Raw genomic sequence first — 72,089 nt, 5'->3', positions numbered from 1 at the left:
ATGTACATATGATTAAAATTGTAGATTTTTGCATTCTTTGTAAGTGGGCAAACCTGCAAAATCAGCAAGGGGTCAAATACTTATTTCCCCCACTGTATATATATATATATATACACATACATACATACATTTTTTTTTTTTTTTTTTTTAACAAGGTCTGTTTATTCAAGATTTTACAACATACCAAAAAAAAACAAAGGAGAACTGAAACAGTACAGTATACAACAAAACCCCAACACCACCCATCCCTCCACCCATCAGACAAAAATTATTGGATATATACAGTTAAAAAAAAAAAAAAAAAAACGTAGAAATTATTAGAAAAGGATACATAAATATACATACATACACAAACATACAAAAGTAATTTTGGGGCTGTATTCTCTACTTGATTTTTTTCAACAAATGTCAAGAAGGGTTGCCAGATTGCATAGAATCTCTGGACAGACCCTTGAAGAGAGTATCTTATTTTCTCTAGTTTAAGATACTGCATAATCTCCTTAATCCAATGAGAAAGAGTGGGAGGAAGAGAGTCTTTCCATTTAAACAATATTAATCTTCTGGCAAGAAGTGTGCAAAAGGCCAACATTTTACAATTATAGCTGCTCAGGTGTAAGTTCTGTGCTGTAACACCAAATAAAGCAAGAAAAGGAGATGGTTCTATTGGCAGTCCTATCGTTTCTGAAAATGCGTCAAAAATCAGTTTCCAAAAGTTATGCAAACTTGGGCATGACCAGAACATGTGTAAAAGGTTGGCAGGAGCTTGCCTACATCTATCACAAATAGGATCTAGTTCTGGTCTGAATTTAGATAACTTAACCTTCGACCAATGGAGTTGGTGTACCACCTTGAATTGTACAACCACATGACGTTGACAGATAGATGATGAATAGATCCGTTTAATAATTTTCTGCCACGTTGTCTCTGAAATTTGTTTGTTCAAATCTTTCTTCCATTCATTCTTTAAGTAATCTAAATCTGTCAGGCAATGCTGAGTCAGGAGGTTATAAATTCTACCGATGACTTGTTTGGGATCTTTTACTAACTTAAAAATAGAGTCTAATAGAGATGCAGGAGGGTATGAAGGAAAACAATCAGTATGTGAAACCAAAAAATTCCGTACTTGCAAAAATCTAAAGAAGTGGGACCTGGGAATCTTAAATCGAGGAACCAGCTCATCAAAAGATGCAAAGGTGTTCTCAATATAAAGATCTTGCAATGTGCAGATCACACTCTTAACCCAGATATCGAAGGCTTTATCTAATATTGAAGGGATAAACATAAGGTTTTTACTTAATGTGGCACATAAGGAGAGGCTACAAAGAGCAAATGCTTTTCTAAATTGATTCCAAATTTTATAGGGTTGGAGGAATAGTGAGAGGCAGGTTCAAGCATTGGAAGTACAGAGCACATTAAAGAGGATAAAGAGACAGATTTGCAGGAAATTTTCTCCAAACTAAGCCATTTAGGGGTGTCAGAGCTATCATTATACCTCATCCAATAAGTCAGTCCTCTAATATTGGCCGCCCAGTAAGAAAACATAAAATTGGGGAGTGCCATGCCAAATCCCCAAATATTTAATCTTTTTGGTGGTGACTTTAAAAGGAGTCGAATTGAAAGAGATAAGTGTAGCAGCTGCATTGATTGGCATTAACTCGCTTTTTTGAAGATTTATTTTGTAGCCAGAAATCCTGCTGAATCTTTCCATTATGTTCAATAATTTAGGGAGACACGTCAAGGGATCTGATAAATACAACAATAAATCGTCCGCATAGAGCGAAATTTTGCACTCCACATCTCCCCTACGAATTCCTTTAATAAAAGTGTCTTGCCGCACAGCTATAGCCAGTGGCTCGATTGCGATGGCAAATAGAAGAGGGGATAGCGGGCAGCCTTGCCTGGTGCCTCTTTGTAAACTAAATGGGGCGGATCGATTATTGTTAGTGCGAACCGCTGCCATTGGGGAGGAGTAGAGAATCTTAACCCACAATATAAAATTAGGCCCAAATCCAAATCTACCTAGAGTGTAGAAGAGGTAGTCCCACTCCACCCGATCAAAGGCCTTTTCGGCATCAAGTAATAAAAAAATCTCTGGTATGTTGGGTGAGGAGGGACTGTAAATGATATTTAAAAGATTCCTAACATTAAAAAAAGAGTACCAATTCTTTATGAAGCCAGTCTAATCTGTGGAAATAATGGAGGGAACGAGCGCCTCAATACGACGGGCTAGCAGTTTCGCAAGAATCTTAACATCTGAGTTCAGGAGGGAAATCGGACGATAGGAGCTGCACTGAGAGGGACTATACATACTTTTTTCTTGTACTGTATTTTCATTACAATAAATAAATCATCATTGATGGCATTTGAGCATATGTGTTGCGGATGTTTAAATTTGCGTTCTGATTTGTTTACTACGTACCCGCTGTCAGACATAGGCTAATTATTATATTTTCCATCTCTGTCTGCACTATTTTTTCTCCAAAAAAGGACACAGTGAATACGTTGGTCAACAGAACTTCAAACCATACTGGAAATTTAGTTTTGTGTGGTCCAACTAATAGAACTCCTACCTGATGTCATCACTGGTCTCATCTCTACGTGATGCCATCACCCACCTCATGTCTGTCTCATTCACTCCTTGCCTGTGTTCTTCTCCACTAAGACATATTGTCAAACAAACATTATGTAATAGATTTTCCATATTAATAATAAGAAATGAATTGTTGGTATCAAGTGGCTCCCCCTACACTTCCACCTAATGTTAGACCTACCTGTTGCCTTCCCCTGTCTTTCCTGATGAGCCACCATCCTCACACCTGAATGAAATGAACTCACTGTTAAATATAGCAACCTCAATTCAATTCTTAAATCAGCCTAGTGATGGCATCAGATAAGACAAATACTACGCAGTAAGGTTGTGCTGCTGTTGAAATTACATTCACGTTTTCACAAATATGGTGAGCCTCTTAGCACAGACCTTTAAAGAGAGAGATGTGACACTAATTACAGCTACCATGTCACCCAACAGATGTAATATAGCCTGTGTATGTCTGACAGCTAATGGTAAAACAAAATATATGCATGATTCCATAGTACCAGAGTTATTGCATTAGTTATGTTTTCCAGATTAGTTTTATCTACTGTACATGCTACCTTATATTTACCAGTTTTCAGCTCTGTAATCTCGGTTTTGCATATTCTAAACTAGCTGTAAACTCCATTTTGGCTGCTACATTCCCAGTGTTAGCAAACGCTAGCTAGTCTGTTAACGTGAATATTTACAAGCCTCCAAGCACAGTTGTTACACTTTAAATCCTACCTGTTGCCTTTCACCATCCACTTATTTAATTTAAATTGTTTTGCTTTATCCATCTTTTTCCATAGACAACAACTCACTACTGTAGCGGCTGCTCGCTCAGCGCTCACGGCGCCCCCGCTCGCAATATTACCACCTTTCAATAGCCCGGGTCTTGGCGTGGCCATAGTAGGGAGTGCCCCCCGCTCCCTCTTCTACAGTATGTCAAAACTCTATGATAGAATCTTATGAGATAGGGCGCCTACTCAAGCCTGTTAGTCTTCTACAATGTTATGTAACATTGAGGAAATGCAGAAATGATTTAGAAACGCACAAAAGCAGCTACATATAAAAAATTATTTTAAAATCAATTTTTTTTTTTTTTTACCATCACTTTGGCGCCCCCATGGTGCTGCGCCCCTATGCGCCGCATATAGCGCATACCCACTTTTTGCGCCACTGATCATTTAAACCGGATATCCGTTACCTTGGGCTTCCTTTGTGTTGGCATTTTAAACTCTGGTGGATTTGTGAGGACTATGGTTAACTGCTCCTCAGATCTCTGCAGGGTAAATCCAGACAGCTAGCTAGACTATCTGTCCAATCTGAGTTTCTGTTGCACGACTAAAACTACTTTTGAACGTACACATGTTCCACTAAATCGGAGACTATTTTGCAGCGGCATCGTTGCTCTGTCCTGCGCAAGACAATTGTGATTGGTTTAAAGAAATGCCAATTAACCAGAGCATGTTGTTCTCTCATCCCAGAATGCTGTGTGGACTCACCAGACCTTGCTCTACAGCGCTGTGGAGGAAGGTCTGGCAAAGCGAGACTAGGCTGGACATGCCTTTGCCATCCTAGGAAATGCAAATTTGCCTACAGCAAAAGCTTGTGTAAGTCACTCTTTATCGATATATCAACTTTTTCGCCTCAGCCAAGCATAAACACGTTTTGCAATATTTCAAATGTTTAAATAAAAATATATAACCATTATTTAACTAGGAGATCACATTGAGATTAAAACCTATTTTGTGAGACCTAACCAAGACAGGGTCAGAGCATCCAACACATAACAGGACAACATCATCAGATCACAACAGCAACAATAGGTAGGACAAAATTTACTGTGGCTAGCAGTGACCACTTCCATTGTTCTAAGATTAAAATCAGAAAAAAGTGCATAAAAACAGGTGGAGGGGACCACACTGTGTAACATGTTCTTTCATTGTGATGAACACACACTGTATTTTATTTTGAGTCAATCCCACATACACTGTCCTGATGCCCTTATTCTCTATAAGTGCCATATGTGTATTAATCAGCAGCGGAAAACTCGTTTGCTTCAGTGTGAGTAATGTTTACTGCACACTACAGCGCCCAGCTGTTTTATCCAATTACTTTGATGAAATTATATATTTATGAACTATTGCCTATAGTATTATGTCTATAGATAATAATGGACTCAGGGTTGAGACACACTAACATATTGTTTTTTGTTCATGGGATTTGTTGACCATAAGAAAAATATAGAATTACACCAACTTTATCCTTTCATTAACATGCTGACATGAGCAATATTGGATTATTAGCTCATTAGAGCATCCCAAAATAACATCAAGATCAGAGTACCAGTATTATTCTATAACAGGTGATTTTTCTTTCATAATGAATTGTTGACTTTCCAAGGTAAGGTTTTCTGCCCTTCATCTAAACAAGTTAATACTATATTGACTCCTGCAAAGTATGTTTCCAACAGAGGTTCCAGAGATGCTTTTGAAGACCCTCTGATATTAAAATATAGGCCAGTCAATAATGATGAAGTAAGATCTATGTGTTGGGAGAAGAAAGTAAAGTCTCAAATGGATTAATCATAGATACTTATTAGACTCCTATAGTACCTGTCAACGTAATAGCTGTCAATGATTACTTTGTGTATTCCCCAATTTGTTTAACCCTTCTGTTGTCTTCCTGTCGACCATGCAACTTTTTGTTTTTCTGGGTCCAAATTTAAAGTTGAAACTCTTTTTTTCAACGCGGTGGTCGTCCAGAGCCGGGTACGGTATCTGATATAATAATAACATCCAAAACTCAAAGTTCTCTCTCAGTGGTTTCTGTGAAATGAGAAATACTTTCAAAATACCATTGTTTGAAAATACAAAAACGGCCAAAATACACGGAGCTACCTGTGGGGCCATATCCCCACTTAGTGGAAAAGTCACGCCACTCTTCACATTTTATATACTGTATATTACAAAATACGATTAGGCATGTATTTTGTCTCAGTCAAATGGCTCTCAGGGTAAATTTAGATGATTTAGATAGATATTAAAGTTTCTTCTCTACACAGGAACCTCCCATACAATTATCAGATAACATCTTCTTTTATTCAAACAGAGTAGATGTGTGTTAGGTGTTTATTTTTATCCACATTCCACTATCCTGCGGATCTGAAAATGACGGTAGTATCATGAATCCAATATGTTTCACATGGAGGGTAGCATATCCAAAACTAAATTAACCAGCAGCTATGCACTGTTTATAAAAAAGTATTTGCCTCTCTTTTAGTGACTCAGACATTTTGCTCTCCTCTTCAAGTAGGATTTTTTACATCGCAGTGCTTTCCCATAGATACGAGGTTGTGTTCATGGGAAAGCACTCCTTTTTACACAAAGGACACCGTTCACTGGATTAAATAGAGCTTGCTTCTTGGCAAGAGCAGTGCTTAGATCACGGTGAACTGATCCTATTTCTGTGGTATTTCATCTCATCTTGCTTCGCCCCTCCGGAACAACATCCTGGTTACGGTATGTAGCACAAAACAAATGGCCACACTACTACTGGCAGACTTAGAGCCAAGAGTGATGTGTGCTATAAGCAGCTAAGGTGTTCTATAAACCTCCAAACCTATTTCTTCTCTCAGTACTTCAGGTCCTTTGCAGTCCTTGGGCACATTTAAATTACATGAATACATACAATATATGTAGTAGCCCTGTCTCCCTTCAGCTAAGGGGTCCCTGGCCTAAATAAGATGAAGACCCCTATACTATACTACACTATAATATACTACCTGCAAAGCTAATGACATTCCCATTACCTTTAGTTCTACCTTGAGTTTTAGTGCTAATTACAAAATATTAGCATGCTAAAGCACCAAACTAAGACATTCATTAAATTCAATTAATTCAATTTTATTTATAGTATCAAATCATAACAAAAGTAATCTCAAGACACTTTACAGATAGAGTAGGTCTAGACCACACTCTATAATTTACGAAGACCCGACAATTCCAGTAATTTCCCCAAGAGCAAGCATTTAGTGTGACAGTGGTGAGGAAAAACTTCCTTTTAGGCAGAAACCTGGGACAGACCCAGGCTCTTGGTGGGCGGTGTCTGACGGTGCCGGTTGGGGGTGTGATGAACAGTGGCAATAATAGTCACAATAAAGATAATGGAACTATGACTGGAAATACTAGTTGTAGTAGTTCATGGTGTAGCAGGACACTGCAGGGCGTTACAGGGAGTAGCAGGGCAATGCAGGGCATAAGAGGGCATTGCAGGTCATAGCAGGACATAGCAGGGCGTAGCAGGACATGGCAGGGAGTGGGAGGGTACTGAAGGACGTAGCAGGGCGTTGCAGGACGTAGCAGGGCGTTGCAAGGCACTGTAGAGCGTAGCAGGGTGTAGCAGGGCATAGCAGGGCGCAGACCAGGGCCATGGCCACAGCTGCAACCATGATTTAGGTGCCACCATAATCCAAGGAAAACTTCTGGGCGAAAAAAAACAAACATAAGGACTCCGGGGAAAGAGCTCCCCAGAGCTCAATGTTAAGAAAGTTCACTTTCTACATGAACTAGTTCAAAGTTCAGTTCACAAATTTAAAAATGAACTAGTTCAGTTAATAGTTCATACTTCAAAATGTTGAACTAAGTTCACAGTTCCAAAAATGAACTAGTTCATAGTTCTTGTTTTCCATATGTTGCTGTGAGCTATTGTTTTTCAAAATTATTGCCACAGCCAATATAGAACCACAGACAGCAATTATTTTATCAGTTTTAACATTGAAACTATGCGTCAGATTTCACCTTCATATCCAATCAGTTCAATGTGCCGTTTCCGACTGAAGTGCAGATTTTCTTTTTGAAAGACGGCGGGCAAAGTTTGCACAGAAATGTACAATTTTTCCCATCCTCACCGACCTTGTCATAAAACTCATTTAAATGATCATACGAAGCCTCCTTGCTGCTTTTTGTTTTGATGACGCATGCGGCGGTGAGACACTGGTGGCTGGTGTTGCCAGATTGTTTTTGTTTTTTTCGCTACATATTAAGGCCTGTTTACGGTGTGTTTTAGCCGGGTTTTCGCCTGGAAGGCTCTGTAGAAATCTGCCGCCCTATTGGACGAAGTTACACTGAGAGAGCGTGCTGTTCACAGATACCAGAATGAACAAGTTCACAGTAACGTTCATCAGGCAGTAATACAGTACGTTCAGTTCATGTTCGCCCAAAATATGAACGAGTTCATGAACTATCGTTCAATGAACGCGTTCAGGCACAACACTGCCAGAGCTAGGTTAGTAACAAGCATTTCTGGGACATGGATGCACACAGAGGGAAAGAGAGAGGAGAGAGGGGCTCAGTGTGTCAAAGGAAGGAAGTCCCCTGGCAGTCTAAAACTATAACAGCATAATTAAGAGCTGGTGCAAGGCCAGTTCTATAAGGGTTGGTAGATGAATCTGACGACTATGAAGAGAAGCTGTGGGCCGGGCTAGGCGGACGCTGCAACTGCTAACTCCCTAACTATAAGCTTTATCAAAGAGGAGAGTTTTCAGTTTATTCTTAAATGAGGTGATGGTGTCTGCCCCCCTAACCCAGACTGGGAGCTGGTTCCACAGGAGAGGAGCCTGATAGCTGAAGGCTCTGGCTCCCATTCTACTTTTAGAGACTCTAGGAACCACAAGTAACTCTGCATTCTGGGAGCGCAGTGCTCTACTAGGACAATAAGGTACGATGAGATCTTCAAGATATGATGGTGCTTGACCATTTAGAGCTTTGTAGGTCAATCCTAGATTTTACAGGAAGCCAATGCAAAGAAGCTAATACAGGAGAAATATGATCTCTTTTCTTAGGTCTTGTCAGAACACGCTGCAGCATTCTGGATCAGCTGAAGAGTCTTAAGGGACTTATTTGAGCAACCTGACAGTAGGGAATTACAGTAGTCCAGCCTAGAAGTAACAAATGCATGGACTAGTTTTTCAGCATTGTTTTGAGACAGGATGTTCCTAATTTTGGCAATGTTACGAAGGTGAAAAAAGGCTGTTCTAGAGGTTTGTTTTAAGTGGGCATTAAAGGATATATCCTGATCAAAAATAATTCCTAGATTTCTGACAGTAGTGCTGGAGTAGAGTAGCTATATATTTGGATAATGAAGTTCAGAGGTGTTTAGGGCCCAGCACAATAATTTCGGTTTTGTCTGAGTTTAACATCAGAAAATTGTAGGTCATCCATGATTTTATATCTTTAATGCATGCTTGAAGTTTACCTAACTGACTGGTGTTGTCTGGCTTAATTGATAAGTATAATTGGGTGTCATCCGCATAACAGTGAAAGTTAATTGAGTGTTTCCTAATAATATTGTGTAGAGGAAGCATATATAAGGAGAATAGAATTGGTCCAAGCACTGAGGGAAGGTAGGATATCGGTCTATAGTTTGCTAAGACCTCAGGATCGAGGGTGGGTTTTTTCAGAAGAGCTTTTATCACAGCTACTTTAAGTGACTGCAGTACATAACGTGTTAATAAAGACATATTGATCATATCTAGTGATGAAGTGTTAACCACGGGTAGTGCTTCTTTAAGTAGCCTCGTTGGGATGGGGTCTAAGAGACAGGTCAATGGCTTAGCTGAAGATACCTTTAAAATTAACTGTTGAAGGTCTATAGGATATAAGCAGTCTAAGTATATGTCAGGTCTTGTCGTCCTTTCTAGCAGTCCTGCGTTTAAAGGTGAACCGTTAGGGGTTGAGGGCAAAAGGTGATGAATTTTATCTCTAATTGTTATAATTTTATTATTAAAGAAGCTCATGAAGTCATCACTACTCAGAGCTACAGGAATAGACGCTCAGTAGAGCTGTGACTATCTGTCAGCCTGGCTACAATGCTTGGGTTGTTCTTATTTTCTTTTATTAGTGATGAGTAATAGTCTGATCTGGCATTTCTGAGAGCCTTCCTATATGTTTTCAGACTGTTTTGGCAATCTAAACTAGATTCTTCCAGTTTGGTGGAATGCCAGTTACTGTCAAGTTTTCGCGAGATTTGTTTTAATTTGCAAGTTTGGGAGTTATACCAAGGTGCTAGTTTCTTTTGTTTCATCATCTTCTTTTTGAGGGGAGCACAACATTGAGTTAAATGCTGTTGGAATATCTTCCTTAAATTTTGCTATAGCACTGTCAGATAGGCATCTGGTGTAGAAGCTTTTATCTAATTTTGTATAGTCGGGTAGAAAGAATTCGAAAGTTATTAAAAAGTGGTCTGATAATAAAGGATTCTGTGGAAATACTATTAAAGCACAAGGTCGAGGGTGTGGTTAAAACAGTGAGTGGCCTTACGCACATTCTGACTAAAGCCATTGAATCTAGTAGTGCGTTGAAAGCAGTACTAAGGCTATAGTTGTCAACATCAACATGGATATTAAAATCACCTACAATGTCTGATTTTTTCAATGTTGGATGTTCAAGATTAAGAACAAGGCTTTGAAACAAGTTATAATTTAGTTTAGGTTTAGGATTAATTAACAGGCTTGAATCAAAGATGGCTGCAACTCCCCTTCCTCGACCTGACCCTCGAGGAATTTGAGTATTAGTATGACTGGGAGGAGTGAATTCATTTAGACTAACATATTCTCCATTGCACAGCCATGTTTCAGTAAGACAGAATAGATTAATTTGATTATCTGATATCAAATTGTTTACTAATACTGCTTTAGAAGACAGAGATCTAATATTTAATACTCCACATCTAATTTCCTATTCTGTTCTATCATTGCAGTGTTAGTTTTAATTCCAATTAGGTTGTTAAGTATAGCCCCTCTTTTGTTTCCTTTTGATTTAATTGGTCTGAGTCGGGGAACATATGCCGTCGTTATGGGACTATGAGTGGGCGACTGCTCCAACGGAAGCACAGAGAAGCGTGCAACGTTGCACCTCTGATTACTAATATCAACCTTGGGTTGTCATGGTTTGAATGGGATGAATGCCGTCTCTCCCACACCCTCCAGTTATTCACACAGCCCCACATCATTAGCTGGGCACCACGCCGACAACCAGCGGTGGAAGAATGACATGCGGCTGTACATGTCATCACTGATCAGATTTGGCAGGGGTCCAGAAAAAACTACTGAGTCAGACATTGTCTTTGCATATGCACAAAGTGACTCAACATTAATTTTAGTGACCTCCGATTTGCATAATCAGGGTATCGTTACCTCCTACGTGAAGTATGATCTTACTGTATTTGTGGTTACCTTTAGCCAGCAGCTTTAGATAGGATTCTACATTGCCCGCTCTGGCCCCAGGGACACACACAACCACAGCGGCTGGAGCCGCCAACTTCACTTTACACAGAATAGATCTCACAATAACCAGAGTTGGCTTCTCAGGGGGTGTATCACTGAGTGGGGAGAAACTGTTAGAAAGGCGAAGATGTTTCGTCCGCGACACGGGAGCACCGGAAATGAGTAAACGTCAGCACTTTAACTAGTGCAGACAGGACGTCAGGTCGGAGTGAATAGAGCAAAAGGAAATTGTAAGTGAGTTTTCATTAAACATGGAAAAACATTATACATGTTAGAATGCTGCCATTAGCATTTAGCTCAAAGCACTGCTGTACCAAGATCACACGGTTGCTGTAGACTCTTGTTTCTTGACAATTGCTAATAAATACATAAAATAAATAAAATGAAATGATACATTGCAGCCCCCCATGCCACCCCACTTAAAAAATCCTGGAATTGTCCCTGCTTACATAGACAAAGAATGGGAAGAATGGGAAGCATGGAAATGGCGCTGCCAGTGGACACGTACCATTAGTCAGTCAGTCACTTGGTTGATTCATTGATCGGTTGATCAGTCAGACAGACAGTCATGCCATGACAGACAGTGAATGGAACAAAAGAACAAGTAAAGATCCAAGCGGGAATATCGCCGCACATGTAGAGGGAGGGAGGCATGAGGTGGGGTCAGGCCAGGGTACACTGGGACTCTCATTAAATAATTACAGCCTGTGGTCAAAAAGCTGTGAAAAAATGTGACAAGGTCACTGTGCTTGTCAGTGGAGGACACTCCCAGAGAAAAACATTGTTACTTTCCTGTTTTCCCTAGAAGTCGGTGCAGTGCATTAATGTTGGCAGCCCCCCCCATTGGCAACACAGAAAGGTCAGAAATGACTGGCAGCTTGCGGTGCTTTGTACCCGGCTCAAAATCACCTATTCTCGGGTAACTGAACCACCAACTACCGCTGATCCAACGGAGCACGATGCAAAGCACCGTAGCCAGCATAGCAGAGCTCTGTAGTGGCTAAACACATCTACTTTGTACTAACTGCAGCTCTGCGTCATGGAGCTTGTAGCTGGCCACTGTAGCCAGCGTCATGTGACCAGCCGGCGGTCTCCTAGTTTAGTACGATATCTTACATTTTGGTGTGCATACATTTTCCTACGATATCATACCAACAATATTCAACAAGGCTGTGTAATAATATATTTATATATATATATATATAATATTTTTTCTAAGAATTATTTTAGCAGTTTTCACATTTGTTGGACAGCTTGACAGAAAACGGGGAGAAAGAGGTGGTATGGCAGGGATCCTACTAGTGGCGTGGCAGTTTTGTGACATGCACTGTAAACACTCGGCTACCATGGCACTCCAACTAGCGAGTCATATTATAGAAGGAGGTGTGTGTTTCTATCTCTTTTGGCAAAAAACTTTACAAAATCTATGGGTTTAGGTTAACGGCCCTCTACAGGTCCATGCCACGTGATTCTGGAGAATCACGCTTGCTAAGTAGCAACCATTTTACACCAACCAAATCAAATGCCCAAACTATTTTAATCGCATTTCTTGAAACTATACCCTGTCCGCATATTTCAGTAAAACATACAGTACATTACAGAAGCTAAAGATGCCCTCTCTGGCATTGCATTGATATTTTAAGAAGGAAGAACAATACGGGCTATTAATACCTCCCTAACCCTGTGTGTGTACTTTTTCAAACTTGAGACCAACATATGAAGTTGCCAGCACAGTTATATTTATTTTGTGTGAAAGGGACTTAAATGATTGACAGAATGTCACATGGCTGACTGAGTGGCTGATGAGCTAATTAGCACAATAGCAGGTAACTGACAGAATGAGTGACTGACTAACAAGCAACACCTCAGGTGTGGATGGCAGCACATATCCTCCTCATAAACGCTGTTTTATGCTGTACAAGTTTCTGATGTGCATAAAAGAGCCAGACAGACTCTGATGTTGCTGCAGCTCTTGCTTAGTGACCTTTTCATTGATGCTCACATAGAAAAAATTTTTGTACATCAGTGTCAGCCACGTGTTGCTGCCAGTAGAGAGAGAGAGAGAGAGATGTGTAATCTGAGGCATCATTACGGGGAATTCAGAACAAAAAAAGTGATTCGGCGATTTGCTGGGGGGGGGGGGTTTGGTTGTCAATGAAACGGCCCATCCGTGTGATGTCCTGTTGTGTTCTTAAATCCCCCTAACATAGCACAAGTAGACCTTATATTTCAAAATTATTGTTTTCCGTCAGATCGTTCATAGATTTCCGACCGCACTAGTGTTTTTGTTGTTGCAGGAATTGCAGCTATTACACAAACTAAATGTATTATTAGCCCCCTGCCCCTCAAATACTTAGCAACGTCCCTGATTCAAACATGTGAGCGGCGTTCGCTCAGTCTGGCTCACACACAGCGAGTCTGCTGCGGTATGATGGCCCTGCAACCCGACTGGAGAGACTGAGCTGCCCCACACCCCCCCGCCCGAGCCTCTGAAGGTGAAGTCAGTTTCCCCAGGTGAAGTTTAAACACACGTTTAACTTAAAGTTACATTTGTAATGAATGTATTGTATGCTAAAGACGATTCAGCATCAGCAAAAACAGCGAGTCTGTTACGTTAGCCAAAAGTCAAATCGCTCCCTTGTGATTTGTAAGAGCACTCTGCCCTTTGATTATGTAACCGAGCATTTTTCTTAATTGTCTAAACTCACTGTTTGACTCTTAAATGAAGACACGGGCTTCCAATGCCGGAACCAAGACGGCACTGCACGTCTCACTTTATTTTTCAAAACTCAACACAGACCAAACCAACGTCCGAAAGTACAAAGCTTTCTTCACTTCCGTTTTCCTCTTCAAAATAAAAGCTCATGTTTACTTCAACTTCCTACTAAGCTTCAACTGAGAGGTTAGCCTACATAATAAAATATCTTACATACCTCCCCTCCTCCAAAAAGAAACGTCCCCGTTTCTAACCAGTAACAGCCATAACATTAAGAACAAAAATAAACAGCATAAACTCCATAACCATAGAAGATAATAAAAATAAAGACAAATCCCAACTGTAACAACAGTATGAAAATTGCAGTCACCTCACCTACAGAGTCAACATGGACAAATATTAACGATAGGTGACAAAGTCCATGAAACGAACTGGTGGTCTCACAGTCCGTCCAAAGCGAGACATAGTCTGTCGTGGCTCACTGGGGCCCGTATCCTGAACAGTCCAGAGATGGAGCAGTCGGCACCAGTACAACAGTGTAGGGTTTAAGCCTATCATAATGAACAACCTGCTCTCGTCCATGGGGGCTTAAAGGACTGCCAATCCGGTAAGTGAGCCCAGGTTCCCCCTGAGAGCCCATGACAGCCAGGACTCTGTAGGGGCCCCTCCAGTGGGGAGCAAGCTTCCTGCGGTCCTCAGTGGGGTCATGCAGCCACACCAGATCACCCGCTGCATACGACTTGTGACGGGCAGCTCTGTCATAATACAGCTTTTCAATTTCATGGGTGTCGGCACCACGCTGCCTGGCATTGCCAAATGCCGTCTCCAGCCTCCCCACCAGGGAAGTCACAAAGTCAGCATGAGAGGAATGAAGATCTGAGCTCCCTGTCTGAGAGGGCACCAAAACATCCACCGGAACACGAGCCTCCCGCCCATGAGTCAAGTAATAGGGGGTGAAATTGGTGCAGGTGCTAACAGATGTGTTATAGGCGAAAGCCACCTGTTTCAGATAATCATCCCATTCACCTCCACAGGCGAGCAATAATTTGGCCAGCTGATCTATGAGAGTGCGGTTGAAGCGTTCAACCATGCCATCTGATTTGGGATTGTAGGGCGTTGTCCGCGTCTTTTTGATCCCCAAAAGTTGACATATTCGCTGCACAATCTCCGCCTCAAACTGCCGACCTTGGTCACTGTGGATGACCTCAGGAATGCCATGCACCAGCACATAATCCTCAAACAAACACTGGGCCACAGATTGTGCTGTCTGATTTGGGAGGGCATACAGGTTCACAAACTTTGTAAAGTAGTCCTCCACTACTAAAACATACCTGTTGCCCTTGGAAGTCACTGGTAGTTCAAGAATGTCAGTTGCCACTCTTTGGAATGGCCGAGTCGACCCCCCATTGGTGCTTAGGCACAGGCGCCCTGCGAGTCTGGCATGGAACGCACTGCTCACACCACTGTCAAATGTCTTTCAGCATTGAAGGCCAGTAACAGGTATGCCTCGCCCGCTCCCACACTTGTTCCACAGAGAAATGTGCTGCCGCAGGACCCCCATGAAGATGTTGCAGCACCTCAGAGATGAGTGGGGGAGGCACAACCACTTGACACTGAGAATCCCCTGTGAGTGATGAAGTCACAGTTCGGCAGAGCAGTCCATTCACAACTGAGAGACGAGGATATTCAGTCCATAATTTCCGGAGCCATCGAGAGCTGCCTCTTAGGTGCCCCCGAGGCGGTCGAGGCATCCCTAGAGTAATCCAGTCCAACACTGTCCCAATATCTGTGTCGGCCTGCTGCAGTTCTCTCATGCCCATCCCATCGTGTGACAGAGCATGCATAACAGACAGGTCATCTGCATCACCGTCCCTTCCCACAGGCTGCTCCTCTGTGAGAAGATCAGATGGAACCAGGACAGTTGAGGACATGGGGTCCTTGTCCGGCACACTTAGCTCTTTGTCCGAGCCTATGGCATTCACCTGACTGGCAGCTGCTGGAAAGGTATCGTTTTTTGGTCGAAACTCAGGGTCGGGAGGCCGCCGGGAGAGCGCATCGGCATTAGTGTCCTTTAGTCCATCTTTGTGTATTATGACCCAGTTAAACGGATCCAGTTCCAGTATCCACCTCGCTCTTTTTCCTGTGGGGTCTTTGTCAATAGACATGCCACGGAGGCCAAGAAGCGGCTTATGATCAGTGATTATGGTGAATGCGGCTGATCCAATGTAATGGCTGAACTGGCGTACAGCCCACAGTACGGCCCACAGTTCCCTGTCAAATGTGGACCAACGCCTTTCAGCGGGTGAGAGAGACTGACTGGCATACACCACCACTCTCTCCAATCCTTCTCGGTCTTGAGCCAGCACAGCCCCCACTACTTCCAAGGAGGCGTCAGTATAAACTTTGAAGGGGACATTGAAGTCAGGCATGGTGACCACTGGGGCAGATGAGAGCACCCCTTTCAGGTACTCAAAGGATCGCATCACAATCAGAAGTCCAGTGGAAAGGTGTGTCTTTGCAAGTTAGGCAGTGCAGGGGTGCTGCATGTTGGGCAAAGCTCTTAACAAAACGTCTATAGTAAGAACACAGGCCCAAAAACGCTCACCTCAGTGGGGTTTCGTGGTCTAGGCCAGGTCCTGACCTTGGAAGTGTTACGAGGGTCTGGCTGCAGGCCATGATGAGACACAATGTGCCCCAGAAACACTACATGGTCTCGAGCCAGATGACATTTTTTTTGGATTAAGTTTGAGGCCCGCCGCCTGAATCCTGGAGAAAACTTCACACAAACTGGAGAGGTGCTGCTCAAAGGTGGGGCTGTATATCAGAACATCATCCAGGTACACCATACACACCTGCCATGGCAGTCCTCTATGTACCAGCTCCATCATGCGCTGGAACGTAGCGGGTGAGTTGGTGAGGCCCATAGGCATTGATCGCCACTGATACAGGCCCCTGCCAGTTTTGAAGGCTGTCTTTTCCCTGTCCTCTTCAGCGACCTCAACCTGCCAGTAGCCATTTGAAAAATCTAAGGTGCTAAACCAGAGGGAGCCCGCTAATGCATCTAAGGTATCATCCACCCTTGGGAGGGGATGAGAGTCTTTCACCGTTATACTGTTCAAGCGATGATAGTCGATGCAAAACCTCCACTCACCATTTTTCTTCTTTTCAAGAACGACTGGCGAGGCCCAGGGGCTGCAGCTCTCCTCAATTACCCCATCAGCTAACAGGGCGGTCACTTGTCTGTCTATCTCTTCCCTCTTATCTGGCGAGGTCCGGTAGGCACGCTGTCGCACAGGAGGGTGATCACTCGTTTTGATGTGATGTTTGATAAGCTTGCACTTGCCAATCACTCCCGTGGATGTGCCGAATATATCCTTATGCTCTTCCAACAATGCATTCAGCTGCGCTTTCTGCTGCTGACTGGCCGGGGACTCCTGCAGCGACAGAAGCGGCCCAGCGGCTGGAATAGTAGAAATTGTATCGGCTTGTGTCTGTGGGAGTGACACAAGCTCCGACTCATCCACAGAAAAAAACTCTCCCAGGTGCATGCCCTCTCTCAATATGATATCCTGATTAGTAAGGTTCAACACACGAGCTGTAGTAATCCCGTTCCTTACTGAGGTCACTGTGTGGGCCACCACACATTCACTTTTATTCTGGGGATTAGGCTCTAGGTAGCCCACAAAGTCAGGGGGTTGGCCTGGGCCAACTGAGGATACATTTACAGGCACCAGCATCTCGCTGAGTGGAGGCAATGTCCTGGCAGTGGCAATGGAAACATTACAACATTCAGCAATCAAGTCTTTGCTGCTTAAAAGTGGAATGGTAGTGTCCCATAACAGCAGCCTGCCACGAGCAAAGTCCAAGAGTGCATGGTTGGCTATAAGAAAGTCCAGGCCCAACAGTGCTGCTTGTGTAGACCCTCTAAGTACATGGAACACATGCTGCCAGGATTCGTTACCTAGGTGTAGAGTGGCTGTTATGGTGCCCAGCATGTCCAGCATCTGACCGTTCACAGCACGCGCAGCAATAAAATCAGCATTGAGGGGACGCTTGCGAAGAGCTGGAACTGACATGCAAAAGTCTGCACTGATGTAGGAATCTGTCGAGCCTGAATCCACCAGTATGTTCATTTCAGTCCCTTCTATGTTGCCCCTCACATATGAGGTACGCTGCAGTCCTGGGCTGTCTTTACTAGGTCCATTACAGGTGGAAGAGATACGTTTTTCTTCCACCAAGTGGCCCATGGGTTCTGTAGCTGGTGTTTGGGCCACAACATCAGCTACAATTCTTTTCCCGACTGGCTGGCTGGGTATTCCCCTTTGGGGGAGAGGAAACGCACTCCACGCCTCCTCGGTGTGTCATCGTTAAATGGGGGCATGGCAGGTCTCCGGTCACGGCCATTTGGAGAGGGGGCTTGGTCACCACAGGACACCTGATAATCCCCTTTTTCCCCGGGACTCCTCTCTGCTCCACGTTCACGCCAGCCACGGTTAGGGGAACGCCCTCTCTGTTCACTCTGTGAGCTATGTGACTGACAGCCCTGTCCCCCACAGTCACACTAATATCGATACATGCGCCCCTGGGGAAGGGCTTTCCATTCATTCTTCCAGCCATTGGATCTCAGTAGGTTATTTTCCTCCGCCATGCGTCTCATTTCGATTCTCATTTCTTTCATGTCCCCTGTAAGGCGGTCCATAGCTCGATACAAGCCTCCATCGGATATGGAGTGCACCGTCGCTGTTGTGCTATTCCCAGTAGGGGCTTGGCGTGTATAAGTGTTAGTATAGTCCATCCTCAATGTCTCTCTGGCTATCTCACATCGGCCGGCAATCGTGAGGGCTTCATCCAAATCAGTAGCCCCCTGCTCGTGACATTTAGCTCTCAGGGCTGGGTCGAGTCCGGCCAGAAATCTGCGGAACTTTTCCTCTTTCTGAGCTATTTCACCATAGCCTGGGAATGCTTCATGCACTAACTTGCTGATATCTAATGCATAAACGTCCAAACTCTCCCCTGGAGCACGGAGGCGCGCAGAGAGGTTTCTGAAACAGTCCAGAAAATGTCTTTGTCCAAACGCCTCTTGTAGTTTATCCTTGACTGCAGAGTAGTCTGACTGCACGGCTGCTGGCAGGCTATCCCACAGGAGAAACGCAGCCTTTGTAAGCCATGTTGGTAAAATCCTAGCCAGTTCATAGTCATGGTCACGTTCGTTGCCTCCTACCAGCGCCTTCACAGCCACTTCATACTGCCGGGCCCAGCAGGGAAAAATTTCATTCACCTCTCCAGCAAAGTGTGGCGGGAGTTCAATCCTGACGTTGTTTGAGAAGGGCCCGTCCCCACGACGCTGTCGGCAGTCCAGCGGGTCTCCTTCAAACTTCCACATTGTGTCGTTTATTTTCTCTTACTACCCTCTCTAACTAAAACGAAAAAAACTTCCGAGGTACAACAAGCGGAACTAATACTCGTGCTACTATACACTGTAAAAAGCTAAGCTAGCGCGGAGTTAGCAGTGGTTAACGCTACCTGACTTTACTCGACAACTGCCTACCGATGTAGCTAGTAAACTTACGATAAGCCTCAATGGAGAAAAGATCCCACCGCTGCCACCAATGTAACCGAGCGTTTCTTAATTGTCTAAACTCACTGTTTGACTCTTAAATGAAGACACGGCTTCCAATGCCGGAACCAATACGGCACTGCACGTCTCACTTTATTTTTCAAAACTCAACACAGACCAAACCAACGTCCGAAAGTACAAAGCTTTCTTTACTTCCGTTTTCCCCTTCAAAATAAAAGCTCATGTTTACTTCAACTTCCTACTAAGTTTCAACTGAGAGGATAGCCTACATAATAAAATATCTTACAATTAGTTTTGATTTTAGTAAAGACAAGAACAGCTTAATATAAAATATAAAATCTTGTTTGTATCCGTAACGTTGACTGATGATTGCCATTTCGCCAACTTTACGTTACAACACACAATACAGTGCCAGTTGGGAGATCGATCATTTTTATTTGATTAGCTAAGCAGTCCTATAAAATCCACTTCCTCTCACATATCACAGCAATAATTCTGCACAAATGAAACCAGGTTACAACTGGGGAAATAACAAATAGAATAGGATTAACTAGCCTAGTCTAAACATAACTGTTGTGTGCATGTGATAAATATTTTCTGATTTTATATTTGTTATACTTATTAGCTACAGTGTAATGTAATACAAGAATAACCCCAGCTTTTCATATATCGACTTTTGCAGGCCAGAGTAGCTGACGAAATTAGCTGGAACCTAAACATGAAAAGGAAGGCTAAAGGCTTGTTGCCAGCTTTTTTGCTAAAAAAATTCAAAGAAGTACACAGGAGGAAGAGAATGAGGGAAATGAAGGAGAAGGCAAAAAACTGGAGAGACCATGGAGGGTGAGAGCAGGAAAAGACCACAGAAGGAGAAGAGGGATTAAGTGAAGGAGATGAGGTAAAAGAAGAATCAGTGAGGGATGAAGAGGAGGCTCCAGATTCAGAGAGAGGGACAGAGGCAGAGAGTAATCAGGAGGAGGCAGATGAAGATGACAGGGAGCAAGAGGCCTCTAGTTACCCCTGGACCATATGGTATGTTTTTATTCTTCTTCCATATAAATTGCCGTACAGTAGGATAATATGTAATGTCACTTATATGCATTGGCTATGTCCATGTTTAGAATAGGTATATTCATTCCCATCATAGACTCAATGATCAGTGAGGTGGACAGGCGCTTTTCAAACTCTAGCAGCAAGATAATGAGGGGTATACAAGCTTTAGACCCATCATCAATGACTTCTTAAAGGAAGAAGTGGGTTTTGTTAGTGGCTGAGGAATATGGCTCTGAAAAGTATTAAAAGTATTTGTGTTTGTTTGGTTAAAGCCATTCACATATAGGGATTCCCGCATACTGTCTACCCATGCCACCTTGCCAAGACCTCCTTTTGCCACCCCATGTAAAATCTTCTAGATCCGCCACTGGTCGGACTTGAAAAAGTCTGAGACATCTCTCAAGATAGTCGAGAACATGAGATTGCACCAGTTTGAATGACTTACAGTATGAAAGCTCACAGGCAGATGTTTTCTAGGGCTGCAACTAACAATTTATTTGCGATTAGATGCCAATAATTTTTTTGATTAATTGTTTGGTCTATGAAATGTCTGAAAATAGTGAAAAAGTCCAAGGTAATGTCTGTAAATGTCTTGTTATGCCAGTCCAAAACCCAAAGATATTGTGTTTATTATGATATAAAAAAAGAGGAATCAGGAAATATCCATATTTGAGAGGCTGAAAATAGCATTTTCTGCCATTTTTGCATGAAAAATGACTTTAGCGATTAATCGATTATCAAAATAGTTGGCGATACCATTTCTGTCGATTGACTAATCGATTGATCAACTATGTCAGAATTGGTGCAGGCTTGGACCCAAAAATGCAGACGAGGAGGCAACGTAAGGTTTCAAAGGTACATTAAATAGAAATGGCTAGCTAGGTAGAAAACTGGCAAAAGGAAAATCCCAAAACACTAAGGAACAAAAACTACACAGGGAGAGACACAGGGAATGGCACAGGAAAATACAAAAGGAACGATCGAACAGCAGACAAAGAAAGCACAGAGACTAAATACAGAGGGTAAGGAGGGTAGTAACGAGGGACAGGTAGTCTATATCTTTCACGTTCCACTTCTGGGATTGCTCCGATGCTGCAGGAATGCATGCATGCATGTCTTTTCCATTTCCTTCCACTTTCTTTGTGTTGGAATTTGAAATTCTGTGGATTTCTAAGGACTATGGTTAACTGCTCCTCAGATCTCTGCAGGGTAAATCCAGACAGCTAGCTAGACTATCTGTCCAATCTGAGTTTTCTGTTTCATGAGTATTTTGCCACGGAGTTTAGCACCACCCATGACGATTGTGATTGGTTTAAAGAAATGCCAATAAACCAGAGCACGCTTTCCTCCCATCCCTGAATGCTATGTGGACTAGCAAGACCCTCCTTTAGAGTGCTTTGGAGGAGGGTCTGGCAAAGCGATACTAAGGGACAGGTGACATGAGGGCTGATGAACAGGTGGAACACAACAGGGCGGGGCAGGCAATCACAAAGGCGGGAAAACACACAACGCAGGGAGTGAAACAAGACTCCCATTGTCAGACCTTCCTCCAAGCGCTGCTAAGGAGGGTCTGGCTCTGGTTTAATGGCATTTCTGTAAATCAATCACAATCGTCATGGGTGGTGCTAAGCACTGAACGGAGCCGCGGCCTGCTGGGTCAGTGACAAATAAGGATTGGTATGATGTCCAAATCAAAAATATGCTTTAAACTTGTTAAAGTGCCCATATTATGAAAAAAACACTTTTTCAGGGATTTGGGGTGTTATTTTGTGTCTCTGATGCTTCCACACACATACAAACTTTGTACAAAATCCATCCATGCTGTTGAGTGAGATACGGTTTCTGAATGTGTCCTGCCTTCAGTCTCCTAGTGAGCTGTTCAAAATCGGCTCGGAATGTCCAAAATGAGCTGGCTAACCACAACCGTTAGCTCGTAGCTTTACCGTTAGCATGCTAACGCTAGCATGCTACGTCGTTCTCAATAGCAAAGCACTGCTACAACACACACAAGTTCACCATAATCTACAAAAGAACTACTTACATGTGCACCCTCATTTAGAAGAAGTCTCCCAGCTAATCCTGCCTTGTAACTGACCAAAGTTGGAGAAACAGGCTTTCTTTTACTGTCTTTAGAGTTAGCTAGCTGACATGCTCTACATCTGAGCTACTGAGCATGTGCGAGTGCAATCAAAGATAGTACAGAAGAAGAAGATGAAAAGAGGTCTCACTCTGTAGCTAAAACAGAAACCAGGTGAAAAGAGGATCTGCAGCAGTGAGGGAGAGCAGTGCAGTACAACAAAAATATGGTGTTTTTTAAAAATTAAACCATGTAAACCTATTCTGGTACAACCTTAAAATACAGTTATGAACCTGAAAATGAGTATAATATTGGCGCTTTAAAGAGGTGATATTATGCTCATTTTCACGATCTAGCATCAACTACCGGTAACCATGGCTTCAGCTCAGCCATACATGTTCGAACCAGAGTCTGATCCCAAAACAGAACCCGAACCAGCTTCACAACTTAGACTGGAGCAAGATGTTTCAGAGTGGTAAGTTAATTAAGCATTTCAGTTTGAATTCTGCACCGTCTCTATTACAGTAACAACTTTATGTCCTTTGACTGTCTGGAGGGTATCTAACGTAATTTTATATTTAGGTGTACTTGTGGAAATTGCTCGACAATGTCCACTGAAGTTGAAAACATCTGTTGCCAAGAAATACAAATGGTAATTATAATATATTAGAACATATACAACAGCCATGCAAAGTGGATATGATTTTTACTAACCTTCCTCTGTTGTAACTACTACAAAATGTGTTGTCATGTTTACTTTTACCGTTGTGTAAAAATGTATCATCATGTCACATCACCTCCTGGATGTAATTATTTGTAATCAATTATATTATATTATAGGGTCCAATCATTTCTATGATCTTTGACAACACCATTTGTTTTATACATACAAGGTTAACAAATAAATGTAGCTTCATCAATCAGTATCTCGATTTTGCAGTAATGTTGCCTCCTCAGGTAATATTTATTCTAAATGAGTTACTTATTTTTATTATTAGGTTGTTACACAAATGCAACAGGTTTCTGTCCCACCTACCTGCATGGTTTACCATCCAGACTTGGAGCCAACCTGTTTGAACCACTACACCCTGTGGAACATCTACACTATATACAGAGCAGACTATGGACCTTTGAGGTGTCGAACAGAAAAAGAGTAAGTTTTTAAAACTTGTAATTAACTCTCCCATAAAATTATTTTACCAATAAACCAAAGACCTAATGAAGAAATCACAATTACAATGTCTTTATTTTTATCAAATGTTGAAACGCTTATATAAATAGAACAATCTTAATATACATAATAGGAAAAAAATACAAATATACACTATAAATAAGAGTGATGTTCAGGCACCTTGCCTATCTTGGCTTTGTCAACTGGTGCTGGGGCTACTTGGGAAGGACGGTTAGGGTGGTAGTCCCGTCGTGTGTTGTACGCCGGATACGCCTGCAGTTTCTTGATCCGGGTGCATAGTATGTGCGGTTCCGACTGTCCCTTGAACAAAGCGGGACAGATGGAGATGGCGGGCAACCACTTCCTCCTTTGAGGGTCTCTCATGTTCCGATGCCAGGTCCTTGGGGATGGGGATCAGTTTCAGCACCTCAACAAATGGCGTTGGGTCGTCAAACACCTCCTCGAAAACCAGCCTCATAAGTTCTTCCACATATTCCGTGAATTAATGCATATAAATAATCACTGAAGTGCTTAAGAAGAGCGTTCTTCTCAGACACCACCTTATTTCTACATATTTATTTTTTAGCCTTAACTATTTATTTGTTACGTTTACAATACAATTGTACACACAAACACACACACACACACACACACACACACACACACACACACACACACACACACACACACACACACGTTTCACTATTTGTAATTACAAAAGATGTTTTTCTAAAGTTAACACTACTTGTAAATATTCAATGTGTCTCTATTGATGTTACGTTATTTGTTATATAAATAAAAGTAGTTTAAAACTTACTGTATGTAGGGTCTGTTTTTACTGGCCTCGCAGTCACCTCCCCCTTCCTGGACTTGGGAAACACAACCTTGAATACTGGTTGTCCTGCAGATGTTGTGGCTTGTAGGTACAACCTACAAAAATACAATTGCAAACTGAAGTGACACAACAATTTTGATATTTTATATACAGTATATAAGCCATTGGGCAGTAGCTGTGGTGTATAATGTTACTGAATGTATTCGTTGTATCACCTGCAAAGCATGCCCATGAAAGGGAAAACCACATTCTTGGGTGTGAAGCGAAGGATCAAACTGTGGAAAGCCTCCAGGGATGATGTTTGGTAGTGGTGGCTCAACTTCTCCACATCTTTGACAACTCTCTTATTGAGCAGCGCCATTGACCCTTAAATAAAATTAGAAAACATTTTATTAAAATTGCTAAATACAGCAATAATATTTCATTATAAAGGGCATTTGGGGTGAAATTGTTTTTGTTATTAATATTATAAGCAAAAAAGGTTTTGCATTTTAAATTTAATTCTTTTAATCACATTTTGTTTACATACCTGGTTGAAACCATTTACTTGGATCCCTTGACTTTTCGATCTGGATGTTGGCACTTAGGGAAAAGAGGGTTTTCATGCAAGTGCACGTTCTGGATGTGGTTGACAATCGACATCCACTTGGCTACCTTTTCTGGCCCTGATGTTGACGATGTTGCACTCCAGTAGACATGGCTTTTGATGCTACGCAGCCACTTCTTCAACACCCCGCAGTCCTTGTTTTGCGCAACTTTGTCAAGTTTCTTTGACAAACCCTGCAGAAAGTACATATGCAAGAAATTGATATTCAGGACATTCTTTGACGAATAACTAAACACAATGTATGTTAATGAGCCACACTGACATAAACAAAGATGAAGACGTACCTTTCTCAAAGTGCCACACATCATAGAAGTGGGTGATGCTGCGCTCCCTCAGATACTTCTGGATCTGTGGATGACGGTCGGTGACAATGTAGTCCACCACCAAACCGTTTGAATCCAGTAGATCCAGGCAGCGTTTAAGGCCCTCCTTCTTCATGTGGTAACTACCACCTACTTCATTGCTCTGGTGGTGGGACAAAAATGCATAGATATAAATGTGAGACATTGAAAGCTATACAGAATCATCTTTCATCATGTCGCAAGGCAAAGAAAAAAAAATAAATAAATATGGGACCCACCTGAACAAGCTGAAGGTCAATAATGCGGTTACTGTCTAGGTGCATGAGTGTGTAGCTCCCATACTTTGCTGAGTGCCCTGAAGATTATATAACAAAGACCATGTCAAGGCTTTGCAACTCAAATTGAATGTTTAAGTACCATGCTTTTAAGAACAGACTTTTGGGACTTTTGTCTTACCCGGGGAGTCAGCTCGCATATCTCCACTGACTCCAATCTTTCCTCCATGTTGTAACTTTTGAAAAAGATGTTGCTGATCCGTCTTCCATTTGTGGATTATGGCTGGCTCCAGAAAACTCCTAGCATGCCTCCTGAAGGTGTCATACTGGAAAATCTCAAGATTCATGGCCTTGCATATCTGTGGAAACATGTAAAATTGGTACGTTTGTGACAACAGTACAGTGATTGCCATGTCATATTAAATAGTTATAGCAATACCTTTTCCAGTTGGATGAAGGATGAACCGGTGAAATATGTTGCTGTGACAGGTGTAGGTTGCCGACGGAGGTACTTCCTACAACAGGCCGACTCTGCCACTGTCTTGAATAGTTGCAGTGTGGGCAGAGCTGTGTGAATGACACATACGTTCCCATTTTTCGGCGCTGAACGTCACACTGCCTCTTGCATACAGGACAGCTTTGAAAAAGCTCCCTTAGGCAACTTTCAAAAACAATGTACTTATCATCCTTATAAGTAGACACTGGCTCAGACCTTAAAAAAAACAAAGAATACATTCTTGCTTTAGCTTTCCTACCAAGTTTAACGTTTCTGCTGATAAGTCATATTGAAATGTAATACAAATATCGAACTTACGACATGGCAGATTCGTCCGTTAGAACAGAGTCACCAGGGATATATGTTGAGTCTTGTGGCTCAGCTTGCAACTCTGCTGAGGTGTCTCCCTCTTCCTCTTCCTCCTCCTCCTCCTCCAACTCAAGACGAGGTCTCTTGCGAGGTCTGTAATCTTGGGGTCTTATTGGTGTTGAAGACATCGGGGTGAATTCTGGGAAGCTTGAAGTGGTCTCAGTGTAAACACTAACACAGGGCACTATTGCCTGGGTGCCTAAGAAAAAAAGGAAAAACGTAAATAATATTTTTCTTTACAATAACGAAATTAAATCCTCATGTTTATTATATATTGGGTTTTCAGCAGAGTAAAGCATTTACAGGTACTGCATGTGAATGTTGAACATGTGATGTTTTTGTTATTTACCTTTGCTTCTCATGGAAGCCCTCAGCGTACCCATGGATAGCTGTGTGCCGACTGTTGGAGCACTGGACTGTATGCCCACTGACATATTTTGTGGTGGTTCGGTCTGGCATCCTATGTCATGGAATGTAGTGGAAAGGTGTGGGGTTTCGAGGTGCTGCTGTGATGTACTCTGTAATAAGACAGTAATCAGATGAAAAGAGTCAGTATCTGTAACGCTAACATTCTTATCCCTTGTGAAATCAGGAGACAGCACAAGTAGCATATAAACAAATTAACACACCACATGACATCCTTTTGCTAGTCAAAGCCCCGGTTGTGTAAGTAGGGAGAAAATATACTGTTGGTTATGGACAACGGTCTCCACGTAACAAAAGCAACTTAAACGCACGTGTCGTTTACCACTTTAAAGAACGTTAGCCAACACTACCAAATTAGCTGAGGCATATAGTGGTTTCGGCGCCCTTACCAATCAACCTGTAAAGTAGCATTAACGTTCTAAACATGCCTTCACGTGCACACTTGTACACTGTTCTACATATTTTGACTGAAAAGCGATAGCCGATTTTAATGCAGTGTTACGTAATTGTGTTCAAAAGCTTTGAACAAAACGGTTTGAACACAAAACGTTAGCACTAGCTAGCTAGAAAGTTAGCTTCTGCTAACTTTGTAACGAGGCTACATTTCACTGCCACCGTAACAGCAGCTGGTAAAAGTTACTCATAAATGCACATCCACACAACAGCAATATTTCACATCTTTAAATACACAACCCATCGCCATATTTAAAAAAATAATCTGTTAAAAATGAGCTAAACAATTTCACACCGGATATAACATTAGCTACAGCTTTAGCTAGCTGTAGTTTAGCTACAACCTGCCCACTTCAACAGCCCACTTGAACACTTGGTAAAGGTTCATAAAATATAGCTAGCGTACTTACAGGTTGTGGTTCTGAATCTCCAGGATGGCCAGACAGAGTCGGAACTGCACTGTCTTTCAAAATTAAACGGTTTGAAAATCCTGAATTGAACTGTTGCAGGTTCAGGAAGCAGTCCTCCGTAAAATGGACAGAACACAACATAAGGTTGGGGTTGTAGTCCTGGGGAATAGTGCCAAAAACTAATTTTAACCACTGACTCTTAAATTCATCGTCTTTTGGAAGACAAAAAAGAGGAAATTTCCCCGTGCACTGACGAAATACAGCGTCTCCTGGACATGACCGAAACTCTCAACTCTCCAGCCGCTCTGGGTCTAACAAACTTGAATTAGTGGTGGTGGGGGGAGCTTAGCAGCTAGGCGAGCTTTATAACTTCTGTGACGAGCTGACGTCAGCTCGTCACGGAAGAAAAGGCTTCACTACAATAGAGCTGTTGGGAGCAGTTTGTGAACAGTGTTTTCTGCTGGAGATGGAAACTACCTTTGGGGTGGACTTTGGGCTTTTTCACTTTTTAAACCTATTACATGCCCAAAAAACATATACAACACAGTTAAGGAAAGGGAAAAAGCCAAAAAGCATATCACCTCTATATAACAACATGTTAGATGTTTGTTTAAATGTATAGTTTGCATTTCTGTTGGTGCCATAGTATTTTATTTTATTTTATTTTATTTACCATTTTTAACCAATTAAAGAATCACAGTCCCATTAAATTGGCAAATGGTGTAACCAGAAAAGCATGACAAGTATTACATGACTCACCCTCCTAGAAGTTATGCAAGTGTACTGATGAAAAGTTATTTATTACACAATATCATTTCAAAGTATATTTAAAATATTTTCTTTCTAAACTTAGATAATATGGGTTTTTGTCATAGACATTAATGTTTTCTCTCTATTCTTGGGTCAGTGGGTTTAAAATAATCTTAAATTTCATTTGTACAGTGTAGTAGAGTGCTAAAATCATATTTATTGTAACTTTTTTGTGCAATATCAGATTTTTATGAGAAACATTGGTTACACCAACTGACCATACTATCTGTACAGAGAACGACAAGCAATTGACACATGACATTGAATGAAAAGTCATGGAGTAAAATGATTTAGGTATTTTAATACACTCACAGATTTTTTTTCATAACACATAAAAGCAATACTCTTAACAATGAAGAAACAGATTGACCTCTGATTTCAGTACAATTTCTGCTTAGAGTCCAGTATTACATTAAAAACAACCATGTCACCAATCAAATTTAAGACAACAATATCTAGCAGAGAGAAAGAAATGACCTCTATATTCAAATTGTGTATACATTAGAGTCCGGAGCCCATGTCCAACAGAGCCGTGACCGAACCCGGCCCGAGCCCGACAGGCATTAAGAAATTTGTGTCCGAGCCCGACACAGTTAAAATCTCATTTTTTTTCTCATACTAATGACACATGTAGGCTACGTTTTTCTGTGGAAAGCCAGCTTTTATTAAGCAACTGTAGGAAGGCATTCGGAAATGTCAACAGATCAGGTATCCGCTCTCAAAGGGCAACAAGCGCACGTTAATAAGCTGTTAAAATGTTCAATGTCTTAACCTTTCCTACTTGCCACTTTTCCGACTGTGGTCAGAAAACCAGGGGAGACTGGTTACCTCCAGGGCCGACTTTATAACATGAATAACGTCTGGGTTAATATCTTGTTCCTGGTGAGACAATGACTGAACTTGGCTTTCAGTTTGGGGTTTATATCGGACACCGCACACACTGTGTAGCTACAAAACTTAAACTTATTGCACCAACTCTGCTCCGTTTGCATACAACCATAGACAGTATATAATGGACCAACAGACCCCGTGTCTCTGGACGGAGACCAGTGAAGGATATTAGAAGCACTTTTCCGGTGATCTCTTGCTTTACTGCGCAGCCTCCAACTGAGAGAGACAACGTAAATGTGACGTGAGCAACCTGTCTGAAAGTTGTAAGTCTTCTGGTAGCTGTGCCAAGAGAAATCTCAATCATTCCCCTCTCTTGCAGAGACAGAGAGCGTAGATATATGTAAGGAAATAACATGGGCACAGGCTAATTATTGCTAACTAACATGCTAGTTAACATTAGTAATTAAACCTAAACAGCTCACGTAAGTCGAAACTGCCTGCAAACTTATCCTGTACTATACGGTAATTCCTCTACTATGTGACCCAATCGTTAGCCTATTTTAACAAAATTGTCTGCTACGGAGCCATAACGTGAGGTACAAGGTAATGGAGCCTTTTATACATTGTCGTTTCTTTAGAACTAAACAACGGACAAATAGAGTCTTTAAACGCTTCAGATGTAAAGTTATTCAATGTCAAGTGACGTCAAAATGAATGCTAGTCAGTTGAATGCTAACGGGAGGTGATTGTTTTGTAGCACCAAAATGGCGCCATAGGAGGTTCAAGTTCTGAAGCGAAGCTTACACCCTTGCATACAACACATCTGCTTCCTCTTTCTCTATCTCTCTTCTGACTACTTTCCACACACACACACACACACCCACACGCACTGAGCTCTCTTAACCTGTTAACCCGTTAACAGACGTGTTCTGATGTGTTACATAATAGTATTTAACCACAAAAGTTCAAAACTTTTGTCAATATGGACATGCTGTATATCGTTTGATTGGTAAAATTCTCTGCAATTGAATCATTCAGTTCATTTTACTGAAATCATAAGCACCAAAGCATTGTTCATGATCTTAGTGCTCATGCTATTTGAAGAAGAAAAAAAAAAAAAAATTATGATGCTTCCCTACCTGTACGCTGTCCGAAACGCTCAATCCGCATCCATTCCTGGCTTATATATATTCCTCTAGTCCGTAAGTGTCCACAGATAAAAAGGATAACAAGGTTTTTTCACAAGAATTAATCCAGGTTATGAATATTGTTCTGTAGAACCCATGCTAATTGTCCGCTAACTGTCTGCTAACTTCATTAGCCGATCTTGTTCCGTCTCAAATAATATATTTCTCCTTGCCCTGCACCGTGTTGCTGGGTATGTTTGTTTTCCTCAGGTTGCTGCCTACACAATGAAATTATCCCCACCTTTTTCTGTTAAGTTTTCACCCGGGACAGCCCCGGACACCCAACAAGCGCTCCCACTGTGGAGCGTCAATACCATAGACAGTATATAATGGACCAATAGACCCCGTTGCTCTGGACGGAGACCAGTGAAGGCTATTAGAAGCACTTTTCCGGTGATGGCCAGCTTTACTGCGCAGCCTCCAACTGAGAGAATGTGACGTGAGCAACGTGTCTGAAAGTTGTAAGTCTTCTGGTAGCTGTGCCGAGAGAAATCTCAATCATTCCCAATCTTACAGATACGGAGACTGTAGGTGTATGTAAGGAGATAACATGGGCACAGGCTAATTATTGATCACTAACATGCTAGTTAACATTAGTAATTAAACCTAAACATCTCATGTAAGTCGAAACTGCCTGCGAGCTTCTCCTGTACTATACGGTAATTCCTCTACTATGCGACAGTAAGTCACTTGGTTATGACACAATCGTTAGCTTATTTTTACAAAAACGTCTGCTACGGAGCCATAACGTGAGGTACAAGGTAATGGAGCCTTTTATACATTGTCGTGTTTCTTTGGAACTAAACAACGGACAAATAGAGTCTTTAAACGCTTCAGATGTAAAGTTATTCGCAGTCAAGTGACGTAAAAAAAAAATGGCGGTCAGCGGAATGCTAACAGGAGGTGATGGCCAGTTAGCTTACCCCCTTGGTCAATACGCTGCGTCATCTCTCTGAGCAGCCATCTTAGAAAAAGCTGTCATTGGCTATCAACACGTCAATCATGGCAGTTGTAGCCAATCACATTCCCTTTCCAACGGTATATAGCATGATAGGAATATCCAATGGGAACCAGTCCAAATGAATGGGTAACAGACCTAAGCCCCGCCTCCCAGAGCCAGCAAGCGCATACATGTGATTTATGAGAAAAAAATATGATCAACAGTGTTTGAATGAATGTAAAAAGGTTTTTTAAGTCATTTTAAGTATTTCATATGTTTTTTCTAATAGCATAGAAGTGAGTAAAAGCATTTAGCAACATTTGGTCACTTGGAGAAGTTTTGGAGAGGTTTTGGCACACCGGTGACACTTGTTATACCAAATACTGAAAACTCCCATAGCTCCCATTAGGTTAGGACTAGAGTTCTGAAACTTTATAGAGGTCTTCTTGACAAGGTCTAGAAGGTACGTGTTGTTCTGCATAGTGTGGCACAAAGTATTTTTTTGTTATTTTCTTTTCAAAAATTACGTCTTTTTTGACAGGACCAAAATAACTATTTTGAACCATGTTTGAACTGCTGTAGTGTATGTTGTGTTTTAATCACATGCTAATCACGCACATGTCCCTAAAGTAGAAGAATTTAGGTTTCAAGTGAAGCCTCATACATGCTTTTTGGCCTTGCAGATCTTCTGTTATAAGCTTTTCCCTTTGGGAACGAGAAATAGGCGAAAATCAGGCAAAAGAGGTGGATGTTAACAGGTTAAAGGAGCCGCAGCACCATTTTACAACAAGTGCCTTTTTTTCTAGTCTTCTGTTGTGAGGATGTTGTGGAATGACGGGAGTTGACAGGCTCTGGCTCAGAGATCATGAAGAGCACATCAGATGCTACATTTACAGTACATGTGGCCGGCTATTTTCATAAACCGACATTTCAACCTCTCCGTTTTCAAAAATAACATCGTGCACAGCTGTCAGTTTTCAGAAAAGTGTTCGTTTACACGTCCCCGTGTATATATGCCGTCAAGAGCATGCCAGACCTGTAGGTGGCGGTGTAACGAGAAGCTCAAGCCCACGTTAGCCGATCAGAATCCTGAAAATAGCAACAACAGCAACCAGTCACTTCCTTTCTTTTCTCTTCCTCACTTCCTCGGCTGCCTGAACCTCCGGTTGTCTCAGTTTACATGCAAACGTGCAAACAGTTTTCCAAAATCTCCTCTCTGGCCGGAGTTTATAGAAAGAATCGTTTTCAGAGGCAAATTCTCCGTTTGCGTGTAAACGAAGGGCACAAACGAAGGGAATTGTCTCAGTTTTTCAAAATAACCATGTACGTGTAAACGGGCTAAGATTCATAGTAGGAGAGGAGGTTGGGTGGGTGAGGTTTCATGCAGCTCACCTCTAGCTCATTGCCCCCAACCTGAACGATCTGCCCCACAAAAGACAACAATGAATTTGCCTTTCTGATTCAGGCTGGGTGGTTCTGGGACACGTTTCTGAAGACTACTGTCGATGGATTGTAACATTTACAAATGGCTGCTGGCAGTGTTGTGCCTGAACGGCATGTTCATATTTTGGGCGAACGTGAACAGAACGTACTGTATTACTGCCTGATGAACGTTACTGTGAACTTGTTCATTCTGGTGTCTGTGAACAGCATGCTCTCTCAGTTTAACTTCGTCCAATAGGGCGCCAGATTTCTATAGAGCCTCCCAGGCGAAAACCCGGCTAAAACACACCGTAAACAGGCCTTAATATGTAGCGGAAAAAACACCCAATCTGGCAACACCAGCCACCAGTGTCTCACCACCGCATGCGTCATCAAAACAAAAAGCAGCAAGGAGGCTTCATATGATCATTTAAATGAGTTTTATGACAAGGTCGGTGAGGATGGAAAAAAATCGTACATTTCTGTGCAAACTTTGCCCGCCGGCTTTCAAAAAGAAAATCCGCACTTCAGTCCCATCCACAGCAAACCTGAAACGGCACACTGAACTGAAGCAACATATGGAAAAAAAAGAACGATGAACTAGTTCATTTTTGGAACTGTGGTAGTTTTAGTCGTGCAACAGAAAACTCCGATTGGACAGATAGTCTAGCTAGCTGTCTGGATTTACCCTGCAGAGATCTGAGGAGCAGTTAACCATAGTCCTCACAAATCCACCAGAGGTTAGAATTACAACACAAAGAAAGGGACAAAAAGAGTGAAATCCGGCAGAATTGTCGGCGGCAACAGAGCAATCCCCAAAGTGGAATGTCGTGGATATAGACTAAACAAGACATGACACAGGAGAAACAGATAAAACAAAGTAAAACAGGAAACTGAAGCATGATAACATACACAGAACACAACCACGAAACAAACAACAGGGAAACATACAAACAGGGAATGAAATAACGAATGGGAAAAACCACAACCACAAAAAAACCGCAACCACAAAATGTTTTCATTCTTTTAGTGCAATGCAAACTTTGTAAGAGGTTGTGGAGCTACTACTATGCATTACTCCCTTTTCCTGCTGTTCCTTACAATGTGATGAAATTGATTATCGAGAGACTCTCCCACAGATGAGTAATTGTCCCAGAGAATGGGCGGAGCATTATCTATTCAAGATCATTGTTGTAAGCAGCAATACTCGAAACGTTTATAGTATAATAAAAATCAAGAAATTGTGATGCTGAGCAAGTGCAGAGTGCGGGATCTTCCGTTATTATCTCTAGTCTTAAACTCAAGCAACTCAACAACTCGAGGAAAATCAAGCAGCGAAGAACTGCGTTAAACCGATGTAAACTCCACGGCTCCTATTGTTGTTGGATGACTGCGTTTAAGGCTCTTTTTAACAGCCTATAGGCTAAGTTCAATTTGTACCGGATCAATACAGCTTTCACATAAGCTATTCTGTTCTGTTTTTTTTTTTTTCTTCACTTCTCCTCTGTCTGGCACTAAGCAAGATAAGAAACATCAAATTACATTCCTCGATCCATTCCAAATCAAATTAGATTTCTAGGCTGTATTAGACCGCTCACTGTGCATGGGTCTGCTAATCCAATCATGGAGTGCCAAGGCTCACTTCACCCAGTCCAAGATAACATGCACAGAATCAAATGATTTTACTCGAGAGGGATTTATGAATGAAGCAATTGTAGAACAGTTCCCTATTCTTGTTAGTAAGAAACACTGAAGTAACCCCAAACCCAGGGGGCGGGGGGGTGGGGGTGGAGATTGACTGTGAGTGTTTTTACCGTAATGCTGCTGTGACTCGAGTCCCAAACGGAATCTGCTTCTTTTTGGCTACACCACAGATGCATTCTGGGATAGGAGAGAAAAAAAACTGCTCTGGGTTGTTTGTTTTTCACATATTACAATCGTCTTGGAGCTGCGCTAAGCTCTGGACACAGCGACGGTGGCTCTGCTAAATAGTCTCAAGAAGGAACTTGTTTTGGTGGAACATTTGCACCCCGCAAAAGAAAACGCCACATCCAATATTAAATGAAGTTAACTGTTGACACAATACAGTAAGGTAAGCTATGTAAATTAGCTGATACATGGTTAAACCTCATTGGCTCTTACCAGTGTATCTCCGTGTGTACTTCGTCCACAGCAATCCCACCAATCGCTCCCAAAATGCCCCAGTTAGAGAGGAAATGACCTAAACATATTCTTTGTAAGTCTTTACAATCATTCTCTGAAATAACCAAGCAGGCCTGCCTTGTTGCACGATCCACATTTTCTTAAAAACCTGGTATTTTCAGAAGTTTGACAACGGCAACAGACAGACAGGGGAAGTGAGGGACATCATGTGCAGATGTTAGGCAGTTATCCTAGAAACGTACTTCCGTTGATCCAGACTAGCGGTGATCCAGAATGAAAATCTGCGGAATTTAGTTGACTGTTTTTTTGGGGTGGAGATATGTTAAAAGTTTTCTTTTTTTTATGATTTGTTTAAAATCTGCGGAGCAGTGGTATGTATTCTGCGGCTGCAGTTTCTGTGTGGGCCTGCTCATGACCAAAGTGTGAACTTAAATCCAGGAACGCTCCTTTTAAGTTGCCCTGGATACCAAGTGAGATGAAAAATCAATTTTTTATATTTTTCCGTGTTCAGCTCAAGCATACATCCTGTCTACAAAGTGAATAAGGTTAGTTCTTAGGCATGTTTTTTCTTCTCATTCAAAAAGTGATCGTGAATCTTCCGTATTAAATACTTGTTCTTGTTCAGCTGCAGAATGATGAAGACAGTTGGAGAACAATTACAGTAGATACAAAACAGCATGCAGGCTCTACAGGATATATCTTTTCCTTGACAGCTATTATGTTTTCCCCAAATTTTCTACAGTTTAGGCATTCTATTATCAAATGGCTTGAAAAATAGTGCAAATAGCTGCCATAAATGGAGCATGCACCCCCCCCCAAGGTCTGGGCTGAGCCCTGAATGCTTACAACGTCTGGCTCCGCCCCTATCACTGTGCAGAAGGCTGATTATGAAGACTGAGCAAAATTAAAGTGAAAGTTTGGCAGGAAGCTGAGGAGAACATTGGCTTTTGATACTACATCTGGAGAACTGGAGCAAAAAAAAAAAAAGAATCTAAAATACAGCACTGAAATAAAATTCCTTACAAAGGAAATGGAAATGATAAACCCCCGACTCTGAGTCGCACTGGTTTAAAAATAGAGAAAGCACACTTTGAGCTTTTTTCACTTGAAAGCAAAGACAAGCACCAGCTCAGCTTTAGAAAGAGTAACTGGTGGTGTTTTTCTTCTGCTGTTGTGCTACAGTGTAACACCATGACACAGGAGGAATACAACTAGCTCATAAGGTGCAGTAACACTATGTCCTTTCATAATAATTAATCAGTGTACTTTGACGCCTGTACACTGCCCATTAGAGTCTGCAGAACAGCACTGTGTCATGAGAGATGAATGTGCATGGCTTAGGGTAGTAAAGCAGCCTGCTTCTATAGTGCACTGTAGTATTCAGATATGTATATATATATATTAATACCACAGTAAAAAAGCTATTTAAATGTAAAATTCCTGTAAAATGTAGAAAGTGACATGAAAAGAAAAGACTCAAGTAAAGTACAAGTACCTCAAATGTGTACTTAAGTAGCCTGGGAAAACCCTGATGAACTTCCATTCAAGCCCATTTCCAATTTTTCCAAATCAAGGGACCAATCACAACCTTTGAGGCGGGCTTTACACAATGACGATAGCGCAGCGACGCTGAAGCTTCATCTCCTTCATCGTTCTGATTGGTTGACGGACTATCCAATTGCGCCCAGAGGCATTTGAGTGGTGTCCGTTGGTGACGCCCCTTTGGAAATGAGCTGTGAATGAAGCTTCCCCAGACCCACTCTTAGACTCAACTGAGAAGGATCTGGTGTCAACCGGGCTAGTACTTAAGTACAATACTGAGAACATCTACTTAGTTACATTCCACCACTGCAAGTCAGAGTAAATGTAAACCCATGTTAATTTCCAATTTTCTACATATATTATGACATATACAGTACAAGACAAAAGTTGGGACACACCTTCTCATTCAATGCATTTTCTTTATTTTCCTGACTATTTACATTGTAGATTCTCACTGAAGGCATCAAAACTATGAATGAACACATATGGAATTATGTACTTAACAAAAAAGTGTGAAATAACTGAAAACATGTCTTATATTTTAGATTCTTCAAAGTAGCCACCCTTTGCTTTTTTGATAGCGCTGCAAAACCTTGGTGTTCTCTCAATGAGCTTCATGAGGTAGTCACCTGAAATGGTTTTCACTTCACAGTTGTACCTTGTCAGGGTTAATTAGTGGACTTTTTTCCCTTATTAATGGGGTTGGGACCATCAGTTGTGTTGTGCAGAAGTCAGGTTGATACACAGCCGACAGCCCTATTGGACAACTGTTAGAATTCATATTATGGCAAGAACCAATCAACTAAGTAAAGAGAAACGGGTGGCCATCAGTACTTTAACAAATGAAGGTCAGTCAGGAAAATTGCGAAAACTTTGAATGTGTCCCTAAGTGCAGTCGCAAAAACCATCAAGCGCTACAACGAAACTGGCTCACATGAGGACCGCCCCAGGAAAGGAAGACCAAGAGTCACCTCTGCTGCTGAGGATAAGTTCATCCGAGTCACCAGCCTCAGAAATCGCAAGTTAACAGCAGCTCAGATTAGAGACCAGATGAATGCCACACAGAGTTCTAGCAGCAGACACATCTCTAGAACAACTGTTAGAGGAGACTGCGCGAATCAGGCCTTCATGGTCAAATAGCTGCTAGGAAACCACTGCTAAGGAGAGGCAACAAGCAGAAGAGATTTGTTAGGGCCAAGAAACACAAGGAATGGACATTAGACCGGTGTATGTGCTTTGGTCTGAGTCCAAATTTGAGATCTTTGGTTCCAACCGCCGTGTCTTTGTGCAACACAGAAAAGGTGAACGGATGGATTCTACATGCCTGGTTCCCACCGTGAAGCATGGAGGAGGAGGTGGGATGGTGTGGGGGTGCTTTGCTGGTTACACTGTTGGGGATTTATTCAAAATTGAAGGCATACTGAACCAGCATGGCTACCACAGCATCCTGCAGCGACATGCCATCCCATCCGGTTTGCGGTTAGTTTGACCATCATTTATTTTTCAACAGGACAATGACCCCAAACACACCTCCAGGCTGTGTAAGGGCTATTTGACCAAGAAGGAGAGTGATGGAGTGCTGCGCCAGATGACCTGGCCTCCACAGTCACCGGACCTGAACCCACTCAAGATGGTTTGGGGTGAGCTGGACCGCAGATTGAAGGCAAAAGGGCCAACAAGTGCTAAGCATCTCTGGGAACTCCTTCAAGACTGTTCTTGAACTGTGTTCATTCATAGTTTTGATGCCTTCAGTGAGAATTTACAATGTAAATAGTCATGAAAATAAAGGAAACGCATTGAATGAGAAGGTGTGTCCAAACTTTTGGCCTGTACTGTAAATGTTGTGCATACAGAGAAGAGTAGATGTATATTTCCCCAGAGTCTTCACTTGAGAGCTCCCCTACTTCTCTGCTTCCTTAAAGGTGACATATTAAGTGTTTCAGTATTTTCTGCCATATCTACAATGTTATAATGTTCAAATAACGAGGTAAATGTATTTTAGAGAAATCCCTGCGACCTAAAACGTTCAGATTTCCAACTATTCTGAACGCTCCGATTTCAACAGTTTTTCTACTCTCGGCTAAGTCTTACTCAACTCTAAGCCGGCCTGCTATGATTTGTCATCTGCTTAAAGTGGGAAGGACTAGACTTTTTTTTTAAGCTACTGTTAACGTTAACATTGTTGCATGTAACTACATGCTATAGGCAGTAAAATATGCCATTTTGGCTGCCAGTGTTGTTAAATTCTCCCTGGTCTGAGAGGGTCTGATTGTAATTTCACAAACAGTAATTCTGGATTGCCTCCACCAAACAAGTAAATAGGAAACTGCGTGCCAAAACAGCAGTATGCACGCAAGCGTGAACCACTAGTGTTTCTTCTTGCTGTGTATCTTTTACTGTCTATGGTAAATTTCTCCCAGACACCAGAGTTCAAGAGTGTATGGCTGCAGCCTGGAGACCTCCCGTCTCATGCCTGGGCATGTCCAACAGTAAATTCAGATGTTCAGAATACAAAATCGTGAATTATTTTCTAAATGAAGTCATGGTTAAGTCAGTGCGCGTGATGCAATTAATTGAACACTGTTTAAACTCTTAAATGAACGATCGCCTATAGTTGGCAGATTTGTGGATGGTAATGTCGTCTCCCTGATGTTAATGTTTGTTGTTTATTTGATGAAACCTGCGATGACTTTATAGGTTTTTTAATTAATGCTTTATTTGCAAATTCATAACAGTCCAAAAAAAAGGACAAGCGTAACATAAAAATATATGTCAAGTGAAAAAATATAGCTCAACAATGAAGCCACCCACATAATACTGAAATTAATAAACACATTTTGGTTCTAAAACCTCATATTAACAGAGAGCGGAGCTCCGACACACACACACACACACACACACATACATAGATTTAGATCAAATTGTGGTCAAATTGTGGTAAGTATTTTCTTGTCTTTGTTTTTGGTAGTTGTTGTGTTTGGTGTAGAACTGATTTCAAACTTTGGACACTGCTCATTCTCCCTCCTAGTTAAAAATAATGAAAATCATCATCACGCACTTCACCAACTCACCGGAGACACCAACTATCCCAGCTATTTCATCCCATGCCTCATTTATTTTTATTTTTTTTAAACTGCATCAGTGTTTAACGTTGACATTTGTTTAAGCCATATTACGTGAGAGGGTTTCATTTCGAAATCTGAAAGGCGCATCACTGCAGTGTAGGCCTCCTCAAGTGTAATATTGTGATTATACAACAACAGCTACCAACAAAATAAGTGATAATCAATCTGTATTCATATTGTGGAGCAAAGCAAGAAGAAGTGCTGGATAGTTTAATAAGAGTTTATGTTACCGAATTAAAAAACTGAAATTGAATATTCCAAATTAGTGTCGGTGTATTTAGATTTTCAGAATTTCATTTTACTCTATAATGCCTATAGGGGTGGGCCAGGGATGGCAGGGGTTGGTGGCAATGTAAGTATCTGGATATTTGCCGTGGGGCGAGGGCTTTGATTACTTCTCTCTTTTTTGACCATACATGTATTTGCATCCCTGCCTTTACTGCTGGGACATGTCCAGTTGTGTAGTATTTGGTTTAGAAGCCTTTATTGGTGATTTTTCACGATACAAAGTCCTGCTATACTCGATTGCCGTAGCTCCAGCTTCAACTAGCTAGTGAAACAAAACTGGAGCGCACCGGAGATTCCAGGAAACACGCTGGCCAATCAGAGCAGACTGGTCTTTTTCGGGAGGAGGGATTAAAGAGACAGACGCTCCTACAGAGCATCTAAGACAGAGGGTGAATACAGGTGCAGCAGCCATGGGCAGTATGAGAAAAATTTTGTTTTTTGAACATTAAAGCATGTAAACATGTTCTAGTTTTATCCTGAAAATGCTATATAATAGTTGCCCTTTAAGTACCTCAAGCTATGGTTGTAATTTTCACTGGGGACAGGTCCCCCCCCAGTTTTCAAATTCCTGTTTGTGTCTCCAGAAGCTGGTTTTAGAATGTAATAGACGTCACCTGTTTCAACAGCCAATAGAGAAGTCAGCTGGTAAAGTCAGCTATAAACTATACTAATACAATTATCCATAACCCCTTTTATTTTAATGTTACAAACAGCTGGTCGAGGTTGCAGAGTTTTAGACGGAGCCTCAACGACCGCCTGAAAGCACGGTAACGTCAAGCGAGCTAGAGAGAGACTGAAGTGAGGCAGCGCCCAGCGGCGTTAGAACAAAGCTGTGAATCCGAGAAATAAAACGTGTTTTTGCTGATTCATCACTAGAAATGCAACTGTAGCAAGCTTCTCAATATCACTAGCGTTGTCCACATTCATATTTAGACGCAACAAATGATATATCCAGCTCCAAAAAAGCCTAAAAGTCTGCAGTGAGAACAGAAGTACAAAGAGTCATTGCAATGGAGATGATGCACCGTCTTGTCTCATTAGTCTGAACTGGCAGGTTTTACAACACTGCAGACCGATGCGTTGCAAGTAGTTGCAAGTTTCAACTCGTCTCGTTGCAAATCTTAGGTCTGAACTGGGCTTAGAGAGATGATGTCTTCCAATGGAGGGCGACAGGGAAAAGGACTGTACGGTTCTGTCATCAGCACTGTCATCACCACCTGGATTGCTGGTTGTCCTTCCTCTCCATAACATCAGTCTCTGTTTGGAGAAGCCATGGATCCCGCTGACGAGAACATGTTGAAATTGTGAAATGAACGTGGCAAAGCTGAGGATAAGCTTCTATGTTGCAACCAATAATCTGGACAAAGTGCATATAGCCAGGAGTCATAGATGATAAATGGCCATATTTAAATATTGTTGCTTCATCGCTCATTTTTTCTGCCTCATCAACAACACGTGTAAATGTTTCATGTTTTTTTACAACCTGCATGTTACAGTTTATGGAGCACGACATCAGACGATATGCTGGTGAGAGGAATTCTAATGTCATCCGGGTTCATACACTGTGTGTGTGTGTGTGTGTGTGTGTGTGTGTGTGTGTGTGTGTGTGTGTGTGTGTGTGCGCGTGTGTGTGTGTGCGTGCGCGTGCATTGAATAATAATAAACTAAATTCATAAAACCAGAAGCCATTCCAAATTTACAGTGTTGGACAAATGCCAAGTCTAATATAAATTCCTACTCCTAAGAATCCTCTCGTGAAATGGAAATGAATGTGCGCAAAAGGCCGACACACACATTCTGACAAACGTTTAAATTCATATAAACTGAATTTTAGGAACAATTATTATGTAATCTGTGACTTCAGCACCTTTAAAAATTTTAATAAATGACTTTTTCATTGTCATTCCAAAGCTTGGGGGACACAGTCTGAACGTTTTTAATTCCTAGGGCCTTAACTAATACTGCTACTTTGGTGCCAGATGGAGTGTTTAACATGTATGAGGCAATATTCAGAATGCCACTAACGTCTGGATTTAAAAAATTTGATGTTATTTTATGCTTATGCGATTGTAGAGCCAGGCATGGTTTTAATGGAACTGCGTTACGTAGAAATCAATTTAATTCTGGATTAATGCATGACATACAAAATCCTTGGTTGCTGCTATTGTTTATCATTGTTCAAAAATGTCACGTCTGTGGCTTGAAAGACGTTTTAAAATGGTGTTTTAGTTGTGTTTAGTTGAGAGGCTGCTATGTGGGGATAGCCCCATGCTCACTGTGTCAAATTCCCCAACTGTGGGCAAACATCAATACGCATGCCCAAAGCTGATGGCACAAAAAAAAAGTGATTCTGATTGCCTGTTGCCCTGCTGCAATTTAATTGGCTTTTTGCCAAGTACTATTGTTGCCATTGGCTCTTGGTTGGGTTAAGTTAGAGTTAAACCGAATCCCGGTTATGCATGCTAACTCAAAAATCACTTCCGGGCTAGTCTATATCCACGACGTTCCACTTCTGGGATTGCTTTGTTGCCGCCGTAAATTCCACCGGATTTCATTCTTTTCAGCTGGATGTCTGCTACCTTCCGCTTTCTTTGTGTTGGAATTTTAAAGCAACAGTATGTAACTTTTAGCTGCAGCTGTAGTTCCAATGAGACAACCTGTAGGGGGACCGAAGCGGGAAAAGTTACATAATGTTGCTTTAATCTCCGGTCAATTTATGAGGAGAAAGCTAGCTAGACTATCTGTCCAACCTGAGTTTTCTGTTGCACGACTAAAACTACTTTTGAACGTACACATGTTCCACCAAAACAAGTTCCTTCCTGAGAATATTTAGCAGAGGCACCGTGGCTCTGTCTGGCGCTTAGCACCGCCCATGGCGATTGTGATTGGTTTAAAGAAATGCCAATAAACCAGAGCATGGTTTTCTCCCATCCCAGAATGCTGTGTGGACTAGCCAGACCTTCCTCCGCAGCGTTGTGGAGGAAGGTCTGGCAAAGCGAGACTCAGGGCTTAAAGTATTCCGGCACCGTGCCGGATCTCCGGCGTGCGGCTGTAAGAAAAAAAAAAAAAAAAATACTTTCATGTGGTTTAATATTTTCGAATCAATTGATTTCACATAGCCTACCAATCATTTAAGAGGAACACAGCTCTAACTAACACCGGATTTCTGGCATATGAATATTTTAGAAAAATAAATAAATTAAAAAGTCCACACGGGATTTGTTTTGATGCGCTGGGTTTAATCAATCATCGAACTTCTACCTACCAATGAAACGAGTTCTAGCCAATCAGATGCAAAGTAGGGCGGGTCTTTGCCGAAAAGCGCGAGTGCGGTGTGGTCTCCTGGTAACGCGGATAAAAAAAATGGATGCAAAGTATATCAAACTTGGAGCATGTAGATACAGCTTTAGTTGAGAAAGGACTTAAAAACAAATGGCGCTGGGCATGAATGGAGGACAAGAGGAAAAGGGTGGAGATGGGAAGCCGTTAGGCACTTGGTGCCTCAAACTGAGGGAGCCGGGTGCTTGCTTCAGCAGCGCATGTTGAAGGAAGACACAACAGCAGCGGTAAGACCATTGGGTAAGACGGGGCTTGCTAGTCACAAAGCTTCGGTCCGTGCCATCTGTCACACGAGTACGTTACCGGCAACGATCGCTACCGCTGCGCCTGTTCCTTTACTGACCGACGGTGATACATATGTGTGTGACGTTCACTGTAGCTATCTGAAGCCCAAACTGCCTTGACAAAGCTGTCTGTTTGGAGTCAGCATGGCAGGTATTTAAACATAACAGCCTTGTCCCAGAGTTTAGACGTCTAGCTATATGATAAGATAAACAATGCAACGCTTTTAATAAATGTAGCCTAAATAAAGCAGCTAATATCAACACGGACAAAATCATGAATGTACTAATTCGCTTTTTTACGATGACCTGGTCAAAGTAGTAAAGTTTAGTTTTCACAATGATTCATTGTAGGATTATGATATTATTGCAATATGTAAAAACACATGGACTCTTAATTTAACATATGGTTGGAAGAAGTAAAAATTGATCCAAAACTTTTTAGTTTTTAAAAATTATGACTTTTATTATTGTGTAATGTCAGAAGGACTTTAACTGTTTTGCCAGTCAAATTAACTTTAATGAGTGCATATTGAAATATTACACTGTTGGGTGGCAAAAAATGCATCTCAAAATGCATCAGATTGATGCTTTAAAATATGGAATATTTAAAATGTTATATATGCTCCCCTTGGAGCCCTGGAGACTACTTCCAGGTAGACAGATGGCAGCTAAATTGCGGAGATATGTGAATTTGGCTTGTTTATTTGTCATTGTCTGTCATTTTCAGCCGTAACTGTAACATTTAAAGATATTTAGTCAAACACGGAGGTCCGACCTATCTGACGTTTCTGCTGTGCTTATTTTCTGTCCTGTGTTTGATAAACCAAATCTAGCGTTAGGAACAGCAACGTCTTACCCACCATACAGAAATGCTGACCGACAAAGCATCTCAGACAGAGGGTGAATACAGTATGAGAAAGTGTTTTTCGAAATTATAGCGTGTATACACATATACACACACACACACACACGACAAACATACACATGAAAACTAACTATCTTTTTGGCACTGGTTTTGTTACATTTTTGTTGCACCGTTAATGTTTCTTGTTTGTGTTTGTGTGTTTTTGTTGTCTGTTAATGTTTTGTCTTCTGTCTTGCAATAAAATAAAATAAAAGTTATATGTGTTAGCCTTAACGATCCTGTATCATCACAATCCTGTAAGTTGAAGACGAGTCAGATGCTCATTACATCCGTAGATCTGATCTTTTTAAACAGGACAACACACCGCACACAAGCTAGAGTGTGGCGCAATTCTACCCCAAACCAATTAAATATGAATGGGCACTCATCTCTTTATACACAACAATGATACAATATTTAGCACTGATCTGTGTCAGGAGTACTCTTATATCCAGAGCCTTGAAAAGCAATTAGGGCCCTTTTTCAAAAAGAGGAGAGCCGGCTGGGACTGTGTCGTAGAAACAATACTCCAGATCAAAGCCTGCCTGTCAGAGCCTCTTATAAACCATTTTTGTGCTCAAGCTTGTGTTGTCAATAAAAACTAGGCCATTGGTCTGTACTTATACAGCAGCTGTATATTTCCATACGTTTTTATATTAGGGAAAATCAAAGAGCGGCACAGTTTTCCACCGCATGCTTGAATTACACACAAAAGAATACAAAAACGAAAATGCTGCGCCCAGGCGGCTGTGGCTCAGGTGGTAAGAGCGGTCTTCTACCAATCAGAAGGTTGGTGGTTCGATCCGTCGCCCTGCAGTCCCATGTCGAAGCGTCCTTGGGCAAGACACTGACCCCAAAATTGTAGTGTAAAAAAAAAAGTGTAAATGTGTGTGAATGTTTATCTGATGAGCAGGTGGCACCTTGTACAGCAGCCTCAGCACGAGTGTATGAATGAAGTGTGTAAATGGTGAATGTTTCCACTACTATGTATCAGAGATGTTCACAAGTCATATTTTGGAAGTCCAAGTCGAGTAAAGTTTTTGAGCTTGAGTCCAAGTCAAGTCTCAAGTCTCTGGCCATCTGATCTGTCCCTAACACTATATTGTTAAATCTTGAATTAATTCAAAGCATGTCCTCTAGCTACCATCAAGACAGTACAGTATCAACATCAGTTGTAGAACTACTTTATGGGGTCTACTTAACACATCCCTCCATCCCTCGGACCTGGTGAAATATTAATATTAAGTCTGTCACATCATATGGATACAACTATAAAGATACAATTTGCATGTTCCCAGCATTAGCACAACACTTTGCGATGGTTAGCTTGTTATCTGTGACGATATATGCTAAATGTAACGTTTCTTTCACTCAAAAAAATGTCTCATGTCGAAGTGGAAATCAAGAGAATAGTGGCAGTGCCACAGCAGTTAGAGAACATAAAGCACAACCCCGGGAGGACTTGGTGTCGCCATCGGCAATGCATTTTTTTTTATATGTGAGTGCGTGCACATAAGGCATAACGCATGCGTTACGTTGCACATTATGGCAAATTGCAGGGGAGATGCAGCTCGTCATACGTTTCCCCAACGTATATACGCCAAATAAAAGAAAACAGAAATACATGAATACATTTAGATTTCAAAAGCAATAATTGCATGAAAAACGGTTGTTGTCTGAAGTCTTTTGGGTCGAGTCGCAAGTAAAGTCTGAAGTCAGCTGTTAGTGCGACTTAAGTGCGACTTGAGTCCGAGTCTCAGACTTGAGTCCCCATCTCTGCTATGTACTACAGTACAGGCCAAAAGTTTGGACACAACTTCTCATTCAATGCGTTTTCTTTATTTTCATGACTATTTACATTGTAGATTCTCACTGAAGGCATCAAAACAATGAATGAACACATATGGAATTATGTACTTAACAAAAAAGTGTGAAATAACTGAAAACATGTCTTATATTTTAGATTCTTCAAAGTAGCCACCCTTTGCTCTGATTACTGCTTTGCACACTCTTGGCATTCTCTTGATGAGCTTCAAGAGGTAGTCACCTGAAATGGTTTTCCAACAGTCTTGAAGGAGTTCCCAGAGATGCTTAGCACTTGTTGGCCCTTTTGCCTTCACTCTGCGGTCCAGCTCACCCCAAACCATTTTGATTGGGTTCAGGTCCGGTGACTGTGGAGGCCAGGTCATCTGGCGCAGCACTCCATCACTCTCCTTCTTGGTCAAATAGCCCTTACACAGCCTGGAGGTGTGTTTGGGGTCATAGGGCCTCATTCACCAATACCTTTCTAAGTTTTCTCTTAAATATGTTCTTAAGAAGGTTCCTAAGAAAAGTCTACGCCGGATTCATGACGTGTTCTTAAACAGCAGATTTGTTCGCACCTGTGTTCTTAGGATATTCCCATATAAGGACATGACACTTCCTGTGCACCTCCTGGGAGACAGGTTTTCGGAGATTGTCGGAGCGGCAGTGGAGGAAGTACTGAATCTCAGTACTTAAATAAAAGTACAAATAACCAGAGACATATTTACATTAGTAAAAGTATAAGGTGTCCACTACCACAAACAAGGCCTGGCTTTTTAAAAAAAGTTCCTATCCTAACCAGCATAAAACGGAAATGTGTTGTTAGAATCGGAATGCGGTTGGTTTTATTCATGGATGTATTTTATTTTCTTAAACCATGCAAGTAAGCAAATAAAGTGTGTGAAGCAGCGCAAATGGGGAGATGTGAAGAGGTCCAGCCAAATAAATAAGATATGAACGCGTCTTACGCAGCCTGGCGGAGGAGTAAACGACGCTGTAGAGAGAAATAGATATAGCAACTATGATTTAAAAACGGGAATAATAAAAACAAACGTTTTCATTTTCACTTTTACCGGAGGCTGTATTACCGAGGGTCAGCGGCGCTGCGCCCGGGTTCTGGAGCACCGGAGCCGGCTTGGATCAACGGTGCCCCATATATACAGTATCTACGGTAACCCATATATATACAGTATCTACGGCAACCCATATATACAGTATCTACGGCAACCAAACTTTACTGGTGAGACAAACGTGTGACGGTCAGGAAGATGTTTTGGCAGGGGGGAAACTGATCAGAAAATGTAACGGAACATTGTAGAAATGTAGTGGAGTAGAAAGTAGAGATAATTGCTGCAAAATGTAACAAAGTAAAAGTCAAAAGTAGGCTATGCACTATTGAGTCTACTTAAGTAAAGTACAGATACATGAAAAATGTACTTAAGTACAGTTAGGACGAATTTGTACTTACATTCTAGTTACATTCTACCACTGCATTTTGGCCCTATAAATAGCGATCAATCACCAAATAACACAGGATTTAATCAGTTTAATTGCTGATGTAAATTGCAGTGTTAGTGTTTTTTTTGTATAATATGATTTATTTTTCAACAAATGATCAGAAATACATTACAGTACAATACTATCATTGTAAACGATTGTAGAATTAAATAAAATGCAGTAAGCAATCATTTGGAGCAAATTGTCATCACTCAAATGTGCGTAAGAGTGCTTTTCAGTGTTCGTAGATTTTGTTCTTAGCTAAGAACAAATCCAAGTTAAGGAAACATTAGTGAATGCCAGAATCTTCGTAAAAAGTTCGTAAGAAGGGTTTAAGAACACATTTCTTCGTAAGAATGGTTGGTGAATGAGGCCCATTGTCCTGTTGAAAAATAAATGATGGTCCAACCAAACGCAAACCGGATGGGATGGCATGTCGCTGCAGGATGCTGTGGTAGCCATGCGGGTTCAGTATGCCTTCAATTTTGAATAAATCCCCAACAGTGTAACCAGCAAAGCCCCCCCACACCATCACACCTCCTCCTCCGTGCTTCACGGTGGGAACCAGGCATGTAGAATCCATCCATTTTACCTTTTCTGTGTTGCACAGCGGTTGGAACCAAAGATCTCAAATTTGGACTCATCAGACCAACGCACAGATTTTCACCGGTCTAATGTCCATTCCTTGTGTTTCTTGGCCCTAACAAATCTCTTCTGCTTGTTGCCTCTCCTTAGCAGTGGTTTCCTAGCAGCTACTTGACCATGAAGGCCTGATTTGCACAGTCTCCTCTTAACAGTTGTTCTAGAGATGTGTCTGCTGCTAGAACTCTGTGTGGCATTCATCTGGTCTCTAATCTGAGCTGCTGTTAACTTGTGATTTCTGAGGCTGGTGACTCGGATGAACTTATCCTCAGCAGCAGAGGTGACTCTTGGTCTTCCTTTCCTGGGGCGGTCCTCATGTGAGCCAGTTTCGTTGTAGCGCTTGATGGTTTTTGCGACTGCACTTGGGGACACATTCAAAGTTTTCGCAATTTTCCGGACTGACTGCAGTGTTTCCTCTAGGATTATTTTTAGCAGTGGGGGCAGATCTGTCGGTACCCCCCACCTCCCCCCAAGTCCTGCGCCCCGCCGCCAAATGTTTTATGTATTAAACGGAACGGACACTTCGCTGCAACACAAACAAATATATTTATTCACCACTATTCACACACAATGAGGCATATTTTGATTTCGTTTTGATTGAACTGTATTTTTGAGGAACTGTAGGTCTACAAAATGAATTTTACAAGAAATTCTTCATAGGGAAACCAAAATCCAAAGTAGGCTATAGTATGAAACCATTCATAATGAAACCAATTGCATATTTGCCTCAGTGGCAAAGTTTGCAGCCTTGCTGTGTGCATTTGATTTTTCTTGGCTTTTGGAAAAATAACTCCAAGGCTCGGCTATAGGGGAATTTAGAAAGGTGGCCCATTAATGCTGAGTAGCACACATGCTGCTAGATGGTCCCCCTGTGGCCTGGACGGTCATTTTGACCGTTTTGAAATTTATGTGTAATAACTTTGCTAAATAAAAAAATACAATCCTGCTGGTACCTGACTTTTCCTAAAAGAGTCTGTTTTTAGGCTATATACATTACACAAAAGGCAAAGAAAATAAAATCACTTTTACCTATTTTGGCCATTTCATGGTTTTGTTTTTAATATTTTGCGTGGTTGAAGATGCATCTTGGTTGCTTAGTAATAATCATAGTCTCTGTCAGAGAAATGTAACTAGCGGTCTCGAGTAACAAGTGTGGGCATTAAGGGCATTAAGGTCGTAGCCTAAGTGGGCAGAAGAGAGATAGAGAAAGAGGAAGCAGACGTGTTGTAGATGCAACCGGAGCAGAGTTAGTGGTTATTCATTTTATACCGTGGGCCCTGGAGGTAACGAGTCTCCCCTGGTTTTCTGATCATGGTCGGAAACAAAGCGATGAGGAGAGGTTAACACATTGAACATTTTCACAGCTGATTAACATGCGCTTGTTTCCCCATGCGCTGATGCGCTCATCTGTTGACATTTCCGAATGCCTTCCTACAGTTGCTTAATAAAAAAGGGCTTTCCACTCAAACAAACGTAGCCTACATGTGTTATTAGTATGAGGGAAAAAATGAGATTTTAACTGTGTCGGGCTTGGACACAAATTTCTTAATGCCTGTCGGACGCGGGCCGGCTCGGACAGAAAAATTCGGCCCGATCCGCACTCTAGTGGTCATCACCGATGGGCCGAAGGCAAAGCCAGAGTCGGTAACGCAGGCTACGGCGTGGATAGATTCGGTTCTGAATCAGAAGAAAAGCACCGGGCGCTCGCTCTGTGAAAGGCGCCGTAGGCCTACACGTAGCCTGGATGGCCGGTAGCTGTCTACGTGTTCATATAACTTTATACATGCTACAACTGGCTGGAATCATTACACACATCCTCTCCAAGGAGTGCACCAGCTGTAAAATGTCTTGGAGGAAGTCCGAGCTGCGCTGCGCACCGCAGCAGACACCAAAACGGAGGCAGTGCCAGTTAGGTTAGGTTATAAATGTTCAAATAACATAGCCTACTTTTAATTGTTATTTGGCTGGAATTATGTTGAATTAATTTCCCCCAATATGTTTCGGGACATGAATGTATAAAATAATCATGGTTTAGCCTACTATGCCATGATATGATATCAAGGGCGTTGTATTGAATCAACAGCCATGTACAATTTAGCTAGCAGGTGAAGGTGAAACTAAAAATGTGCAAGAACTATAGACTAATACAGGCTTAAATGAACTGACAATATAAGTTAGGCTGTACGACTTACAGTTCTCAAGGATGCACACATGCCATCTCAACCGGGTCCTCCGGACAGCCTGTCTCTTTTTTCTTTCTCCCTTTTCTCTGAGTGGCACGCGTGCCCACTCGCGTAGTGAAGCGCGTGTCCACGCTATTCTGCGACTCTCTAACAATCACTGCTGATAGACGGCTTTTTTCTGATACCGTGGCGGAAGAAATCTAACCGTGGCGGACCGCCACTTGCCAATCAACATAGAGGAAACACTGTGACTGACATTCATTTGTTAAAGTAATGATGGCCACTCGTTTCTCTTTACTTAGCTGATTGGTTCTTGCCATAATATGAATTCTAACAGTTGTCCAATTGGGCTGTCGGCTGTGTATCAACCTGACTTCTGCACAACACAACTGATGGTCCCAACCCCATTAATAAGGGAAATAATTCCACTAATTAACCCTGACAAGGCACACCTGTGAAGGTAAAACCATTTCAGGTGACTACCTCATGAAGCTCATTGAGAGAACACCAAGGGTTTGCAGCGCTATCAAAAAAGCAAAGGGTGGCTACTTTGAAGAATCTAAAATATAAGACATGTTTTCAGTTATTTCACACTTTTTTGTTAAGTACATAATTCCATATGTGTTCATTCATAGCTTTGATGCCTTCAGTGAGAATCTACAGTGTAAATAGTCATGAAAATAAAGAAAACGCATTGAATGAGGTGTGTCCAAACTTTTGGCCTGTACTGTATGTTAAAGCACTTTGAGTAGTCGTTAAGACTAGAAAAGCGCTATATGACTACAGTCCATTTACATTGCTCTGAGATGCTGAAAGTTACAGGTTTTGAGAGTTGCTTAACCCAAATTACAAGAATACACATTTGGCTTAAATATATCTGCCTCCACCTTATTACAATGGAGGTCATTTGAATGGACGGCATTGACAAATTATATATTTTTTTAAATCCAACAAAGTATCTTTACTGAAACAATCTTGCTCATCTTCAGAACATGCTGTCAGCAGTTTTCATAGGGACTATTATTTTGGTGCAAAGACATTATAGCCTGATAATCAGAGTGAAGTGCTATTGTCACTTCATTATTCTGTCTGGCATTGTGTTCATGTGTTGGAGTAGTTGTTTATTACTCACTGTATACACTGATGGCAGAGGCTGCAATGCAAGGTGCCACCTGCTAATCAGGAGGTGGAGTGATAAACATTCACACACTGATGGGGTTTGGGATTCAGTATCGTCCCAGTGCCCAAGGACACTTCAACATGTTGACTGCAGGGGCCAGGGATTGAACCTCTGGCCTGCTTGGTTCTTGCAGGGAATGATTGTAAAGATTTAAAAAGTATATGTTTAGGGCATTTACTCTCTAAAGAATGTTATCTGTGGTGTAACCAGACCTTACCCCACAGCGATGTGGAGTAAGGTCTGGCTGGAGATTTAGCACCACCAATGGTTTATCTCAATGCACCAACTCCTAAGGCCGGCTGCACACTGGCTGCGTGGCGTGAGCGTGTCAGCTGCGTGGCGTGTCCGTTTTTATTTGGGCTCCCATGTTAACAGGTTAAAGCTTGCTTGACCGACGCCTATTTTTCACGTGACATGCAAGGGTGTTGGAAGCGTTTCCAGGCAAAATAGAATAGGAAAAGATGTTTATATGTGATTTTGACACGAATACCTTTAATAAATGACATGTTGATGTTTGAAAGTCTCTAGGTTTTGACATAATGCAGATATAAATGTAATAAAAAAAATAAAAAAATATCGATTTTCAAATATTGCACCGGTCACGAAATATTCTGTAGCCTATTTTGCCGTCAATACTGCCGACATTGTCTTTGCTGTAATCAGATGAGTATATATTTATGTTTATGTTTATGGGAAACACACGTGTACAGACAAGGCAAGCAGCAGCAACGCCACGCAACTGACACGCAACAGAAACGCCACGCTCATGCCGGCCTAATATTCACACACAGAGTGGATGGAAACACAGATTAATTCACATTTAGTTTTGCAGATTTTCTGGAAATTTGGTTAAAATTTGACGATTTGGATGGACATTTGGCTATTTTCAGTCATCACAAACGCCGTTAGCGATTAGCAGTTATGGTCTCTAGGGGCACTTATCGGTTCTATTGAAAAAATAAGTTGATTTAAAGTTGTTATTTCTGTAAGTCAATTTACAACAACCTTTCCAGCTGTGTCTATTAATCTCTTGCCTTTCTTGGTGTATTATTATGTTGCCATTTTGCTAGCTCTGGCCCAATGACATCACCATTTCTTATCCTGCCTCCAAAGCTCTGACTGGCTTGGTTGCATTGGCACACTGAGGATACAGCCATCAATGAGCACAATGCTAGATTTGAATCAACAACAAAAACCTGTGATGCGGGCATTGATGCAGAGGTGTGGAACCAGGCTAGAGTAAGAGGGACACTGGAAAAAGATGCTCTTTATGTTTTTTATCAAACAAAATTCCCTTTGCCTTCATTATGTTGGTTTTGAGGCAGAAATGTCAGTGAGAAATTTTAAAATCGAGGCAAATGAAACTAACACAATCACATAGGCTTTACTGCATGCAAATAAATTATATATGTAGCGCTGCAAAGATTAATCAATTTAATTAATTGGTTGTCAACTATTAAATTAATCGCCAACTATCCAAATCAAATTATCGGTTTGAGTCAAAATTCTCTGATTCCAGCTTGTTAAATATGAATCTGTTCTAGTTTATTCTCTCTGTGACAGTAAACTGAATATCTTTGAGTTGGGGACAAAACAAGACATTTGAGGACGTCATCTTGGGCTTTGGGAAACACTGAAATCATTTTTCACCATTTTCGGAAATTTTAGTGACAAAACGACTAATAGTTTAATCGAGAAAATAATCGATAGATGAATCAAGAGTGAAATAATCGTTAGTTTGCAGCTCCATATGTGTTCCCGGGAAATACATTTAATGCCAAGTAGCTGGATGATATGAAATTCGACACATGATGCTGCGCGTGAAAAAACATGCCACATAGCTCTTATTGTAGTGGGCCGATTACATCATGGAGCTGCAGGACGTGTGACCTTTGCAATGAAAGACGAAGGGTCTTCAAATGGGCTCAAACTGGAAAAGGTAAATAGAAGTGACAGCCTTATATACCTCGCACCACTTACTTCAGAAACCTGCGGTTTATTCAACATGTCTCTTGGGCCTGCTTCTCTGTCAGCCTCTGCTTTACTTTTGGGGGTTGTGGAGTTTTGCCTGGGGAGGTAGGGACAGGGAGTTTGTATTGTAGTCAAAACAATTTGCTTGTGACATTTTGATAACTACTATTTTTCTTGCATGACGAGGAATGAGCGAGTATGTCATTTAATTTTTGTAGCAAGATGCGGGCTATGAAGTCTGAAAGAAAGCTTAACAGTGCTGAGAAAAAGCCTATTATTTTTATGTCTAACAGAAAATGATGAGAGTATATATAACAGAAACAATACAAAGGGAGAGCGGTGGTATAAGGAGGGACGCAAATGAAAAGCACAAATCTTTTTAAAAAAGTTAAAAAAAAGTGAGAGGTATAAAAAACAAACAAAGAGAGTCTGGTGCAAATGTCAACCTGGATTAAAACAAAGAGATCTAAAGTACGACAGGTAGATAGATCAACGTGAAGGTAGGGAGGGGAGGAAGAAAGTGAGAAAAAGAGAGAAAACACGCAAGTGATCATGTCTTTGAAAGCATCAGAGAGACCAGTGAACATTGCTAAGTGCATACGGTGTCAGAAAGCATGAGTGTCTGTGGTTGTCATAAGAAATGGGCATTTCGTGTTCTCCCTTTGGTCGCTGTGCAGTGGATCGTGGCTGTTGACCTCCCTGTCAGATCCTGGGCTCCCATTCATCACCTCAGGGAGACATATTAATGTGACAGCGTGTTTTAGCTCATCCATCACAACATCAGATGGCCCAAACAGTACTCAGGTAAGGACACAGTCTAGTCACTCAGACAATTGATTAATCAGACCTCGGCTGACTCTCTTAAAAGGAAAGGCTGAGTGGTATTTAAATGGTTCTGTGGGCTCTGAGTAGCCAAAGTAGATGAACTGAACTCTGCTTATTGAATCTCTCTTAGTAGTTGCACCACAAGGTTGATCGGAATAAATAAATAAATGATTGTTGTTTATTTTTGCATGTATTGGGTGTTTGTTATTAGTGGCCCTGCTGTATTATAGCCTCTTGCTCTGAGCACCGTTCTGGAGGGGACTGAGTTGGAGAGTTGCCAAATGGATACCCCAAACACCTTTGTAGGCATGAAGTGTTGGGTGTTTTGGGGGTTTTCGCCCATACCATTGCTAAACGATACTTTGCTGCTTAAATGCGCCTGAACCGATACTTAACATTACATAAAATGACAGTTGACCGCATTAAGGAATGGCTTGTTTATTGCTAAGGCCATATTGTCAAATTAAAGAACCTCTAGTTGACTGAAGGGTACTTTACAATAACAGCTTGAGTTTCTCGAGGTGCATGATAAGCTTACGAGGTGCAATAGAACACACCATTAAGTCCCGTCAATGTTGTTTCTCCTACAACTCTGACCATGCTGTCTCAAAGTGCAGCTATTCTCCTCTGTGTCATTAGCTGCAGACTGTTGTACGTCCCGGTGTTGGAATCCTTTCCAGTGAAATACAGCCATACGTTAGACCGTTTAGCTGTCAGCATTTTAACCAAGTTTAAGCGAGCTTCTAGCTAACGGTAGGCTAACATTACCTGCTGCCAAGTGTAATGTTACTTTAACTGGCATCACATGCAGCGATGCTTCTGTTGCCTCCAACGTCTGTTTCGGAGCACCAGAGAGCAGCGCAGAAATGTAAGTGGAACCGAAATGAGTTTGGAATGACTTTTTGTTTGGACCTTTAAACCCAATTTTGCAGTAATAGTGAGAGGACATTAGTATATATTTTAGAAGTATTTGTGTCCTTATCCTAAGCAGAGAAATCTATGTACAGTATACTGTACCTCTGTATAAATTCTGATACTAGGACAGAAAGTGATCCAAAACAGATAAGAATCAAAATCGGGATACTAGTATGTATGTATGTAAACATACTCATTTCTTTTTATGCTGCCTTCTTGGTCAGGTGTGTCTTGAAAAAGATATTTGAATCACTTTTACCAGGTAATTTAAAGGAAAAGAAAGAAAGAAAACAATGCTCCTTGACAGTCTTTGAAAAAGAAACTGGACTTCAAACAACCAAATCAAAGCTTGGGTTACATGAAGCTCACTCACAGGGGGGTATTAGTCAGCCAGTGAAACAGTTGTATAATGTCTTCTGTGGTAATGGAAGGAGCTTTGGCAAGTCTGAGAAAATAAGCCTCATGATGTCGTCGGGGTAATGATGTCATCAGGGTTATTTCAGCTCAAGCTTTGAGGCTACAAACCTTTCAAAGATGCCTGTGCTACAAACTGGGGGCGTGCAGTTGGAAACATGTCGGCATTTACCAGACAGGTGGCGTCTAATGAAAGACACTATTTAGCTGCATCATGGGAAATGTAGGATTCAGCTTTTCTGGATTTTGACCCCTATAAGTAAGCAAAAGCCACGATATCTCAGCCTCTGCTGCTTTAATTTTGACCATTCTCTTTTAAAACGGTCTCTCACAACTCCTACAACTTAAAGAAAATACAATGCTAAATTGTTGGAGTACCCCTTTAATTGTGACATCACGGGCTGAATTACCTATTGTTTTGCTTTTGCTTTTCCTAGAACCAGTAGAAGAGGATGTGTGTGTTGGTTGTGTGTGACCTGGGTTTCAGTGTCTCCCTTCGCAGCGCCGTCGGGTGTGCCTACCAGCTCTCCGTCTTCCCCTTCTGGGTGACTCTTGTCGTTTTCAACCTGGCAATCTCTTCTTCTTTTAACTGACACCTGTATGGGAGGGGCAGGGGAAGCGCAAAAGAGAGCGAGAGACAGAGAGAGAGAGAGAGGGAGGGGGCGACCTCTAGCTCACCCAGTAAGAGCTTGCGCCTTATGTAGGCTGAGTCCTTTGCAGCGTCACAGGTCACAGCGGCCCTTTGCTGCATGTCATCCTCCATCTTTCTCCCACCTTTCCTGTCTATCCACTGTCACTATCAAATAAAGGGAAAAGCCTCAAAAAGAGAGAGAGAGAGGTGCCACAGGCATTAGGGTTATCGCCTTATTGTCGTTGACCCCCTTCATTTTCAAGAGGATTTGCTTGAGGATGATGGGTGTCATAGCGGTTTTGGAAAACGTTATCACCTTTTTTTCCTTCCTTTGTTTCACCAACCTCCCTTGCTTCCCCTTTCTGTACCTACCTATCTGTGTCTCTTATCTTCTCTTTCTCCCTTTCATAAATTACTACCTCCACTCACACAGGAAATGACAACAGTCTTGCAGCAGCATGAAGAGAGCTTCTCATGTGAAATCAGAATGCACGTCATGTGCACGGCACATCAAAAGCACGCTGTGTTGGCACGCTCCTCCACGCCACAACACACATTAAAGATGCTTGTTTGTAAAGCTTTCCAGTGGTTGATGCATCTAAAATGAACGGATGTAAAGCTTAAATAGCAAATTCTTCATGCTGAAGATTAGAAAATGATCTCGCATCTCCTGATAATGGAATACAAGTGTTTGAGCAGATGTGCTTGTTTTTGACTGGGTCCATTACATAATGAACTGTGTCCAAGCAGTGCCCCCTTGTGGCTGCATGTGACATGAGTCCTACTCCAACAGTTATCAGTATACATATCAGATCTTGCCTTGTGCACACTCAATCTGAGAATCCACTACCACTTTTATCCCATTTGAAATTAGGATGACATGACAAGATAAGGAATCCATAGAGCTCTGTCTCTAGTCACGTTTTTTAAAAATGAATACCATAAAGTACAGATAGCAATATTGGGACACTTTAGCTGGGTATAAATGTAACATCAATGGAGGTGGGGGTGGTTAGATGGAGGGCTGAGGACACTTTAAGCTCCAGCTAAGCATGAATCATAGCGCACAGAGCAGTTATTTTCGAGCTCTACATGATACAAGCGTACAGGATGCTGTCAAGGCTCCGAATGCCAAAGCAAAAGCTTTTCTTTTCACCATCCTGTCGCCTCAGGCTTTTTTTTTTTTTTTTTTCTTTTTTTTTTTTACGATGGAGGTGAGATGAGAAGAGGAATAACATCAGAAGCTTCTCCACCTTTCCAAAAAAAGGTCAAATATCATTCAGTTGCTGGCAAGCTGAGGGCTTAAAGAGAGGCAGCACCGGAAAAAAAACAACCAAATCCTGGACTCCCAGGACTGCTTAGTTCTTTCTGCTGGCAAGCACCACTGTTCACACTTTGAGATGAGAGCACTGAGCGTGTCTTTCATCTGCACCGTGTGAACCTAGTGTCAGCTCTGTTACTCCTGCCCCTCTTTCTCTCTCTCAGGCTCTCACATTCCTACGCGTACATGTGCAGGCATAGAAACACACAGAGAAACATCAGAAACCCAGGTGTCCCTCTGCTGCTCAGGTGCGTTAGTGTGTTGGCGGTGAAGAGTTAACTCGCCATTAGACTTTGGAACTCATCACATGTCACTTTACCTCTAAACCATCACTTTATCTTTATACACTTTCCTTAAGAACTGCTGACACCTCTGTCATTCCTTCTCCTTTGCATATACTGTACATTACTGCCTTCCTTTTTACATGCAGTCTTATACATTTGGAATACTGTCTACACCAATGTATTTATTATTAGGGCTGTCAATCGAATAACATTTAATTGCGATACATCACATGATTGTCCATAGTTAACTCGCGATTAATTGCAAATTTTTCGCACATTTTTATCTGTTCTAAATGAAAGCATGAAACTGTCTTCTGGAGGATATCCACCAGACCAGCGGGCGCTCGTTGGATTGTTGTCGGCCGCGGTAAGCCAGGAGGGCGGGAAGGAAGCAGAAGCAAGGACGCCGGCCGGGCCTGCTAAGGAAACCACAACGATCGACACTGACAAGACTCCTACTCACCAACGCCAGATGGATCGCACACAAAATGGATACATATGCTACAAATACACACGGAACTGCTGCGTGATGATTATTACCGAAGCCTGGCTGAACACACTCAATCATCCCAGACGGCAGCTAGCAGGGTAGGTGAATTTAAACAATGTCTGTGTTGAAAACGCATCTTGTTATCATGTAAGGGCCCTGTTCATGTTGTAAAGACATTTTAATTGCATTTTGTGTCTGTTAAGAGGCACAAAGGAACTATTTATCTTATGCCCCCATAACTGCCGTTTTAGCTGAGTGGGAGCTCTGGGCAGCAGCTCCGTGTTGCTAGCACCGATTCGGCTTGTTGTTTTTGCTATCGGCAGTACTCACATACTTATAGCGATCAAGATTAACGTAAAAATTGCCCAGAGTTCTCCTTTAAAGTAGGGTGACCATACGTCCCGGGACAGTCACGATTTTGAAGTTAATGTCCCGAGTCCCAACAAAAGCCTGTCGGGACGCTAAAATGTCCCGGTTTTAGGAGGAGCGGCGTCAGACGATTTTGCTGGGGCTTTAGCCCCGAATGTTTTGAGTGTAGTCCCCAATGTAACTTTTTCCAGATTATTTTTCAGAGGCGAATAGAACGGGCAGCTACATGCAGGGTCCGACCATGTTGTGTTTGTTGCTATCACCTAGCAACCGTCTCTACGTGGAGGAAAAGCTGTGAAAGCCGGGTGAAGTTTTCGGAGGAATCCTAGCCAAATCAGCGTAATACATTGATGCCATCAACACAAAGTTAAGGAGCGCAATACTAATGATTTAGTTTGAAGTTCCTGTGACGTGATGTTTACAGTCTATTGTTTAGACTCAACCACACGGAGCTCTGAAGAAGACCTGTGCATCTCTTAGTGTCCACTCTTTCTGTAAAATGCAGCGCAGCCTCAGGTTATAACGGATGCGCTCTGCTGTCGACATGCTGCGGTAGATGTGTTGCGTTTGTGTTCCGTGTATTTCTGCAGTAGATTCGGTTTTCCACCTCCGATGTAGAGCACCGTACGGCCCCTTCCCTAGCTAAACTCTTTGTCTCATTCAGACACCCAAACAGGGCTCTGTGTCTGTCAGAAGGTCTGAGAGCTACAGCAATCACATAAAACCAGACTATGGTGCAGGTAGATTTCTGAAATAGTGACTTTATTCTTGAAATAGCCTATTATAACTTTATTTTTCTCCAAATCACGACTCCTCCAAATAACAGAGAACACAGATACAGTGAGGAAAATAAGTATTTGAACACCCTGCTATTTTGCAAGTTCTCCCACTTAGAAATCATGGAGGGGTCTGAAATTGTCATCGTAGGTGCATGTCCACTGTGAGAGACATAATCTAAAAAAAAAATCCAGAAATCACAATATATGATTTTTAACTATTTATTTGTATGATACAGCTGCAAATAAGTATTTGAACACCTGTCTATCAGCTAGAATTCTGACCCTATAAGACCTGTTAGTCTGCCTTTAAAATGTCCACCTCCACTCCATTTACTATCCTAAATTAGATGCACCTGTTTGAGGTCGTTAGCTGCATAAAGACACCTCTCCACCCCATACAATCAGTAAGAATCCAACTACTAACATGGCCAAGACCAAAGAGCTGTCCAAAGACACTAGAGACAAAATTGTACACCTCCACAAGGCTGGAAAGGGCTACGGGGAAATTGCCAAGCAGTTTGGTGAAAAAAGGTCCACTGTTGGAGCAATCATTAGAAAATGGAAGAAGCTAAACATGACTGTCAATCTCCCTCGGACTGGGGCTCCATGCAAGATCTCACCTCGTGGGGTCTCAGTGATCCTAAGAAAGGTGAGAAATCAGCCCAGAACTACACGGGAGGAGCTGGTCAATGACCTGAAAAGAGCTGGGACCACCGTTTCCAAGGTTACTGTTGGTAATACACTAAGACGTCATGGTTTGAAATCATGCATGGCACGGAAGGTCCCCCTACTTAAACCAGCACAAGGCCCGTCTTAAGTTTGCCAATGACCATTTGGATGATCCAGAGGAGTCATGGGAGAAAGTCATGTGGTCAGATGAGACCAAAATAGAACTTTTTGGTCATAATTCCACTAACTGTGTTTGGAGGAAGAAGAATGATGAGTACCATCCCAAGAACACCATCCCTACTGTGAAGCATGGGGGCTGCACATGGGACAGGGCGACTGCACTGTATTAAGGAGAGGATGACCGGGGCCATGTATTGCAAGATTTTGGGGAACAACCTCCTTCCCTCAGTTAGAGCATTGAAGATGGGTCGAGGCTGGGTCTTCCAACATGACAATGAGCCGAAGCACACAGCCAGGATAACCAAGGAGTGGCTCTGTAAGAAGCATATCAAGGTTCTGGCGTGGCCTAGCCAGTCTCCAGACCTAAACCCAATAGAGAATCTTTGGAGGGAGCTCAAACTCCGTGTTTCTCAGCGACAGCCCAGAAACCTGACTGATCTAGAGAAGATCTGTGTGGAGGAGTGGGCCAAAATCCCTCCTGCAGTGTGTGCAAACCGGGTGAAAAACTACAGGAAACGTTTGACCTCTGTACTTGCAAACAAAGGCTACTGTACCAAATATTAACATTGATTTTCTCAGGTGTTCAAATACTTATTTGCAGCTGTATCATACAAATAAATAGTTTAAAAAAATCATACATTGTGATTTCTGGATTTTTTTTTTAGATTATGTCTCTCACAGTGGACATGCACCTACGATGACAATCACAAATAGGTGCATAAAAATTCACCAGAATGCAGGAAATGAAGTGTTTAATGCTCAAAATTTTCAATCATTTTAATTATTTTGGTGTTATTGGAATAAATAACACTTCAAAAATCTTTTTTATAAAAGTCTCAACATAAATCTCATTCTGAACTGAAAAAGGCTGAAAAAAATTAGATGAGGAGCCTATGATCAAAATAATGAAGTTACTGTCTCTGTCTGACCTCGGCTGGCACATGTTCACGTTAAAAAGCATGTGCGCGTGCACAAGCACTACGGTCAGGCGCAAAGTGTCCCGGTTTCAGCTCCCGGAAATCTGGTCACCCTATTGTTATTACATTTTTAATAAATCATTTAAATTCCCCCCTTTTTTTGTGCTGATCCGAAAATTGATCGGATTTGTGACTCATAACCGTGATCTGATCCAACTGTAAGTTTTATGATCTGTTGCATCCCTATACAAAAACAAAAACAAAAAATCTAAGTGATGTAAGGCAAATCAGGTTATTGAACTCATGTCAATTCCTGATGATTCATAAGATATAAAGGAATGAAGTAATGCACAAATCATGAATTAATTCATGCATTAATTCCCGTAAAGTGTTACCATAACTTTAGTTCAAGCCTGTGGCAGCAGTTACAAATAATTCGTTTAGTGCCATGCAATGAAAAAGACCTTTTCACAAGTTCAGTGGGTGCATTTTTCAAAAGAATGCTTTAATTCTGAAAAATAAAGTTGGTCCCCCACGAAACTCACTCAATGTCTTTTAATATTATTTCTTAGTTATGTAGGCTACATACCAAGAAAATTCATGAATATTAACTGAGATACCCCATTATGTTGTAAGCAGTAGGCCTGTGTGTGCTGTTGGAAAAATTGTGTCTAATCTGTCTGTGTCTATGTCTGACCTGGCCTGGCACATGTTCACGTTAAAAAGCGTGTGCGTGCACGAGCACTATGGTCACGTGCAAAGTGTCCCGGTTTTAGTTCTGGGAAATCTGGTCACCCTACTTTAAAGGGATATTTTTTAAGTTTTGAATGCTCAAGTGGTATTTGAGACTGGATGTACAGTACATGCAACTAACTTTAGTCTTGTGGAGAGAACCATCTGGAAGGGCTTTGAATCTCAACTTGCCATTCAAAAGACCTTTTCTTGTTTTGGGGGGGGGGTGGGGTCTTCAGCTGCTTTTTACTGATCATTGATTTAGATTAAAATGTAAGTAGGAAAGCCTGTTACTCAGAACGGGAAGTCTCTCTTAAACACACAGAACGCATTTGCGTTAAAAGGTATAACCACCCTATGTTCCTATGTGTTTGTGTATAAGTGACTGATGGGAACAACAATCTTTGACATTGGTCCAGTATAAAGAGAGATGAAACAAGCTACAATGTAAGTTAATAGGACAATTGTCCAGCTTGTATTTACCTTCACTAAAGTGCTTGTTTTGCCGCTGACAGACTCAGATTAATATTCTAAGTGTCTGACAACATTATGGAAAGGATTTCTAAGGAGGTCGACTTTTCTGTTAAAGAGTAAGATCCTTTTTTAAAACATAAAAACATCAAGACTCCATGTAAATAAACAGTCATTTTAGCATCTTATAATACACTATACAAAAAATAGACAGAAACCAAATAAAACGTTTTGGGTGGTCTTTCCACTTTTCCAACCATCACAACTCTAGTTTTGGTTGAAATAAACACATAGTTTACTGATTTACATGTGAAAATATGTTGACTCTATACACGCTAAAATTAAATGGAGTCTGGAGGGTCAGAGCTGTTTCTGGTTAAACAGAAAGATCTCAAAGAGGTTTTAAAGGTCTATCTCTGAAGGGATCCTTTCCATAATGTTGTCAGACACTTAGAATATTAATCTGAGTCTGTCAGCGAGTCTGTCAACAAGCATTTGTCCTGTTAACTTACATTGTAGCTTGTTTCACTGCTGCTGACTGCAGAGATCTCTCTTAATACTGGACCAATGTCAAAGATTGAAAAAAACGGTAGTTACCCTTTAATCATGGCTTTAAAAGGAATTTGCGTTAACTCATAGCGTTCATTTTGACAGCCCTATTTCTTAAATAATTATATTACTTCATTCATATTTTATTTGTTTATATTTTATCCCTGTATCTTAACTTTTTTTTCTTTTGTCTTAGATTTAGATTTTGCTTTTACTTATGTGTTTTGTGGTTGTTTTTTAGTTATTGTTGGAGGTGTCTAAGGGCCGGGACACATCAGGCCGATTATCGGCCGTGGGACAGTCTGGTGAGGTCAGTGACTCAAATCTGTTCGGTGTGTCCCGTGCCGTCGTCCCTCTGGGGGGCTGTCTGCGTTCATTTTGGCCGACCTGACATGTTCGGTCGGCGGCAGGGCCGTCGGGACTCACACGGAAATGACGAGTGGAATGAGGTGACTAGAGGCTCTCAAAATCTGATGAAAATCTTTTAAACTGATCTTTGTTGAGCTGAAATGAAGACCGATTCAGGAACTGCACGGCCTATTTCTCGACAGTCTGGCTCTCAATATCCGGAGAAAACAAACCCATGTGACGCGTTCGTCCAATCAGCTGCCAGTTTAATTTCTTGGGCAACATTACAGATTAGCGCCGCCTGCTGTTATAGAGACGTATTACGTCTCGTCTCCTCTCGTCTTTTTGGTCTGTTCTGTGGCAGTTTTTTGGACCTCGGGGACGCGACTGATCATATCAACGGGGTTTCCTGTCAACTGTCGCCCGTCGGCTATATGTGTCTACACCTTTAGACGTAAGATTTTCATTGCCAAAGACTACTTCTCTTATTGACGTGCACATGACAAATAAGGAACCTTGAACCTGCAGGTCAATGGGAGCAGCTTGCTCCGGCGTTCTCACTTGTACAGTAACAGCACGCTTTTTCTGTTCAGATGCGGGGGGAGGGCTGCAGTGCGGGGGGAGAAACAACGCGGGACAAGATGAGATGTCTGAATGGCCGTTTTGGGCAACTTGATTTGAGTGCAGGGGCAAAGCAACAAAGACATCTTTAGTTTGTTTAACAGTGCAGTGGCCATTTGCAAGATGTCACTAAACACTTCAAGCTATGGCAAACCCCAAATGTCAGCAACACAGAATTGACTATGGCACGCTAACTCAGACTGAGTGCAGCCAAACGATAGCCGCAGCAGCTGAGCGTTTATCACTCTGCAAGCCAGCAACACATCCGATTGGCACGGTGGGTAAGCTTGGCTCCGCCACACCTCGCCACAGCCACGGGAACAGGCAGGTAGAAGCAACTGGCAGTGAAACAAGAAGACGAGTGGGAAAGATTGGGAGACAGACAGGGATAGGAGAATGTGTCTGTGATTGCATGAGTCTGATCAGGTTCTTATATCTGTACTGAGCTAGAGAGAAATGTCCTTTGGTAGCAATGTTGAAGTGCTAAGCAACACACACTGTGTACTGTCTAGTGCCATTCTGTCTCAACTCAACAGTTTGAAGGGAATTCTGGTATTTGTCAACTTGGGTCTCATGCCCATGTTCTGTCATCTCTATCTGGCAAGGGCATCAACAATTGGGGCAAGAAGAAACGCTTCTCTTTGAGCCTGATAAAAAAAATGAAACTCCAGAAGTAGACCACTGACAATCTCTGTGTCTGCGTTGGCAAACTGAATAGAATAGCGTATCTGCTACCAGGTCAACTTTCCAGCTGGTGCACACATGCTAAAGGTCCCGCCAGGCTGTTTTTCTGTGTTTAACTTTGAGCTTGAACCTGGTTTGGCTTTGGTCATTCTTTCTCGGACTATGCCAGTTGTCTGCATGTCTGAATCATGCATGTCATGTGTTTCAAGTAGATACACTATGCCCAGCAGAAAGATTGAAGGGGAAATGTAGCCAATGACTATTAGCCATGGAAAAAGCCTAGTCTGGTCTGATTGGTCAGTGTTTCCAGGTCTTCATCATCTGCCCTCTCGGAGTCTCTGCACTGTCATTGCAGCCGGGGTGTAACGGCACTGTAGCAACACTTTCTACCTACTGTATATATAGTATAGTTGTGACATCACCGTACGGAAATCCTGAGGGCTCCTTTTTAAAAGATACAGTTTCGGATTACAGGCTGTGCATTTCGCTGTGGATTGAGTATTTTGATACTTTCAAAGTATTTATACAGCACCTTGACCTGCTTTATAAAGCTATAAAAAAGACAAATCTCACCTTTTACAATATGGTATCTTTAAAGAAGAGCATGGGCCCTGAGTCATTTCATCACTGCTTGACAAAGATCAGGCACCATGCTTTACTCCAGAGTGCTGCCATCTTACAGCTCTTAGAGCTCCACACGCAGCCGCTGCAAAATAGTGTCGGGAAGGAACTTGTTTTGGTGAAACGTATACATTCAAAAGTAGTTTTAGTCATAGAACAGTAAACTCAGATTGCACAGATAGTCTAGCTAGCTGTCTGGATTTACCCTGCAGAGATCTGAGGAGCAGTTAACCATAGTCCTCACAAATCCACCGGAGGTTAGAACGCCAACCCAAAGGAAGAGGAAGGGGACGGACATCCGGCAGAATGAGGGACATCCAGCAGAATTTGCGGCGGCACCGGAGCAATCCTGGAAATGGAATGTCGTGGACATAGACTACTGGAGACCTGACAGAGATGGAGGTACCAGGGGCACCTCGGTAGCTCACCTGAGTGTGTGGCCCATGTACAGAGTCTCGTTCCTCGCCGCAGCGGTTGCGGGTTCAATTCCGACTTGCGACCCTTTGCTGCATGTCATTCCCCCTCTCTCTCCCCTTTCAAATCTAAGCTGTCCTGTCAAATAAAGACCTAAAAATGCCACAGAAAAGAATTAAATAAGAGATGGTACTGCTAATTTGGAAAATAGTCCAGTCATTTTAAGCCAAAATGGGGGTCAACCTTGAACAAATTGCAACAGAAGCAAACTCATTATCATTGTAGAGATGGGGAACAGGACCTACCTTTTGCCTTCTGCATTCTCCTTACCCTTGTCTCCTGTTCTTCCCTCAGACTCATCCCCAGTGTTGGGAGTAATGGCGTTTAAGTATAACGGCGTTACTAACAGCGTTATTTTTTCAGTAACGGAGTAATCTAATTAATTACTTTTCCCATCATTGCAACGCCGTTATCGTTACTGAGAATGTAAAGTGCCGCGTTACTACAATTTGGTTGAATGAAGCGCGAGGTGTCAGGCTTTGGCTACACATCAGCTGCCTGGAGAGAGCAGTGCAGGGGTGATGATGATGACACTGTTGCAAATGCGATGTTGATTGACTGGGTGGGTGGATGCCCTGCTCACGCTGTCTCACTGCACGCTCTGACTACACTGACTACCACTAAACACAAGACGGCGAGAATGGCGGCGAGCCAATGAAATTCAAAAGTAGCGTTCTCAAACTGGAAGTACCGGCACTACTTCTCGCTCATTGAAATTAAAGGCAAGAATGTTTATATAACCTGCACGCTATGCCCAGGAAAAAAGACTTTATCCACGTCTGCCTCAAGCATCTCGAATCTTATGAAGCCCCTCACATCAACACATGCTAGCGCGACACTTGCTGTTGCTGCTAACCCAACCCCCCAAGCCCAAACGCAGTTAGCGTGAGCTCCAGCGAAGGAGATGGAGCCACTCTGTTAAAACAAGCAACGCTCGATTTTTCGGGTCAGCAACAGGTGACCAAGGCCGAGCTGAACACATTGATTGCAAGGTATGTTGTTGAAAACATGCTACCCCTGTCCACTGTGGAGTCTGAGTCATTCAGAGCTATCCTAAATACCAAATGTTCTAAAATACTGTATATAGTGTTTTTATTCTGTAATCAGTTAATTGAAACATATTTGAAGATGTTATAGAACATAATAGCGTGATACAACATAAAAAAATTACGTCACCGTTACTTTGCTGAGTAACTAATTACTTTTACAATGTGGTAACTGAGTTACTAACTGAATTACTTTTTTGGGAGAAGTAATTTGTAACTGTAACTAATTACTTTTTTAAAGTAAGATGACCAACACTGCTCATCCCCCAGAAACAATCCCACGGACCCAGCCCCAAACCCCCATCTCTGCAATAATAATTAATAACATGAAAAAAAGAATGAATAGGCGTATGAATATGCTATATTTGGGTCTTTTTTTAAACTTTCCCCTAATGGGATTCTTAGGGGCTTTTTTTTCCTTACTCAGGACATATTGAGGATACAAAATCAGTTGAGTTTGCTTCTGTTGCAATTTGTTGTACCTTTTTTCATAAAATGACTGGACCAAAACACCAAAGAGATGAAATAAAAGATGCCCAGAGCTGGTGTGCTTGACTTCTGGAGTTATATCGATGCCAGCGATGGCCAGTAGACTGTATCCTGCTGGGGCTTTTTTCTACCTTTCTGACAGAACTCTGTGCCAGTCTTCAGCAGTTACTCATGTACAAAGTAACATTTCCATTATTGATTGGGGGGGGTTGTTTAGCAAAAAGCCCAGTGGCTCTTTTTTATCTACTACCTTTAAAAACATAGTAAAAACAAGGTAAAAGATGGTGCAGAGTTATGGGCAGAAAATCTGATTCTCTGCCAGTCTAATTTACTGCAGTGCTGAGGTCAGGCTTATGCCAACATACTATGATGATTATAAGCCTACAGCCAAGAGCTTTGAAACATCTTCACTTTCTACCACTACCTTACAGAACACTCGACGGAAAAAGGAGAACTCCACTGATTTTACACGTGAAAGTGTGTTGGGGAGTACGACAGCATATGTGAAATGTGTATAAAGCGGTTTGCGTGTCCAGAGGGAGCTGTGTGAAGTATCATTAGGAGAATGAACTTAAAGTATTAAAAGTAAAAGTACTCAATGCAGAAAACTCCTCACATTTTAGTAACTGGAAACGACCCCAGCAGCTCCTCCCACAGGTGGTGGGCCCATGGGATGGAGATGGGGGTGCCACGTTGTTTCTTCGGGCTGTGCGCTGTTGCATACTCGGCCACCAGGCGCTCGCTGTCGAGCCCTCTATCTGGGTCCTGGCTCCTCCATGTAGGGTTATTCCACCTCTTCCTTGTTGATTCGTAGGGTTTTTTAACCATTCTTTGTCTGAAACCTCTCTGCCATGGGAGACCCTACCAGGAGCCCCCGGCTCCAGACAACACAGTGGTTCCCGGAGAGGAACTTAACTGTAATGCCCTCCGAAAAGACCGGCAGCTCGCAGTGCCCTGTACACGGCTCAAAGTCACCTTTTGTTGGGTAAACTCAACTGCCAACTGCCGCTGATTCGGCAGGGCAACTCAAAGAGCTCTGTAGCCGACGGTCGCCTATTTTTTATAAGATATACGTATTGTTGTGCATGCATTTTCGTTTGATATTTAACAAGCCCATTCATGAGAATGCGTTGCAGAGTTAGCTACATTTTTGTGGGAAACATCTCCAAAATGAGAATAAAAAATACACCACTTTATCTCGCTTCCCAAGATTTTCTCAGCTCTTCAAATGCAGAGGAGAGGAATATCGAGAATAATAAGCTGGTATTTGGATTCTGAAATCCCCAAAGGATCCAAAGTGTCTTCTCCAGGTTTCTGCCTTCTGGGAATTGAGTAATGGAGTCACAAACTGTCACTGTCAGCATGCTTAAAGGCTAATTGTGTAGGAAGCGTGAGCTAAATCACAGGCTTCCAGAGTGTGTTCCCATCCTCGTGGGGGAAAAAAGTGAAATAGATAGATAGATAGATAGATAGATAGATAGATAGATAGACTTTATTAAAACCAAATTGGGAAATTACTCTGTTACAGCAGCAAATTACAAGGACATACACACTACTCACTCACACAAATAAAGAAATAGTAAGAAATATACTAGAAATAATAACTAAGATTAAAAAAAGAAGGTAAAATAAAATAAGATATCCAGAAAAAAAAGCCAGAACAACTACTACAATATACTTACATATAATATAAAGAATGTATATATACAAGTGTAAAATAGAATAGAATTTATCTTTACTTGATGCCAAAACCGAATGACATAATGACATGTCATTTAGCTGCCAAATGATATCACTGCACTTCTGTCAACCTTGCTGGTTTTAGTGGGCTTTTGGTTTTCTTTTGAGGTTGTATAGCTAAGGAATATGGCAAGCCGTTTTAACATAAAATCTAAAAAAAATGTATCTCAAAATAATTGAATTATTGAGCTAATAATTAATATTTTTGAGATAAAAAGAATGTTTAGAATTTATGTTAAAACGGCTTGGCATACAATGCTAATTTACCATTTTTTAGATAAAAAAAATTAATTTATTGAGCTCAATAATTCAAATTATTGAGATCAAAAATGTTTAGATTTTATGTTGAAATGGCTTGCCATACATATCACCAAAGACTTTTAATGGATCAAATCTATCAATTAATATTCAATTCACTAAGCTGAATGGCATTTCAACAGTAGAATGACATAATTTACTTAAGTAAAACTGCTAATACAATAATGTAAAAACACTTGATTGCAAGTTAAAGTGCTGCATTCAAAATCTTACTTAGAAAAGTATTACCACCAAAATATACTTACAGTATCAAAAGTACTTTGGATTTTATTCTGCAGAAAACTGGCCACTGTGCCTGATATTGCAAAAAATTGCATTGTTGATACGGATATGTCAATTTGAAAATAGCATTTTAGTGGGGAGCTAGATGATCTAATTCATATGCAGTTAGGTAGTTTAGTCTCTGTTATTTTTGGGGCATTTTAGGCCTTTATTTATAAAAGACTGCTGCGTCGAGGAGTGAACCTATGGGCGCCTGCTCTACCTGGTGAGCTACCCAGGTGCTCTCACAATGAGATTTGTGATAAATAATCATCAGTAATGTGGATATAATAACTATGTAAGTGAAGGCAAATAACAGAACAGTTAGAACAGTCTGGAAAGCTCAGAAAATTAAATCACTTTACTGGAATGCAGTAAGACAACACTTGCAATATCACGACACCATATTATGATACTACGATATCCAAAACCTAAGACGATATCTAGTCTCATATCACAATATCCATTTATATTGATATATTGCCCTAGCCTTACGTCGTCATACTCAGGTTCTAGTCAGAATATGAGTCTGATGCTGCTCCATTGGGCTGTGATTATGGGGCATGTTTCAACCGAACCAGGAAAGACAATGCCTCTGCACTCAATTGGATAGACCTACAACCAATCAGAGCAACGGAGACAGACGTCACAGAAACTGCAAGTCAAAGGCAGGCTTCGACAGAGCAAAGGCAGAGGTGGCAGTTTCCGTGTCGTGCAGACGGGTGCGGCAATGTGTATACGTACGTGATCGCGGTTCTCTCTTCCTCTTTTAAAATGAATGTGCTGTCGATATCTTCTATAACAGACGTGATGGCGGAATCTACCTATCTCAATTCTCCAGCGGCAGCCATTGTTGTTGTAAACAAATTCAACCCAAGTGCTCTTTGGTGACGTGGTTGATTACGTTACTGTTGATCATCTGTCCATCATCTAATAAAGCCCGCCCTGACAATATGATTGGTCTGAACAGCTCCACAACAGATCAAGTCCAGACCGAACTTCCCCACCTCAAATGTTTTGGGCGGGGCTAAGTTCGGCTGGCATCCAGGCTAATATTGCCCAGCCCTACTGTCAGATAAATAGTGCAGCATGGTTCCCTCTGAAATGATGTAGAAGTAAAGTAGCATGAAATGGAAACCCCAACAATCTCAAAATCATACTTCACTATGTACAGGAGTAATTCAGTTACATTCCACCACTGAACTTCAACCATGAAACACTTATTTAAACAAATAAACCTTGTTATATACTTGTTCCAAATATGCTATCATGGAGTCAAATTTAATTTTTTTATTTCCTGAGACATCACCCTAACCTTAACCTTAACCCTAACCCTAACCATAACCAGTGCCTCCCAAAACACAGATAAACCTAAATGTTAAGGAAGTTGTAACAGTTTTACTGAACTTTCAACGTAAAAAAGGCACATGAAGGCAGCATTACAGGTCTGTCAAATGAGCCCTTATTATTTTCGTCAAGGTTCTTTCACTAATCAAAAGTGAAAAATATCAAATTCCTCTGACATAACACTGCATTAGAGTGAATAGCTTTCATCAGTTGCAATAGGATTTTGGACAGCAGACGCAGGTGCAAAGCAAACCCAAACTATCACTGGCTCTTTTGTTTAGCTTTTTATTGATGATTTACACTAGATGGCAGCTTTACACAATCCATGACCCATGAGGAGGGCTCATTAGACATACTGCACTTGTTTGATATGTTCAACAGCGTGCACGTTAGCAGAATGCAGCTGGTCCAGGCTGAGCTGAAGTTACACTTTAGGTGTCACATGATAACTAACTAACCTGTTTTCTTTTGTTGCACAAATTCCACCTTGTTGAGTGGAACATTGAAAGACATGATGACAAACTACAATTGTATTTTCAAAATACAGCATGCCCAATAAAAAATGCTGTATGTTAAAACTTTTTTTTATGTGTATAATAATAGTAATAATAACTTTTTTGTATAGCACCTTTAATAACATTATTATAACATACTGTGTTTAACGGTTCATTTTAATGTTGACATTAGTCCAGTCCAGATTAGTGATGTTGAGTGAAACACTGAGATTCCCTGAGGTAAGTGAAGTTAACATGTTGTCAGCTTAGATGCTGTGAAGCCACTCCACAAGTCAGCTACCAATGAGAGTGAGCCGCGGGAGATAACACACCTGTAGTTGGCTAAGAGCTAAGAGGGGGCA

At 41.7% G+C, this 72,089-nt stretch overlaps 1 protein-coding gene across 3 annotated transcripts; it reads right to left on the bottom strand.

Moving 5' to 3' along the window:
* Positions 1 to 24,868: 24,868 nt before the first annotated feature.
* LOC114573631 (uncharacterized) lies at positions 24,869 to 27,886 on the bottom strand. 3 transcript variants are annotated; one of them, XR_003694914.1, is made up of 8 exons: positions 27,628 to 27,886; positions 26,688 to 26,856; positions 26,288 to 26,537; positions 25,913 to 26,185; positions 25,655 to 25,832; positions 25,477 to 25,553; positions 25,181 to 25,361; positions 24,869 to 25,069 (listed from the first exon to the last, which is right to left on the bottom strand). XR_003694914.1 is itself a non-coding variant. In XM_028605921.1 (7 exons), exons 4-7 carry the CDS (start codon positions 25,818 to 25,820, stop codon positions 25,050 to 25,052), a joined length of 444 nt encoding a protein of 147 aa, XP_028461722.1. In that variant the 5' UTR covers positions 25,821 to 25,832; positions 25,913 to 26,185; positions 26,288 to 26,537; positions 26,688 to 26,741; the 3' UTR covers positions 24,869 to 25,049. The 3 variants fall into 3 exon arrangements, 1 of the variants encoding a protein (XP_028461722.1); XR_003694917.1 differs by having other exon boundaries at positions 25,686 to 25,832; XM_028605921.1 differs by lacking the exon at positions 27,628 to 27,886 and having other exon boundaries at positions 26,688 to 26,741.
* Positions 27,887 to 72,089: the final 44,203 nt, after the last annotated feature.

The sequence above is a fragment of the Perca flavescens genome, chromosome 2 (genome assembly GCF_004354835.1).
Source record: "Perca flavescens isolate YP-PL-M2 chromosome 2, PFLA_1.0, whole genome shotgun sequence".
Classification (NCBI taxonomy): Eukaryota; Metazoa; Chordata; class Actinopteri; order Perciformes; family Percidae; genus Perca; species Perca flavescens.
Note: the sequence above shows the minus strand (reverse complement) of the source record. Positions and strands in the feature narration are given on the sequence as shown.

Bases quoted from the DNA above. Each gene is read 5' to 3' on its own strand.
- LOC114573631 (XM_028605921.1), bottom strand. From the start codon at position 25,820: ATGAATCTTGAGATTTTCCAGTATGACACCTTCAGGAGGCATGCTAGG. The intron at 25,554-25,654 runs GTAAGACAAAAG...TATAATCTTCAG, and splicing joins TATGCGAGCTGACTCCCCGG to GGCACTCAGCAAAGTATGGG. The intron at 25,362-25,476 runs GTGGGTCCCATA...TCCCACCACCAG, and splicing joins TTGACCTTCAGCTTGTTCAG to AGCAATGAAGTAGGTGGTAG.